We start from the raw sequence: 72,089 nt of genomic DNA on the forward strand, positions 1-72,089 counted from the left end.
TGCTTACAAATGGGTCTTCTCTGTACAGTAAACACATAGGGCCTCATTTACAAGAATCTGACCCAACGGCCCCAATATGTTAGATTTCTTGCGCTGCCTTACGACCCCCCTAACAACAGCATTGATGTGCTGTATCTACATTACAGAGCTCCATGATGAACTTTCTCACAGATGCATCAGCAATGCGTCAGAAGTTCTGGCGCATCTGTGGCGCTAAACTTATGCATTGCTGCACTAGCATTAAAAAAATGATGCTACTCCAGCAATGTAAGGAGGTCCCCTTTGACAAAAGCCCTGTGTCAATTTTACTCCTGCTCTAAGCAGGTGGTAAAATTCTGACTCAGTTAAGTTGCAGAATGATGCAGTGAAATGTTCTAAATTTCACTGAATCAGTTCTGTGTGGCTTTTCCCGTGGGAACGCCTAAATTGCATGCATTATACCTGGCACAGGTATAATGTGATACAAGGGTTTACAAACTGACGCATTGGGTCCAGTGCGTCAGTTTGTAAATGTGAATAAGTGTGGAGCATGGCTAGTGCCACCATTGCGTCACAAACAAATGACGCAACAGTGATGCAAATGCCTTGTAAATGAGGCTCATAACTTTTGTAGTTTCTACCTTCTGATAGCAGAGAGGACTCCACTCACCTCATCACTGCTAGGTTCCACCATATCTTTATCTCCAGGGACCTCAGTTTACGAAAAACTGATTTACCTATACAGCCTCCATATGCTTCTCCTCCTCCATCACTCTTCACCTCCCCCATAATTCTGTACCTCCTCCAGCATTCTTCACCTCTTCCATCACCTTTCACCTCCATCACACTTCACCTACATCACCTTTCACCTCCATCACTCTTCACGTCCATCACTCTCCACCTCATCACTCTTCACCTCCTCCATCACTCTTCACCTCCATCACTCTCCACCTCATCACTCTTCACCTCCTCCATCACTCTTCACCTCCATCCCCCTTCACCTCCATCACTCTTCACATGCATCACTCTTCACCTCCGTCACTCTTCACCTCCTCCATCACTTTTCACCTCCTCCATCACTCTTCACCTCCATCATTCCTCACCTCCGTCACTCTTTACCTCCATCACTCTTCACCTCCATCACCCTTCACCTCCTCCATCACTCTTCACCTCCTCATCACTCTTCAGCTCCATCACTCTTCACCTCCATCACCCTTCACTCCATCACTCTTCACCTCCATCACTCTTCACCTCCATCATTCCTCACCTCCGTCACTCTTCACCTCCGTCACTCTTCACCTCCGTCACTCTTCACCGCCTCCATCACTCTTCACCGCCTCCATCACTCTTCACCTCCTCCGACACCCTTCAGCTCCATCACTCTTCACCTCCATCACTCCGCCAGCCTCCATCACTCTTCACCTCCGTCACTCTTCACCACCTCCATCACTCTTCACCTCCTCCATCACCCTTCAGCTCCATCACTCTTCACCTCCATCACCCTTCACCTTCTCCATCACTCCTCACCTCCATCACCCTTCACCTCCTCCATCACTCTTCACCTCCATCATTCCTCACCTCTGTCACTCTTCAACTCCGTCACTCTTCACCTCCATCACTCTTCACCTCCTCCGTCACCCTTCAGCTCCAAACACTCTTCACCTCCATCACTCTTCACCGCCTCCATCACTCTTCATCTACATCACTCTTCACCTTCATCACTCTTCACCTCCATCATTCCTCACCTCTGTCACTCTCCACCTCATCACTCTTCACCTCCTCCATCACTCTCCATCACCCTTAACCTCCATCACTCTTCACCTCCATCACTCTTCACCTCCCCCATAATTCTGTACCTCCTCCAGCATTCTTCACCTCTTCCATCACTTTTCACCTCCATCACTCTTCACCTCCATCACCTTTCACCTCCATCACTCTTCACGTCCATCACTCTCCACCTCATCACTCTTCACCTCCTCCATCACTCTTCACCTCCATCACCCTTCACCTCCTCCATCACCCTTCACCTCCATCACTCTTCACCTCTGTCACTCTTCACCTCCGTCACTCTTCAGCTCCATCACCCTTCACCTCCTCCATCACTCTTCACCTCCTTCATCACTCTTCACCTCCATCACCCTTCACTCCATCACTCTTCACCTCCATCACTCTTCACCTCCGTCACTCTTCACCTCCGTCACTCTTCACCGCCTCCATCACTCTTCACCTCCTCCATCACCCTTCAGCTCCATCACTCTTCACCTCCATCACTCTTCACCTCCATCATTCCTCACCTCCGTCACTCTTCACATCCATCACTCTTCACCGCCTCCATCACTCTTCATCTACATCACTCTTCACCTTCATCACTCTTCACCTCCATCATTCCTCACCTTTGTCGCTCTTCACCTCCGTCACTCTTCACCATCTCCATCACTCCTCACCTCCTCCATCCCTCTTCACCTCCATCACTCTTCTCTTCACAGCCTCCATCACCCCTCACCTCCATCCCTCTTCACCTCATCACTCTTCACCTCCATCACCCTTCACCTCCTCCATCACTCTTCACTTCCATCACTCTTCAACTCCTCCATCAGTCCTCACCTCCTCCATCACTCATCACCGCCTCCATCACCCCTCACCTCCATCACTCTTCACCTCCATCAGTCCTCAACTCCATAACTCCTCACCTCGCTCTCTCCACCCCCCTCACTTGAGCCCTCCATCCTCCCCTGTGCTCGTGTAAATTTCCCTCCTCACACAGCCCAGAGCGGCCTCTACCCCGACCCCCCTCTCCCCCGTCTACCCTCCGTATCTCCCTCCTCCTACCCATCACCTCAAGCTCTCTCTGCACACAGTACTTCCAGCCCTCCGTCAATCCTCACTGATACAGCTGATGCTAACAAACTTCTTCAACCTCCCCCCCCCCAACTCCATCCACCCGCCTCCCCCAGGCCCTCTCTCCACACTCGTGTGGCCCTCCTCCTGCCGCCCACCCTCCCCACCTCATCCTTCTCTTCTGCTTCGTCACCCCTCTCCTCTGTCTTCAGCCTCTCCTCCTCCTCACCTCCACTACCCCTCCTCTGCCTCACCACGTCTCCTCCCTCTCCTCCTTAGCCCCATCTCTTCCCTCCTCAGTGCCCCCCTCCCGTCCTCCTCCAGGGTTAACCCTCTCGCGTCCTGCCCCCACCTCTCCGGGCAGGGGGGGCTCTGCTTGTACACAGACAGCACGTGGCCACTCTCCAGTCTGGGGCAGGAAACGACCTCATCCTGTCCCGGAGGGGCTGTGCCACCCGCGGGCTGCAGGGGCGGGACCTGCGCCGCCCCAGGAGCAGGCAGCACAGCCGACCCCCGAGCCGTCCCTGCCGGACAGGACCCCAGCCCCGACCCTCTCCTTAACCCCCCGTCCGCCGCCGGATCCACACGGTGAGTAATAGGGCGCGCCGGGAGGGGCGGGGGACAGGGTGTACCCCCCCGGCTCTTGGAGTGGAGAAGAAGGCTTTTTATTGAGTTTGAGTTAACACCCCCTCCGACCCCACGCGACGGTCCCACTGCCCACTTGGTGCCAGTCGGGGCCGGAGGAAGAGGGCAGATCTCATGCGTGGGGTGATGGGGGGAGGGGGGGGGCTTGGGATGCACGTGCCAAGCGGAGGAGAGTATTCTCAAGCTAGAGGGGGCACCAAAAGCACAAAGTGAACAGAACCCAAACCAGGCATCACAACCCCCGGGGCTGTGAGACCCTCCAGGGGTGCTGGGGGTGATACCCCACCCACCACCACAACCTCCTCCCAGGCCTTTGTGGGGATCAGGAAAGCATGCGGCGACCTCTGTGGTCTACACACACACACCACCAGGTCACAAGACCCCTGCGATACCGTTCAGGTGCCCCCCAAATACCCCAGGCGCTGCCCCCCTACACCTCAATATTGAAACTTCGCTGTATCGAAGAAACTGATACATCTTCTGCCTCTAAGGCACTCGTTACACAAAAAAAAAAAAAAAAAATACTTATTCACAAATGCAACAGGCCTGGCTTTGTCATCCCTACTGTGTGTGTGGTGTGAGGGCGCGTGCCAGGAAAGAACCCGCACACACAGAGCTCACGACACAAACGTAGAATTACACCTGCATATTTGCTCATTCTGTATATACTGCTGAGCCTATGTGTAGCTCTGCATGTTGTGCAGTTCACCATTTCCACGTGCATAATTACACCCATATGTGACTTACGTGTCTCCACCCCCTCCTGAAATCAGGGGGCGGAGCCTCTGGCAGCTGGATTCACAACTGGAAACTCACCGCCACTAACTTTCCACACCAGGGTGACAGTGGGAAGAAAATCAATCCTCAAATATTATAATACATAATAGAAATGTAAGTTTATGTAAAATTATATAAATGTTTATTATTAACCTAGAACTGGTTACATCAAATGTAACAGTAAATCAACTCATCAAATTAAATGTGCATTAAATATTTAATTTCAATGTTTTAATGTAAAATCTACCTTCACTACATTTTTATTTACTATATGATGCAGTTTTCTTTAGTTGAAGTAAGGCGCTGAATCATTTTAAATTACTTAAAATATTTTAATTTACATTTCAAAGTTTAAAGAATTCTATTTTTTTTAAAATGACGTTTATTACTGAATGCTCAATTCATTAATATAGCAGTTGATGTGGGCTGGTGTTTTATTGACCCGCCTTCTTTGTGTAAGTCCCTGTGCAGCGGGGGCAGGGCAAGGCCGGGTCTGTTGCTCTGGGTACTCCAGGGCAGGGCCGGAGTATGCTTGAGCCGGCCTTGAGACCTTCAGGGCTGTAGTAACTTCCGAAGTGTAGTTTAGGAATTGCAAAGCTCTTGCTCGTGAGCATCTGTCTATGTGTTTGTATTAACACCTCACTCTCTAAGCCCCTCCTTAAATTTACATACCCCTCCCACACAGTAATATCATTAATGTTTTGTCAGCCCTAGCCCGGTCCTTCCTTACTTAATACAGAATTTCTCTGGATAGTGATTAGATGAGGCGGACGTTTCTGGGAGGAGGTTGGTGAACAGCATTGTGTAGTATTACTCGAGTACCACTTTTATATAACAAAATGCAGGGTGTGAACTGGACCCAAAGGCTTCCGGATGCTCGTGTTGCTGTTGTTACGCTGGTGCAGAGGTGGACTGGTGTCAATGGTGGGTAGTGGTTTGTTCTACGTTTGTGGTTACCATGCTGGAGTGGCAGAAGTATTCTCCTTCTGTTGTTGTAGTATTATTCACACTGTGACATACAGTGATGTAGTTATGTTGTTGGTGTAGTGGTGTGATGTAGTTACATTGGTGTAGTAGTGTTATCTCAGTGGTGGTAGTGTGTGGTAGCTCGCTGTGTAGTTTCAGCGTGGTAGTATTATTCACACTGTGATAGACGGTGATGTGATTATGTTGTTGGTGTAGTGACCGTGATGTAGTTACATTGGTGTAGTAGTGTTATCTCAGAGGTGGTAGGGTGTGGTAGCAGCATTGCTTATGTGTTAGAGTACACCTAGCTCTGTGGTTTCAGCGTGGTAGTATTATTCACACTGTGACATACAGTGATGTAGTTATGTTGTTGGTGTAGTGACGGTGATGTAGTTACATTGGTGTAGTAGTGTTATCTCAGTGGTGGTAGTGCGTGGCAGCAGCATTACAGACGTGTAAGAGTACACCTAGCTCTGTAGTTTCAGCGTGGTAGTATTATTCAGACTGTGATAGACGGTGATGTAGGTATGTTGTTGGTGTAGTGGTGTGATGTAGTTACATTGGTGTAGTAGTGTTATCTCAGTGGTGGTAGAGTGTGGTAGCCGGATTGCAGACGTGTTAGAGTACACCTAGCCCTGTAGTTTCAGCGTGGTAGTATTATTCACACTGTGATAGACGGTGATGTGATTATGTTGTTGGTGTAGTGACCGTGATGTAGTTACATTGGTGTAGTAGTGTTATCTCAGTGGTGGTAGTGTGTGGTAGCAGCATTGCGGACGTGTTAGAGTACACCTAGCTCTGTAGTTTCAGCGTGGTAGTATTATTCAGACTGTGATAGACGCTGATGTAGGTATGTTGTTGGTGTAGTGGTGTGATGTAGTTACATTGGTGTAGTAGTGTTATCTCAGTGGTGGTAGAGTGCGGTAGCAGCATTGCAGACGTGTTAGTGTACACCTAGCTCTGTAGTTTCAGTGTGGTAGTATTAGTGACACTGTGATAGATGGTGATGTAGTTATGTTGTTGGTGTAGTGGCCGTGATGTAGTTACATTGGTGTAGTAGTGTTATCTCAGTGGTGGTAGTGTGTGGTAGCAGCATTGTGGACGTGTTAGAGTACACCTAGCTCTGTAGTTTCAGCGTGGTAGTATTATTCACACTGTGATAGACGGTGCGGTAGGTATGTTGTTGGTGTAGTGACCGTGATGTAGTTACATTGGTGTAGTAGTGTTATCTCAGTGGTGGTAGTGTGTGGTAGAAGCATTGCAGACATGTTAGAGTACACCTAGCTCTGTAGTTTCAGCGTGGTAGTATTATTCACACTGTGATAGACGGTGATGTGATTATGTTGTTGGTGTAGTTACCGTGATGTAGTTACATTGGTGTAGTAGTGTTATCTCAGTGGTGGTAGAGTGATGTAGCAGCATTGCGAACGTGTTAGAGTACTCCTAGCTCTGTAGTTTCAGCGTGGTAGTATTATTCTCACTGTGATAGGCGGTGATGTAGTTATGTTGTTGGTGTAGTGGCCGTGATGTAGTTACATTGGTGTAGTAGTGTTATCTCAGTGGTGGTAGTGTGTGGTAGCAGCATTGTGGACGTGTTAGAGTACACCTAGATCTGTAGTTTCAGTGTGGTAGTATTAGTGACACTGTGATAGACGGTGATGTAGTTATGTTGTTCGTGTAGTGTCCATGATGTAGTTACATTGGTGTAGTAGTGTTATCTCAGTGGTGGTAGGGTGTGGTAGCAGCATTGCTTATGTGTTAGAGTGCACCTAGCCCTGTAGTTTCAGCGTGGTAGTATTATTCACACTGTGATAGACGGTGATGTAGGTATGTTGTTGGTGTAGTGGTGTGATGCCGTTACATTGGTGTAGTAGTGTTATCTCAGTGGTGGTAGTGTGTGGTAGCAGCATTGCAGACGTGTTAGAGTACACCTAGCTCTGTAGTTTCAGCGTGGTAGTATTATTCAGACTGTGATAGACAGTGATGTAGGTATGTTGTTGGTGTAGTGGTGTGATGTAGTTACATTGGTGTAGTAGTGTTATCTCAGTGGTGGTAGAGTGTGGTAGCCGCATTGCGGACGTATTAGAGTACACCTAGCTCTGTAGTTTCAGCGTGGTAGTATTATTCAGACTGTGATAGATGGTGATGTGATTATGTTGTTGGTGTGGTGGCTGTGATGTAGTTACATTGGTGTAGTAGTGTTATCTCAGTGGTGGTAGTGTGTGGTAGCCGCATTGCAGGTGTGTTAGAGTACACCTAGCCCTGTAGTTTCAGCGTGGTAGTATTATTCACACTGTGACATACAGTGATGTAGGTATGTTGTTGGTGTAGTGGCTGTGATGTAGTTACATTGGTGTAGTAGTGTTATCTCAGTGGTTGTAGTCTGTGGTAGCAGCATTGCAGACGTGTTAGAGTACTCCTAGCTCTGTAGTTTCAGCGTTGTAGTATTATTCACACTGTCATAGACGGTGATGTAGTTATGTTGTTGGTGTAGTGGCTGTGATGTAGTTTCATTGGTGTAGTAGTGTTATCTCAGTGATGGTAGTGCGTGGTAGCAGCATTGCAGACGTGTTAGAGTACACCTAGCTCTGTAGTTTCAGTGTGGTAGTATTATTCAGAATGTGATAGGCGGTGATGTAGTTATGTGGTTGGTGTAGCGGCTGTGATGTGTTTACATTGGTGTAACAGTGTTATCTCAGTGGTGATAGTCTGTGGTAGAAGAATTGCGAACGTGTTAGAGCACACCTAGCTCTGTAGTTTCAGCGTGGTAGTATTATTCAGAATGTGGTAGATTGTGAGGTAGGTATGTTGTTAGTGTAGTGACCGTGATGTAGTTACATTGGTGTAGTAGTGTTATCTCAGTGGTGGTAGTGTGTGGTAGCAGCATTGCAGACGTGTTAGACTACTCCTAGCTCTGTAGTTTCAGCGTGGTAGTATTATTCACACTGTGATAGACGGTGATGTAGTTATGTTGTTGGCGTAGTGACCGTGATGTAGTAACATTGGTGTAGTAGTGTTATCTCAGTGGTGGTAGTGTGTGGTAGCAGCATTGCGGACATGTTAGAGTACTCCTAGCCCTGTAGCTTCAGTGTGGTAGTAGTATTATTCAGATTGAGGTAGTGTTGTAATGATGGTAGCATATGTTTTGTTTGGTTTTAGTGTTGTTTTCATTGTTGGTGTGGTACCATTAGTCGTTTAAGGTGGCTGTGCTCTTGTTGCTCTTTGGCTGTGTGTAGTAGTGCGTGCAGTAGTTTAAGTTCCGAAGTTTTTGGGATCAGCGTGGGTTGTAATTTTACAGTTTTATAATTTCAGTCCTGTGGGTGTGCGTTTTGTTGTATAAATTTGGGCTGTAGATGTAGCACCATTCGTGTTATTGATTTCTCTGGCACTGTTGCAGCTTGTGTTGTAATCATACAGTACTATAATTTCAGTCTTGTGGGTATGTTTCTTGTGGTATAGTTTTGGGCTGTAGATGCAGCATTGCTGGTGTTATTGCATTTCTCTGGCATTGTTGCAGCTTGAGTTGTAATCTATCAGTATTATAATTTCAGTCTTGCAGGTAAGTTTTTTGTGGTATAGTTTTGGGCTGTAGATCTAGCATTGCTGATGTTACTGCATTTCTCTTGTATTGATGCAGCTTGAGTTATAATCTTACAGTATTATAATTTCAGTCTTGTGGGTATGTTTTTTTGTGGTATAGTTTTGGGCCTTAGAAGCAGCACTGTTGATATTATTGCATTTCTCTGGCACTGATGCAGCTTGAGTTATAATGTTACAGTATTATAATTTCAGTCTTGCAGGTATGTTTTTTGTGGTATAGTTTCGGGCTGTAGATGCAGCACTGCTGGTGTTATTGCATTTCTCCGGCATTGATGCAGCTTGGGTTGTAATCTTACAGTATTATAATTTCAGTCTTGTGGGTATGTTTTTTGTAGTATAGTTTTGGGCTGTAGATGTAGCACTGTTGATGTTATTGCATTTCTCTGGCATTGATGCAGTTTGGGTTGTAATCTTACAGTATTATAATTTCAGTTTTGTGGGTATGTTTTGTGTGGAATAGTTTTGGGCTGTAGATGCAGTACTGTTGGTGTTATTGCTTTTCTCTGGCATTGATCCAGCATGAGTTATAATCTTACAGTACTATAATTTCAGTCTTGCGCGTATTTTTTTGGTATAGTTTTGGGCTGTAGATGCAGCACTGCTGCTGTTATTGCATTTCTCTGGCACTGATGCAGCTTGAGTTATAATCTTACAGTATTATATTTTCAATCTTGTGGGTATGTTTTGTGTGGAATAGTTTTGGGCTGTAGATGCAGCACTGTTGCTGTTATTGCATTTCTCTGGCACTGTTGCAGCTTGGTTTGTAATCTTACAGTATTATAATTTCAGTCTTGTGGGTATGTTTTTGTCGTGTAGTTTTGGGCTGCAGATGCAGCACTGCTGGTGTTATTGCATTTCTCTGGCATTGATGCAGCTTGAGTTATAATCTTACAGTATTCTAATTTCAGTCCTGTGGGTATGTTTCTTGTGGTATAGTTTTGGGCTGTAGATGCAGCACTGTTGATTTTATTGCATTTCTCTGGCATTGATGCAGCTTGGGTTGTAATCTTACAGTATTATAATTTCAGTTTTGTGGGTATGTTTTGTGTGGAATAGATTTGGGCTGTAGATGCAGTACTGCTGCTGTTATTGCATTTCTCTGGCACTGATGCAGCTTGAGGTATAATCTTACAGTATTATATTTTCAGTCTTGTGGGTATGTTTCTTGTGGTATAGTTTTGGGCTGTAGATGTAGCACTGTTGCTGTTATTACTGTACATTTCTCTGGCATTGATGCAGCTTGAGTTGTAATCTTACAGTATTATATTTTCAGTCTTGTGGGTATGTTTTGTGTGGAATAGTTTTGGGCTGTAGATGCAGCACTGTTGCTGTTATTGCATTTCTCTGGCACTGTTGCAGCTTGGTTTGTAATCTTACAGTATTATAATTTCAGTCTTGCAGGTATGTTTTTTGTGGTATAGTTTCGGGCTGTAGATGCAGCACTGCTGGTGTTATTGCATTTCTCTGGCATTGATGCAGCTTGGGTTGTAATCGTACAGTATTATAATTTAAGTCTTGCAGGTATGTTTCTTGTGGTATAGTTTTGGGCTGGAGATGCAGCACTGTTGATGTTATTGCATTTCTCTGACATTGATGCAGCTTGGGTTGTAATCTTACAGTATTATAATTTCAGTCTTGTGGGTATGTTTTGTGTGGAATAGTTTTGGGCTGTAGATGCAGCACTGTTGCTGTTATTGCATTCATCTGGCACTGTTGCAGCTTGGGTTGTAATCTTACGGTATTATAATTTCAGTCTTGCAGGTATGTTTTTGTCATGTAGTTTTGGGCTGCAGATGCAGCACTGCTGGTGTTATTGCATTTCTCTGGCAATGTTGCAGCTTGAGTTGTAATCTAACTGTATTATAAATTCAATCTTGTGGGCATGTTTGTCGTGGTATCTTTTGGGGCTGTAGATGCAGCACTGCTGCTGTTATTGCATTTCTCTGGCATTGATGCAGCTTGAGTTGTAATCTTACAGTATTGTAATGTCAGTCCTGTGGGTATGTTTTTTGTGGTATAGTTTTGGGCTGTAGATGTGGCACTGCTGCTGTTATTGCATTTCTCTGGCACTGTTGCAGCTTGAGTTATAATCTTACAGTATTATAATTTCAGTCTTGTGGGTATGTTTTTTGTAGTAAAGTTTTGGGCTGTAGATGTAGCACTGTTGCTGTTATTACATTTCGCTGGCATTGATGCATCTTGGGTTGTAATCTTACAGTATTATAATTTCAGTCTTCCAGGTATGTTTCTTGTGGTATAGTTTTGGACTGTAGATGTAGCACTGCTGGTGTTATTGCATTTCTCTGGCATTGATGCAGCTTGAGTTATAATCTTACAGTATTATAATTTCAGTCTTGTGGGTATTTTGTGTGTGGAATAGTTTCGGGCTGTAGATGCAGCACTGTTGGTGTTATTGCATTTCTCTGGCACTGTTGCAGCTTGGGTTATAATCTTACTGTATTATATTTTCAGTCTTGTGGGTATGTTTCTTGTGGTATAGTTTTGGGCTGTAGATGTAGCACTGTTGCTGTTATTACATTTATCTGGCATTGATGCAGCTTGGGTTATAATCTTACAGTATTATATTTTCAGTCTTGTGGGTATGTTTCTTTTGGTATAGTTTTGGGCTGTAGATGTAGCACTGTTGCTGTTATTACATTTATCTGGCATTGATGCAGCTTGAGTTGTAATCTAACAGTATTATAATTTCAGTCTTGTGGGTATGTTTGTTGTGGTATAGTTTTGGGCTGTTGATGCAGCACTGCTGGCGTTATTGCATTTCTCTGGCATTGATGCAGCTTGAGTTATAATGTAACAGTATTATAATTTCAGTCCTGTGTGTATGTTTCTTCTGGTATAGTTTTGGGCTGTAGATGCAGCACTGCTGGTGTTATTGCATTCCTCTGGCATTGATGCAGCTTGAGTTATAATCTTACAGTTTTATCATTTCAGTCTTGTGTGTATGTTTCTTCTGGTATAGTTTTGGGCTGTAGATGCAGCACTGCTGGTGTTATTGCATTCCTCTGGCATTGATGCAGCTTGAGTTATAATCTTACAGTTTTATCATTTCAGTCTTGTGGGTATGTTTCTCGTGGTATAGTTTTGGGCTAGAGATGCAGCACTCCTGGTGTTATTGCATTTCTCTGGCATTGATGCAGCTTGAGTCGTAATGTTGCAGTATTATAATTGCTGTGTTGTTGTTATGTTTTTGTTGATGTGTAGTCTTGTGTTCTTGATGCGGCCCTGTAGTTATTATAGTGTAGCTCTGGTAGAGTTGCAGTTGAGTTGCGTTGTTATGGTATTGTAATTGTTGTGTTGAAGTTATGTTTTAGTAGCAGCCTAGTTTTACCTTACTGATGGGGCCCTGTGATATAGTTTTGCTGTGATATTTTTGCAGTTTGAAATGCAATGTTACTGCAGTATATTTGTATAGTTTTACTGGGTTTTGCACTGCTCAATGGTACAAGTTGACAAAACAGAGATGGATGTAATGCTTGAATTAACCTAAGCCAGTGGTAATTTCTCGGCTGGCATCCCAATCCATCATTGTTTTACACAACATGTCACCTCAGTTTGGACCCAGCCATAAGCAAATCAGTCTTGAACATGCTAGAATGAGAACAGTCCAGCCCAACGCCAGGCCCGGTCATCTCAGAACCAAAGCACAAGCAACCCATGGCCGGTTTCACCCTACTAAGGGTTATCGACCAGGTATGACTTAGTTATAGTGACACAGTGTGCACAAGACCCACACCTGGGCATACCCATCCCACCTAGGGGTGCAAACTGAAGTATACAAAAACTTGATGGATGGAATGCTTGAATTGATCTCAGCCATTGGTAATTAGTCGGAGCTGCATCCCAGTCCATCCTTATTTTGCAATCCATGGCACCTCAGTTTCAACCCAGCCATATGCTAATCAGTCTTCACCCTGCACCAGTGGAAATAGTCCAGCATTAACGGCCAGGGTAGGTCATTCACAAGCAACACTGAACCAGTTTTGCCCTAGTTAGGGGCTCATCAGTTGGGTATAGCTTGGTTGCAGTGGCACAGTGTGCATGCGACCCATGTCTGGGCATACCCGTCCCACTTAGAGCTGAAGAGTATGTCTGTGAGTTGGAGAGGCTTGAATGACAAGTAAAAACTGACATGATTAGTGCTTGGTCAGTGAACAATACCTGCAAGGGTCCTTGGCTTAAACCCTGGACTTCTGACATGCGATTCTCTGAGAAGAGAGAAGTGGAGGAGCGTTTCTTAAACGGGTGCAACCATCACGGGACGGAATGTTACCTGTATCCCGGGGTTTGGTAGAGCACTCAGCTTCACTTTGCTGAGGTGGAGGTTCTCCGTTTCAGCTCTCGTAGCCCCATGCCCGGCTGTTTCACCGCAAGAATTATACGCCCTACATTTAACCTTGCATTACTGTGTGACCCTTGGTACCCACAATTGTACTCTGTGCAGACACACGCTGTCTTCAGTAAGCAAAGAGGCACACAGATGTACAGGGAGGAGCAGAGAAAACATCTTGGGCTGAAATAAGTCCACGCAGGGAAATAAATAAAGACAGGTAACGTGCATGACAGCCCTTGACATGTTCATTGCACCATGACCAAGATTCAATTTTCTGCCAATTCTAAAATTTAATTTTTAGAGGTCAATATTACATTTTTGATTGACCCTTCATGTCCAGTATGTACATGAATCAATTCTCAGTGATCAATCATGCAAGAGGGCACAATATTTCCCACCCTCGTCCACCTTATTGCTGCCTCCGTCTCTCAATTGCAGTTTGAAGGACCACTTTTGAGAAGTTAAACAAATTGCAGATCTTTATTTCAGCAATCGGGATATCCATCACCGTTGTGTATATCCCGTGCGCCGAAATATAAATCCCATTATATCCGTTGTGACAGAGTAACTTGTCCACCAAGATCTCAACCTTGTTTCTTTGTTTTGTTCTGGCTTCCTCTTATTTACAACTGATTCATGAATCCAGAATGTTGTCCACATTCTGAAACTGGATATGACTTCCCACCCTGCTGTTTTGTTTTCAAAAATTTGCGTAAGATATCTTCTCCTCTGAGCCCCCTCCCTCTGCGTCGCTCTGGGAATCCCGGAAGCTGCCCACCACTCCAAGGGCATGGTGAATGGGTGCTTTGAACAGGCCCATCGCAGGCGTTGACACAGAGAGGTTCAGTCCTGGCCATGGTGACAGAGGAGCCTTTGTCACAGGCCTTGGGGTTGAGTACGACAGGAGACGGAGAGTTCTGGGAAGGGAGAAGGACGGGTAGCCTGAGAGAGACGCATAGAGGGTTGAAGGGAGTCCATGAGCTGCTGAGGACAGAGCCAGTGCTTCATGCCTGATGAAGGAGTAAGGCGCTTCAAGGGCCTTCAAGGAGGAAGGCTGCTGGGAGGGGAACCACTGCGACATTATGGAGGTAGGGAGGTAGGGGCCGGAAGGGCATCTGGGCTCAGAGACTGCCAGGAATAGGTCCAGAGTAGGGAGCACAAACTGGACAAGCATTAGCAAAGCCAACCGCTGTCGCCTATGCAAGCTATATTGGTTTTGTCAATCTTTTTAAGACATGTTGCACAGCAGCACACTGCTGTGCAACATCTCTTAAAGCCAATGGAAAAAACCAATATGACATGACCAGCGTTGACCGCGTCATAATGTTTTTCTTAAAGCCACATTGCACAGCGGCGCTCACTGCTGTGCAGTATGTTTGAAAAAAGCAGGAGGGGGGCTTGAAGCAGCACAAGGGGAGGTGGGGAGGGAGACGCAATAATGGAGCAGGGGACGAGGTGGAATATGGGTAACACAAAATGAGGTGAGGGGGAGGAGGAGGGAGTTCCAGACAGGGGCAGGAGGAGTATTGGGGAGTAAGGCAGCAGAAGGGCACTAGTTAAGTTAAATCAATCTGTGCTTTGTCCGTGCTTCACCAAAAGAAACTGAAGCGACACTTGGTCTGCACTGGCCAATTAGGAGACTGCATAGAAGAGTGACAGTGAAGCCAACAAATGGTAAGTGGAGGGCGGGCTCCAAGCCCTTTATTATAAATAAAAACACCTCTAAAGCGCATGCAGTGTCACAGGCTGGACCTAAAGATTGGGCGTTCGATGATTGTTCAAGGACTGTTGGGAAGAGACCCAGTGCAGAGAGCCTGAGATAGAAACATAGAGGGTTCAGGGGCGTCCGGGGACAGGTAATGCTGGAAGGGGGGGGGGTGCAGTGCTCCTGTGACAGGACTGTAGCCCCCCCCTGTAAGTCGGGGGTAGAAAGACTATGGTGTACTCAGTGTAAGTGGTGAGCAGGGCACATTTCTGCCGGGGCTTTGGCCCTGAGCAGACCTTCACTCCGGAACTCATTCTCATCTCAGTGCATCGTTAGTCCCACTCACCCTGCACAGGTGACCATCCAGGCCCTTCAGGGGCTCACAGGGAGGGATGTAGGGCCCGAGAGATCAGAGAAGCACCTCCCACTCTGTACTCCTCGGTGCACGATGCCCCCTCGGTCACTGTGAGTGTCTGAGTACCGTGCCACCTGCTCTCAGTGTCCCCGGGCACTCTGAAGTGGCTGAAGCACTGACTGCAGGGACTGATCGGTTGGCTCAGCGAGCTGAAAGCTCACAACTGACGAACTTGGTGATCAGAAGATCAGAAGTTTAAACACCTGAAGACTAGAGTCAGTCTTCCTGCCGCCTGAGGTGGGTAAATTAAAGTACCATTACTTGGGTAGTATACTAACTACTATTTGTTGTTTACCGTGCTTAGAAACGGCAGAAATGTGGTCTGAAGCGCTATATAAAACAGACTCCTACTAACTGAGTAACATTCTTGCATTAGTCGAGGGTGATGGACGCAGACTGAGCATCTTGTCCTCTTCTTAGGAGTCCGGGAGGTTTTACAAAGTGGGAACCAGCACCCCGTCTGGCACTTGGGATGGAAGGAGCGGGACAGTTTCTGGGGTGGTGAGGGGTCTTGTGGGTGCGGCGTGGTCTTCATAAATGGCCTGTTTTTCCCATTGGCTCAAGTTCTTCATTCGTCCCGCCGGGTGCATATCTTGGGGGTCGGTGTCCGAAGGGATGATGGTCAGGGATGCAGTGCCAGGAAGCCGCGCCCCTAGCGCTACAACCCCCTGTGTGTTGGAGATGGTGCGCTTTAGCAATGACACATCCCTACTCAGCTACCTCTCGATATGTCTAGCGCCTTGAAGCAGCAGCCTGCACGAGCCACATCTCGGAGATGGGAGACTCACGCCCTTGTGCGCCTAAAGTGTCTGTATTTCAGCTTTCTCTAGGCAGAGTGTCTTCCTCCTCACTGAGAGGGTCTCTCTCTCTCTCTCTTCTTCACTCTGTCTCTCCGTGTCGCGCTCTCTCTCACTTCTTTATCTCTCTCTCTTTCCCTCTCTCTTTCTGTCTCTCCGTGTCGCGCTCTCTCTCACTTCTTTATCTCTCTCTCTTTCCCTCTCTCTTTCTGTCTCTCCGTGTCGCGCTCTCTCTCACTTCTTTATCTCTCTCTCTTTCTCTCTCTCTTTCTGTCTCTCCGTGTCGCGCTCTCTCTCACCTCTTTATCTCTCTCTTTCTGTCTCTCCGTGTCGCGTTCTCTCTCACTTCTTTATCTCTCTCTCTCTCTCTCTCTCTCTTTCTGTCTCTCCGTGTCGCGCTCTCTCCCACCTCTTTATCCCTCTCTCTTTCTGTCTCTCCGTGTCGCGCTCTCTCTCGCCTCCTTATCTCTCTCTGTTTCCCTCTCTCTTTCTGTCTCTCCGTGTCGCGTTCTCTCTCACTTCTTTATCTCTCTCTCTTTCTCTCTCTCTTTCTGTCTCTCCGTGTCGCGCTCTCTCTCGCTTCTTTATCTCTCTCTCTTTCCCTCTCTCTTTCTGTCTCTCCGTGTCGCGCTCTCTCTCACTTCTTTATCTCTCTCTCTTTCCCTCTCTCTTTCTGTCTCTCCGTGTCGCGCTCTCTCTAACTTCTTTATCCCCCTCTCTTTCTCTCTCTCTTTCTGTCTCTCCGTGTCGCGTTCTCTCTCGCTTCTTTATCTCTCTCTCTTTCTCTCTCCTTCACTCTGTCTCTCCGTGTCGCGCTCTCTCTCGCCTCCTTATCTCTCTCTCTTTCCCTCTCTCTTTCTGTCTCTCCGTGTCGCGCTCTCTCCCACCTCTTTATCCCTCTCTCTTTCCCTCTCTCTTTCTGTCTCTCCGTGTCGCGTTCTCTCTCACTTCTTTATCTCTCTCTCTTTCTCTCTCTCTTTCTGTCTCTCCGTGTCGCGCTCTCTCTCAGTTCTTTATCTCTCTCTCTTTCTCTCTCTCTTTCTGTCTCTCCGTGTCGCGCTCTCTCCCACCTCTTTATCCCTCTCTCTTTCTGTCTCTCCGTGTCGCGCTCTCTCTCACCTCTTTATCTCTCTCTTTCTCTCGCTCCGTGTTGCACTCTCTCTCAGTTCTTTATCTCTCTCTCTTTCTCTCTCTTTCTGACTCTCCGTGTCGTGCTCTCTCTAACTTCTTTATCCCCCTCTCTTTCTCTCTCTCTTTCCGTCTCTCTGTGTCGCGCTCTCTCACCTCTTTATCTCTCTCTCTTTCTGTCTCTCTTTCTGTCTCGCTCTCCCCCTCTCTTTCTCTCTCTCACCTCTCTCTCTTCACCCCCTCTCTCCCATTCTGTCTCTCTCTATCTCACCCAGTGCTTTAAATGGGCCGGAACGGTCCGGTACTCAGTACCGGCACTTTTTTATTTTGAGAGGGAGAGTACCGGTACTTCTCAAGATAAACGTAATACTTTCAATTGGAGAGTACCGGCACTTCTCAGAAACAAGCAGGTACTCTGATGTAGAGTACCGGCACTCCTCAGAAACAAGCAGGTACTCTGATGTAGAGTACCGGCACTCCTCAGAAACAAGCAGGTACTCTGATGTAGAGTACCGGCACTCCTCAGAAACAAGCAGGTACTCTGATGTAGAATACCGGCACTCCGATGTAGAATACCGGCACTCCTCAGAAACAAGCAGGTACTCTGATGTAGAGTACCGGCACTCCTCAGAAACAAGCAGGTGCTCTGATGTAGAATACCGTCACTCCTCAGAAACAAGCAGGTGCTCTGATGTAGAGTACCGGCACTCCTCAGAAACAAGCAGGTGCTCTGATGTAGAGTACCGGCACTCCTCAGAAACAAGCAGGTGCTCTGATGTAGAGTACCGGCACTCCTCAGAAACAAGCAGGTGCTCTGATGTAGAGTACCGGCACTCCTCAGAAACAAGCAGGTGCTCTGATGTAGAGTACCGGCACTCCTCAGAAACAAGCAGGTACTCTGATGTAGAATACCGGCACTCCTCAGAAACAAGCAGGTGCTCTGATGTAGAGTACCGGCACTCCACAGAAACAAGCAGGTACTCTGATGTAGAATACCGGCACTCCTCAGAAACAAGCAGGTACTCTGATGTAGAGTACAGGTACTCTGGTGTAGAGTACCGGCACTCCTCAGAAACAAGCAGGTACTCTGGTGTAGAGTACCGGCACTCCTCAGAAACAAGCAGGTACTCTGGTGTAGAGTACCGGCACTCCTCAGAAACAAGCAGGTACTCTGATGTAGAGTACAGGTACTCTGATGTAGAGTACCGGCACTCCTCAGAAACAAGCAGGTACTCTGATGTAGAGTACCGGCACTCCTCAGAAACAAGCAGGTACTCTGATGTAGAATACCGGCACTCCTCAGAAACAAGCAGGTACTCTGATGTAGAATGCAGGTACTCTGATGTAGAGTACCGGCACTCCTCAGAAACAAGCAGGTACTCTGATGTAGAGTACCGGCACTCCTCAGAAACAAGCAGGTGCTCTGATGTAGAGTACCGGCACTCCTCAGAAACAAGCAGGTGCTCTGATGTAGAGTACCGGCACTCCTCAGAAACAAGCAGGTACTCTGATGTAGAGTACCGGCACTCCTCAGAAACAAGCAGGTACTCTGATGTAGAGTACCGGCACTCCTCAGAAACAAGCAGGTGCTCTGATGTAGAATACCGGCACTCCTCAGAAACAAGCAGGTGCTCTGATGTAGAGTACCGGCACTCCTCAGAAACAAGCAGGTACTCTGGTGTAGAGTACCGGCACTCCTCAGAAACAAGCAGGTACTCTGATGTAGAGTACCTGCACTTCTAGTTTTCCATTTCAAGCACTGATCTCACCTCTCGCTCTCTCTCTGTCTCTCTATCCCTCTCTCACCCTCTGACTGTATCCCTATCACTCACTCTCTCTCTATCTCTCTCTCTTTCTCTATCCTGTCTCTCTCCTTGTCTCTCTCTCTCTCTCTCTCATCCCTCTCTCTATCTATCCTCTGTCTCTATCCCTCTCTCTCTCTCTACCCCCTCTCTCTATCCTCTCTCTCTATATCCCTCTATCTGTCTCTCTCCCCTATCCCTCTCTCTCTCTATCCTCTCTCTCTCCCCCCATCCCTTTCTCTCTCTATCTCCCCGTCTCTCTCTCCTTTTCACTCTGTCTCTTTCTCCTTCTCTCGCTCTCTGTCTCTCTATCCCTATCGCTCTATCTCTGTCCTCTCTCTCTCTCTCTGTCTCTGTATCCCCCTCTGTCTCTCTCTCTCTCATCCCTCTCTATCCTCTCTCTCTATCCCTCTCTCTCTCTCTCTACCCCCTCTCTCTATCCTCACTCTCTATATCCCTCTATCTGTCTCTCTCCCCTATCCCTCTCTCTCTCTATCCTCTCTCTCTCTCCCCCTATCCCTTTCTCTCCCTATCTCCCCGTCTCTCTCTCCTTTTCACTCTGTCTCTTTCTCCTTCTCTCGCTCTCTGTCTCTCTATCCCTATCGCTCTATCTCTGTCCTCTCTCTCTGTCTCTGTATCCCCCTCTCTCTCTCTCTCTCTTAATCCCTATCTGTCTCTTTCACCTTCTCTCTCTCTCTCTCTTGGTACCTCCCCCCCCCTCTCGACAGCAGGTGGCAGTCAGCAGAGGGAGAATGCGGGAGGTGGTTGATTGTGTAACTGGGGCACTGCCCTCTTAATCTGGGCTGCTTCCTGGTAAGGACATTGTTGTTCAGAGGACCCCCAATCAAAGGTTCATCCTCCTCTGAGTGTGTCCCTGGATCCATCACTTTTATTAGCGTGGGCACCTGGCCAATCAGAGGGCGTTGATGCCACTGGGATGGATTCCCAATTCATCAGGGAAACAGGTTCATCTCCCAGCAGCATCCCTGCATCAGGACCACAGAACGGATGGAGCGCTCAGGGACCAGGTTATGCAGCAAGAAAAGGCACCGGATGCGCCATAATGTGGCACCTGATGCGCAGGATTCTCTCACTGGTGTCTCACTTTAATACCCGTTGATGCAAAGGAATCCCACCACCGTGCAATCTATACTGCCTTATCAGGAGAGAAAAGTGAGCATTGTGCCCACATCCTACTACTGATCTTATTCATTGGTAAGAGTGGGAGCACAGGAGTCCCCTTTCATTCAACTCTGTCCATTCAGTAGAAAATATTTTGCATAAAATCTGTAGTTTGCAGACGCATACAATCTGCCTCCGTGTGCGCACGGCTTGTGACTTTTCTACATATTAAAGTTACTTTTTTTAGACCGGTCTTAAGTTTTGTTCTTTTATTGTTGACATTGTACAGCTCTCCGTCCAGCATCTGTTTGTGTTGCTGTGAAACGACACAAGCTTTGTTTTAAATTACAAAATGCTCGAACTCGTGTCAGGATCTACCACGGGAAGTCACATTTAGGTACTTTCATCAGTTCAGGTTATTTTCCAAAATCGGTGACTCGTTCTTTTGCCTTATTGGAGATGATTGTTTTTCAGAAATGTTCATTCAGTGTTTTTGTGTTTTCTCTATATCCACGCACAGCACAACACCCTGAATCTCCGAGCCTGATTTGTGACTGGATGCGCCTTACTCCTGGACAGTGAGGGGTCGGGGGAGCGGACAGTGAGGGGTCGGGGGAGCGGACAGTGAGGGGTCGGGGAGCGGACAGTGAGGGGTCGGGGAGCGGACAGTGAGGGGTCGGGGAGCGGACTAGGGGTCGGGGGAGCGGACAGTGAGGGGTCGGAGAGCGGACAGTGAGGGGTCGGGGGAGCGGACAGTGAGGGGTCGGGGGAGCGGACAGTGAGGGGTCGGGAAGCGGACAGTGAGGGGTCGGAGAGCGGACAGTGAGGGGTCGGGGGAGCGGACAGTGAGGGGTCGGGGAGCGGACAGTGAGGGGTCGGGGAGCGGACTAGGGGTCGGGGGAGCGGACAGTGAGGGGTCGGAGAGCGGACAGTGAGGGGTCGGAGAGCGGACAGTGAGGGGTCGGGGGAGCGGACAGTGAGTGGTCGGAGAGCGGACAGTGAGGGGTCGGGGGAGCGGACAGTGAGGGGTCGGGGGAGCGGACAGTGAGGGGTCGGGGGAGCGGACAGTGAGGGGTCGGGAAGCGGACAGTGAGGGGTCGGGGAGCGGACTAGGGGTCGGGGGAGCGGACAGTGAGGGGTCGGAGAGCGGACAGTGAGTGGTCGGGAAGCGGACAGTGAGGGGTCGGGGAGCGGACAGTGAGGGGTCGGGGAGCGGACTAGGGGTCGGGGGAGCGGACAGTGAGGGGTCGGGAAGCGGACAGTGAGGGGTCGGGGAGCGGACTAGGGGTCGGGTGAGCGGACGGTGAGGGGTCGGGGGAGCGGACAGTGAGGGGTCGGAGAGCGGACAGTGAGGGGTCGGGAAGCGGACAGTGAGGGGTCGGGGAGCGGACAGTGAGAGGTCAGTGAGCGGACTAGGGGTCGGGGGAGCGGACAGTGAGGGGTCGGGGGAGCGGACAGTGAGGGGTCGGAGAGCGGACAGTGAGGGGTCGGGAAGCGGACAGTGAGGGGTCGGGGAGCGGACTAGGGGTCGGGTGAGCGGACGGTGAGGGGTCGGGGGAGCGGACAGTGAGGGGTCGGAGAGCGGACAGTGAGGGGTCGGAGAGCGGACAGTGAGGGGTCGGGGAGCGGACTAGGGGTCGGGGGAGCGGACAGTGAGGGGTCGGAGAGCGGACAGTGAGGGGTCGGGAAGCGGACAGTGAGGGGTCGGGGAGCGGACAGCGAGGGGTCGGGGGAGCGGACAGTGAGGGGTCGGGGAGCGGACAGTGAGGGGTCGGGAAGCGGACAGTGAGGGGTCGGGGAGCGGACTAGGGGTCGGGTGAGCGGACGGTGAGGGGTCGGGGGAGCGGACGGTGAGGGGTCGGGGGAGCGGACAGTGAGGGGTCGGAGAGCGGACAGTGAGGGGTCGGAGAGCGGACAGTGAGGGGTCGGGGGAGCGGACAGTGAGGGGTCGGAGAGCGGACTAGGGGTCGGGGGAGCGGACTAGGGGTCGGGGGAGCGGACGGTGAGGGGTCGGGGGAGCGGACGGTGAGGGGTCGGAGAGCGGACAGTGAGGGGTCGGGGAGCGGACTAGGGGTCGGGTGAGCGGACAGTGAGGGGTCGGGGAGCGGACTAGGGGTCGGGGGAGCGGACAGTGAGGGGTCAGAGAGCGGACAGTGAGGGGTCGGAGAGCGGACAGTGAGGGGTCGGGAAGCGGACAGTGCGGGGTCGGGGAGCGGACTAGGGGTCGGGGGAGCGGACGGTGAGGGGTCGGGGGAGCGGACAGTGAGGGGTCGGGGAGCGGACAGTGAGGGGTCGGGGAGCGGACAGTGAGGGGTCGGAGAGCGGACAGTGAGGGGTCGGAGAGCGGACGGTGAGGGGTCGCGAGCGGACAGTGAGGGGTCGGGGAGCGGACAGTGAGGGGTCGGGGAGCGGACAGTGAGGGGTCGGAGAGCGGACAGTGAGGGGTCGGAGAGCGGACAGTGAGGGGTCGGGAAGCGGACAGTGCGGGGTCGGGGAGCGGACTAGGGGTCGGGGGAGCGGACGGTGAGGGGTCGGGGGAGCGGACAGTGAGGGGTCGGGGAGCGGACTAGGGGTCGGGGGAGCGGACGGTGAGGGGTCGGGGGAGCGGACAGTGAGGGGTCGGGGAGCGGACAGTGAGGGGTCGGGGAGCGGACTAGGGGTCGGGGGAGCGGACGGTGAGGGGTCGGAGAGCGGACAGTGAGGGGTCGGGGAGCGGACAGTGAGGGGTCGGGGGAGCGGACAGTGAGGGGTCGGGAAGCGGACAGTGAGGGGTCGGGGGAGCGGACAGTGAGGGGTCGGAGAGCGGACAGTGAGGGGTCGGGAAGCGGACAGTGAGGGGTCGGGGAGCGGACTAGGGGTCGGGGGAGCGGACGGTGAGGGGTCGGGGGAGCGGACAGTGAGGGGTCGGGGGAGCGGACAGTGAGGGGTCGGGGAGCGGACTAGGGGTCGGGGGAGCGGACGGTGAGGGGTCGGGGGAGCGGACGGTGAGGGGTCGGGGGAGCGGACAGTGAGGGGTCGGGGAGCGGACAGTGAGGGGTCGGAGAGCGGACAGTGAGGGGTCGGGGAGCGGACTAGGGGTCGGGTGAGCGGACGGTGAGGGGTCGGGGGAGCGGACAGTGAGGGGTCGGGGAGCGGACAGTGAGGGGTCGGAGAGCGGACAGTGAGGGGTCGGGAAGCGGACAGTGAGGGGTCGGGGAGCGGACTAGGGGTCGGGGGAGCGGACGGTGAGGGGTCGGGGGAGCGGACAGTGAGGGGTCGGGGAGCGGACAGTGAGGGGTCGGGGGAGCGGACAGTGAGGGGTCGGAGAGCGGACAGTGAGGGGTCGGGAAGCGGACAGTGAGGGGTCGGGGAGCGGACTAGGGGTCGGGTGAGCGGACGGTGAGGGGTCGGGGGAGCGGACAGTGAGGGGTCGGGGAGCGGACAGTGAGGGGTCGGAGAGCGGACAGTGAGGGGTCGGGAAGCAGACAGTGAGGGGTCGGGGAGCGGACTAGGGGTCGGGGGAGCGGACGGTGAGGGGTCGGGGGAGCGGACAGTGAGGGGTCGGGGAGCAGACAGTGAGGGGTCGGGGGAGCGGACAGTGAGGGGTCGGAGAGCGGACAGTGAGGGGTCGGGAAGCGGACAGTGAGGGGTCGGGGAGCGGACTAGGGGTCGGGGGAGCGGAAGGTGAGGGGTCGGGGGAGCGGACAGTGAGGGGTCGGGGAGCGGACAGTGAGGGGTCGGGGGAGCGGACAGTGAGGGGTCACGAGCGGACAGGGTAGCGGACAGTGAGGGGTCGGGGAGGGGTCGAGGGAGCGGACAGTGAGGGGTCGGGGAGCGGACAGTGAGGGGTCGGAGAGCGGACAGTGAGGGGTCGGGAAGCGGACAGTGAGGGGTCGGGGAGCGGACTAGGGGTCGGGGGAGCGGACGGTGAGGGGTCGGGGGAGCGGACAGTGAGGGGTCGGGGAGCGGACAGTGAGGGGTCGGGGGAGCGGACAGTGAGGGGTCGGAGAGCGGACAGTGAGGGGTCGGAGAGCGGACAGTGAGGGGTCGGGGAGCGGACTAGGGGTCGGGTGAGCGGACGGTGAGGGGTCGGGGGAGCGGACAGTGAGGGGTCGGGGAGCGGACAGTGAGGGGTCGGAGAGCGGACAGTGAGGGGTCGGAGAGCGGACAGTGAGGGGTCGGAGAGCGGACAGTGAGGGGTCGGGAAGCGGACAGTGAGGGGTCGGGGGAGCGGACAGTGAGGGGTCGCGAGCGGACAGGGTAGCGGACAGTGAGGGGTCGGGGAGGGGTCGAGGGAGCGGACAGTGAGGGGTCGGGGAGCGGACTAGGGGTCGGGGGAGCGGACTGTGAGGGGTCGGGGGAGCGGACAGTGAGGGGTCGGGGAGCGGACAGTGAGGGGTCGGGGAGCGGACTAGGGGTCGGGTGAGCGGACGGTGAGGGGTCGGGGGAGCGGACAGTGAGGGGTCGGGGAGCGGACAGTGAGGGGTCGGAGAGCGGACAGTGAGGGGTCGGAGAGCGGACAGTGAGGGGTCGGGGAGCGGACTAGGGGTCGGGGGAGCGGACGGTGAGGGGTCGGGGGAGCGGACAGTGAGGGGTCGGAGAGCGGACAGTGAGGGGTTGGGAAGCGGACAGTGAGGGGTCGGGGAGCGGACTAGGGGTCGGGGGAGCGGACGGTGAGGGGTCGGTGAGGGGTCGAGGGAGCGGACAGTGAGGGGTCGGGGAGCGGACAGTGAGGGGTCGGGGAGCGGACAGTGAGGGGTCGGTGAGGGGTCGAGGGAGCGGACAGTGAGGGGTCGGGGAGCGGACAGTGAGGGGTCGGGGAGTGGACAGTGAGGGGTCGGTGAGGGGTCGAGGGAGCGGACAGTGAGGGGTCGGGGAGCGGACAGTGAGGGGTCGGGGAGCGGACAGTGAGGGGTCGGGGGAGCGGACAGTGAGGGGTCGCGAGCGGACAGGGTAGCGGACAGTGAGGGGTCGGGGAGGGGTCGAGGGAGCGGACAGTGAGGGGTCGGGGAGCGGACAGTGAGGGGTCGGGGAGCGGACAGTGAGGGGTCGGGGGAGCGGACAGTGAGGGGTCGCGAGCGGACAGGGGAGCGGACAGTGAGGGGTCGGGGAGGGGTCGAGGGAGCGGACAGTGAGGGGTCGGGGAGCGGACAGTGAGGAGTCGGGGAGCGGACAGTGAGGGGTCGGGGAGCGGACAGTGAACCGGTGGGCCACTGGCCTTGTTTAGAGGGCTATCAACTGCTAAGTTTATAATGCTGAATTTTGGTCACGAATAAGAAAAAAAGGCAAACACTTTCCAGGTGCACTGGGGAAACACTCCCTGCATTCACTTGTTTTATTTGTTTAAGAACTAAACTTTGTCAGTGCTTTATAAACACGCAAACATTTATTTCATTAAAATTCAAAAAGAATACTCAGTGTTTTTTTACATCATCAGACAAAAAGTAATGGTCATAATATGCACTAACTTACAAAGGGCCTGAAGCTCACGTACTTTGCTCCATCTTGGTGATGGACTAAAATAGCGCCTCGTTTAGATTTTAGGGGAGAGGTTACTCCATCACAAACGTGACAGACATCCTGTCCGCCGAAATCCACTGTCCATTATATCCTATGGGGTTTAGATTTTGGCGGACGGGATATCCTTAGCCGTTGTGAGGAGTAACCCATCCACCAGTATCTAAATCAGGCTCTCAGTCGCTCTGACGGGGTACCCGCCGACTGTATTTAGAGACGCCTCTTTCTTAGGCATGAACAGCCATCTCTGGGTTTCCTGTCAATGCACTGAAAGCTTGACGTATGGCTCCCTCAGCATGACGGAGCTGTACGGCACACTTTCAGTTAATTTTGTATTTTCTAAAACAAAATTCCAAAGCGGTATTTTTTTTTTTTATAAAAAAAAAACATGGATCCCCACGCCATGGGGCTTTCTCCATAGCAAGGGAGTCATATGCAAGTTTTCATGGCCCCCCACCACTAGGTTTTATCTGGCAGAGATGGACAGGGAAAACTGGCCATTTGACCGCCCGCTCTAAATTGGACAGGCAGTTAAATGGCCAACCCTCTAACGGCCCTTACGCCATCAGGCTGCCGAGGGTGTATGTCAGTAGTGAAGTCGGGGCTGTCTCCGTCGCTGACATACTGAAGGTCCACCTGACTCCAAACGAGGCACCCGGCATTCACTATGATGAGGGCAGCTCTGTTGTGTTGCATTTGCAGCAGAGTAGACTTTCCACCGTACTCTGAATCAGGCCGATAGGTCTATATGAAAAGCATTATTAAAAAAGTAAAGGTTTGGTGCCCGAGCACATCTGTACATAATAAACATTTATCGCTGACAAGTAGTTAGATTAGAGATCCAAGGCGCACCTGGTGTCACAGGACCAGACAAGATGTTGCACCGTCGGCACCAAAGCCCCACATAGTCAACAGCATCTGGTCTCTCCACTGCTGTGCAAGCAGGCTCCAGAAATGTAGAAAAATCTTAATATTCAGAGTCCTTTTTTTTGCCGTACACGGCTTGGACTACTGTTTTCCATTAGTTTTGTCAACTCAAGGCACTGTGGGCGCTACCTCATAAAATTTAGTGATTATCTGGATACCGATTAGAGAAATTTTCTGAATGGATGGTTGATGTTTGCATGCGCCTTCTGCACCAACTGATTCCGTTCCTTCAAAATACAGATGATTCATAGTGAGTCTTGCCCTGATGAAGCTCGGTTGTGGGCGAAACGCATTGGCTGTGCTGCTGTTCGTGTGTGAAGAAGAATAAAGAATTCAAGATTTTTTTTGTACAACATTGTGGATTTGATCATTTGTTACTCTCATCTGGCGTGTTGCCTCTCTAATGTGTAAAAATTATCTTTACGTTAAGTGTTTTGGTAGCTAACCTATGAAGGTGGGCAGCAAGCAAATATACTAAGAGGAACTCATGGGTAGTGTGGTACAGTGGTCCTTAGCTACCTTTACATATGTTGTTGCTCAGGGCAGGAAGGGTCGACTGCGTGTCTCTCCCACCGCAGCCGCGCGACGGCCCCTTCAGAGCTCTAAATCACCTTCCAAATGAGCAAGTTACATATACTCATCCACTACATATTTGTAACTTGGGCCCTAGTGTACGGATTGATGGTGAATCCATTTATAGCGCATGCTAGTGCGCAGAGCTTTTGGTACTAACCCCCCCTTCATGTAACTCCCATTTTTGAATGAAGCGCCTCCCGGTGCTTCACTCCCCAGAGTTCTCTGTTATAAATTTATAGCTCGCTGCTGAGGGCCATACTGGTTGTTAAAGTCCCAGAACGCGAGTGCAGCTCGGGCCTATAACGAGGGAGAGGGACTTTTAACAACCATTATAGCCTGTGGAAGGAGGCCTGGGAGTAATTTGTGGAGTTTCACGCCACAGAACTCTGTGGAGTTACCTAAAAACTCTGCAAGATTCTGTGTAGTTCTTTTTTTTTTTTTTTTTTTTTGCGCATTGGAGAAAGCATCATGTTTCACTTTGAGATTTTTTAACCGTTAGTCTGTTTTCTATTGTTTTTTCCATTGTAATGGTTTTTATTAACTGTATACAATAAAGATATATATTATGAGATCGATATAATGAGTACCATTGAGTGTGGTATCAATAAGCAACTGTTATTTAGTGCTATTATACTATTTGACCGTTGTAAATATTGTGCAATTGGTGACAATGGGAACTTCTCTGTTAAAGCCATATGCTACTAGCTAACAAGTAAACTCTTTTTTTTTTTTTTTGTCCTCATTCAACCCTGCTTACTGAGTCACTTCCTAGTTCCTATAGCCTTCTCGCCCTCTAACTAAGAGAGAGACTCTAGCCAGGGGGTGCACCCTTGTATCTCCCGGTCTGCCTGAGCAAACCAGCCGAAGCATCAAACGGTGGCTAATCATTGGACAAGAAAGAGAAAATACCCAAGCCAATTTCATACAGTCTCTCAATATAAAGTATTAACAAAAGCAAAAAGACAACTTCAAGCTACTCCCTTCCATTTTAGCAATGGCGACCACAGTTCTGCATTTCTCCTGGAGCCCTGTGCATTTAAATCCATATTCGCCACCCGTAAAGCTGCCTTAAGCCAGTCTGTATAACTCGTAGGGTGTTCCTTCATCCAATCTTTACAAATTTCGTTCCTGCCCATCACAATTGCATAAAACAAAAATTTACGGTTAATTTTATTCACCCTGATCCATGATCCCTCTTCCTGTGATTGTCCAAATATAATCAGAGGGAGTGATATATTGATTTCCCAGCCCAGCATAGATGATATTGCCCCAAAAACCTCCTCCCAAAATACCTGAATAGCAGGGCAATCCCAAAACATATGAATATCCGTTGCTCCTTGGCCACCACATTTCGGACATTTGCACCCTTCCCCCTTTTTAAACTTAGCAAGCTTTGCCGGAGATATACATGCTCTATGTAGAGTATAAAAATGTTTTTTCCTTAGTGGGGCAGGCTTCACTACTTCATACAGCATCACAAACAACTTTTTCCACCATGTCCCAATCTTGTCGCCTGCCACCACCTTGCCCCACAAATTATTTGGTAACACAAAATTCTCATCCAAGGTTTCTAATATTTCCTAATACCACACCGCCAACCTCTTCACTGGTGTCGAACTCGCTAGATCTAAAAAGGAATCTTCCAAAGCGTTTACCTCTCCCAATCCCCCTTTAATTTCTTTTTCCCACTCTTTTATCTGTAAGTATTTTAACCTGGACAGCGATCCATTCGTCATCCTTACCAGATTATCCCATAAAAGTAAGGTACCCTCTCGCGCAAGCTCACCCCACCTTTCCACACCTGCCCTTTTAAGTGGCAATGCTAAGATGTCTTTACAGCATTCTAGGGTGCCCAGGGAATCCCAAATAGAGGCCTGATAGCTGTAATAATGTTCACCCATACGTCGTCTCAACTGATACCAACTTCTTGCCAATCCTTGCAACACTTTCAGTTTAATTTTTTTGAAAAACTTCGGATCGCCGAATAAGATTCTGTGGAGTTCTGCGACCAACGAATTCCAGTATGTCATACTGCTCGTGCTGATTTTTAGCGTCTGGAGCTGCCCCACACAGTAAATTCAGAGCGAACGGCACAACGCAGCATGCCAGAGGGCGCTTCTTGTCGACCTGCTGCAAAATGTCTGCATTGAGAAAGATCACCAGGAGATGGTCTAGCACTCAACTTTCTCGCTCGCCAACTTCACGTAGGAGAGCCGCACACAAGATAAAACTCTGCCACGCAGCAGTTGGCCGAAATTTTTTCAGAACTCCGCGAACCAAGCGGAGCACAGAGTGGGTAAAACCCTGCAAACTCTGCCGGCGGAGCAGATATTTTCTTGTACCCATAGCTGTAAGGCTAAATAACATTCCATCTACTAAGAGTAAAATGTTTTAAAATAAAAAGGGTGAAACATGAAGACAAACATTGGAATATTGGCGCTCCAGGGTTATAGCAGTCATTATAAGCACTGTGTTACTCCATTGTCTTCAATGGAGCTCCCAACATTCCAGTGTTCTAATCTAATGTCTTCAGTGGCGCTCCCAACATTCCAGTGCTCTAATCTATTGTCTTCAATGGAGCTCCCAACATTCCAGTGTTCTAATCTATTGTCTTCAGTGGAGCTCCCAACATTCCAGTGTTCTAATCTATTGTCTTCAGTGGAGCTCCCAACATTCCAGTGTTCTAATCTATTGTCTTCAATGGAGCTCCCAACATTCCAGTGTTCTAATCTATTGTCTTCAATGGAGCTCCCAACATTCCAGTGTTCAAATTAAATTCTCTTCAACAGAGCTCCCAACATTCCAGTGTTATAATCCATTGTCTTCAAAGGAGCTCCCTACATTTCAGTGTTCTAATCTATTGTCTTCAATGGAGCTCCCAACATTCCAGTGTTCAAATTAAATTCTCTTCAACGGAGCTCCCAACATTCCAGTGTTATAATCCATTGTCTTCAAAGGAGCTCTCAACATTCCAGTGTTCTAATAGAAAGTATACATACCATTAGCTAATACAATTGCTCCAATGTAGGTTTCTAAAAATATAGCAGACTCTGCTGGACAGAACAGTCTTTGAATTTTTCACTGTCAGCACTTTCTCTAATCAATACATTCATTGAGCTTCCCTGCTGCATTAATGTAAGGCATCGGTATGTGAATGTCTTTCACCATTTTTGAACAAACAACAAAGTTATGGAAGGAATGCTTGAATTAATTACAAACTCTGGCGGTCTCTCGGGCCACATTCCAGTTCATCATTTTTCACCTTCTGTGCCACTCTAGACAGAGAACTGCCATATCCAATTCGGTTTTAGTCCTGCTCCAATAGGAAAATCGATGCTGAACTGCCCGGCCAGGCCAGGCCCCTCCAGATGTGAGCATGCCAACAATACCTAAATAGGCTAAAACATGTCTGGGGTTACTTGTATTCCCTTTTTGAGGGGACGTTGCCCGGCAGTTCAGTCTGCCCTGTTTCTATTACAGTGGGGCCAAGGCGGATTTTCATATGCATGTTCTGTCCAGAGAGGCATAGTAGGTTAAATCAATGGAATGGAATGCGTCCCCAAATGATCACCAGTGGCTGAAATCACTTCAAGCATTCCTATCAGCAGAAACATATGTGCAAATGGTATGCCCAGACGTGGGTCCCGTGCTCACTGTGCCTTATGAATTAAGCTATACATCACTTTTTAGACCCATGTTGGTTAAAACTGGCATGGGGTTCTTTGTGCTCTGATCTTGAGGGATCTGAACTGGCAGTTTGGGCTGGACTGTTCCTATTGGAGCAGGAACAAGACTGATTTGCATAAAGGAGGTCTCTGTCTAGAGTGGCACTGTGGATGAAAAACGATACTCTGGAATGCAGCGTCAATCGATCGCCAGTGGCTGAGATTAATTATAGCGTTCTCTCCAGCACCTTGTTATTTTTGCAGTAGACGTCCTAAGTGTGATGAACGTGCCCAGACATGGGTCCCATGCTCACTGTGTTATAGGAATCAACCTATACCTCTGACGAGACCTAAGGAGGTCTGGGACTCATGTATGGAGAGGGCCAGCTCCAGACATGACTGACGGGCTCCTGTATGGAGAGGGCCAGCTCCAGACATGACTGACGGGCTCATGTATGGAGCGGGCCAGCTCCAGACATGACTGACGGGCTCATGTATGGAGAGGGCCAGCTCCAGACATGACTGACGGGCTCCTGTATGGAGAGGGCCAGCTCCAGACATGACTGACGGGCGGCGGCAGTCATTGTCTAGAATAGCATAGTGAGTGGACACAGGATTGGGACGGGGGCCCAAGCGATCGCCAGTGAGGTTAATCCAGGCATTCCTTCCATCACTTTGCTGTTTCTTACTTTTCTGGAACAAAAGCAGGAAATGGCACGTCTATTGTTATGTGAAGTAAGCTGGTTGCTGGTGTCAAGGCGCTCACTTTGGCTGTCGGGTGGAAGGGAATGAGTTTGTAGGCTGTCTGTGCAGCTTGGCAGCAATTAGGCCTAATACAACTTTTAGGTAAAAAAAGGGACCACCCCACACCTTCAGAATATTGATCTCGGTGGTTCCATCCACAGGTTTGATCCCTCTTAATGTAAAATTGATCTTGAGAAGTTTTCTGAAGTGCAGAAACCGCTCAGTAACTTGGGCCCCACTTGGGCTATGGTATGGAGGTTGTGAGTTCATATCGGACACACATGGCATATATCTGTGATGGATAAAACGAGTGCTGTTAGAGAGCTCATTAATAACAATTATTCTTTACATATTCAGATGATATCAGTAAGTTTCTGGTGTCTGCTGTGTAAACTCATTGGGGTATAGTGTGACAGGAAAAATGCGTCCACAGCACCAGACCTCTGCTTTAATCAAGCTATTTTTGTTTTTATTTTTCAGGAACCTCTGAGGCGACATCTCACCTGTGACATTTCTGGGAAGAACGGACTAGACTCATTGTGCTTTGAGTTATCCTTTTTTAGCATAGAAAAAAAGACAATAACATTCTTTGACCCCCCCCTCCCCGGTGCCCCCAACTCTCACCCTGCCAACTTTCCAAAGGAGAGATGATTGACCCATGGGAGGCCAAGCCCTTGGAAGTCCAGGGGGGTGCACCGTTTTGGGGAGGAGGAACCCTTTGAAGTCCAGGGGGGTGCACCGTTTTGGGGAGGAGGAACCCTTTGAAGTCCAGGGGGGTGCACCGTTTTTGGGAAGATGATCCAGTTGAAAGCTTTTGGAGAAATTTTGCTTGTATGTGGGGTCATAAAGTTGGTTATAAGTTTCTGACTTTCTCAGAAGAAGGAACAGGGTAAAGAAATGATCTTCTTCCTGGCCACAGCTTCAGACTGCCCTTTGCTCCAGGTGAAGAGGGTGGTTCCTTGAGGCAGTCGAATGGAGAACCTTGGTCGGTCGGTGGGCTGGCTGCAGGCGGAGCTTGGAACGCGCACCTCATGCCTGCGCATTGTGGACTGCCGCAGGCGGGAACTTTACGACTCATCCCATGTGGAGGGCGCCCTGAGCGTGGCGCTGCCGGGCCTGATGCGTCGACGACTTCGCAAGGGGAACCTCTCGGTGCAGGCTTTAATCCCAGGCTCATCCAAGGGGGAGACAGCGGGGCTCCCCAGGGCAGGCCGCTTTCTCCTGTATGATGAGAGTACCTCAGTCCCACAGTGGCATGGCAGCGAGGAGGAGGAGGAGTCAGTGCTGGTGATGCTGCTGCGAAGGCTATGGGAGGAAGGCTGTGAGGCGTACTACTTACAAGGTAACCAGGCAGTGGCGAAACAAAATTGAGGGGACTCTGCAAAGTACATTGAGGAGTCCCACCCCCTGACCCAGTCAGGAGCTCTCAGTCAGAGGCCCACCACCCGTGCACAGTGTACTGTACCTGTGGGGCCCCCTGGAGCTCACCCCCCACCCCTGCACAACAGGGGCTGCGGGGGCTATTGCGGGACTAGTGTAACCAGGAGGTGTGAAAGTGGGAATTCAAGGAAAAGACAGGCTAGGTACAGAGTGAGATACCATAGGATACTCGCTGTGAGGACCTGAAACACCCCAACTCCCCTTGAGGATGTAAATACCACGTGGCATTAAAATGAGGCAGGATACCGTAAGCTGTTGTTTGTAATGGGATCACCAGTAGTGTATCACAGCCACTCCAGCCCTTGGCTGTAGAGTACTACAAGCGCCCTCACCCCTAGGGTTCAACAACCACTCTATCCCTCTTCTAGATGGTGCAACAACCGCCTGTCACCCCTAGGGTTCAACAACTACTCCATCCCTCTTCTAGATGGTACAACAACCGCCTGTCACCCCTAGGGTTCAACAACTACTCCATCCCTCTTCTAGATGGCACAACAACCGCCTGTCACCCCTAGGGTTCAACAACTACTCCATCCCTCTTCTAGATGGTACAACAACCGCCTGTCACCCCTAGGGTTCAACAACTACTCCATCCCTCTTCTAGATGGTACAACAACCGCCTGTCACCCCTAGGGTTCAACAACTACTCCATCCCTCTTCTAGATGGTACAACAACCGCCTGTCACCCCTAGGGTTCAACAACTACTCCATCCCTCTTCTAGATGGTACAACAACCGCCTGTCACCCCTAGGGTTCAACAACCTCTCCAGCGTTCTTCTAGATGGTACAACAACCGCCTCTCAGCCCCTAGGGTTCAACAACCTCTCCAGGCCTTTCTTAGATTGTACGTTAACTTCCCTCTCACCCCTAGGGTTCAACAACCACTCCATTTCCTGTCTGGAGAGTTCTACAACTGCCCCTCACCTGTAGAGTACCACAGCCACCTCAGCCCTCACCTGTAGAGTACCACAGCCACCTCAGCCCCCACCTGTAGAGTACCACAGCCACCTCAGACCTCACCTGTAGAGTACCACAGCCACCTCATCCCTCAGCTGTAGAGTACCCCAACCACCTCAGCCCTCACCTGTAGAGTACCACAGCCATCGCAGCCCTCACCTGTAGAGTACCACACCCACCTCAGCCCCCACCTGTAGAGTACCACAGCCACCTCAGCCCTCACCTGTAGAGTACCACAGCCACCTCATCCCTCAGCTGTAGAGTACCCCAACCACCTCAGCCCTCACCTGTAGAGTACCACAGCCATCGCAGCCCTCACCTGTAGAGTACCACAGCCACCTCAGCCCTCACCTGTAGAGTACCACAGCCATCGCAGCCCTCACCTGTAGAGTACCACAGTCACCTCAGCCCTCACCTGTAGAGTACCACAGCCATCGCAGCCCTCACCTGTAGAGTACCACAGTCACCTCAGCCCTCACCTGTAGAGTACCACAGCCATCGCAGCCCTCACCTGTAGAGTACCACAGCCATCGCAGCCCTCACCTGTAGAGTACCACAGCCACCTCGGCCCTCACCTATAGAGTACCACAGCCATTGCAGCCCTCACCTGTAGAGTACCACAACCATCTCAGCCCTCACCTGTAGAGTACTACAACCACCTCATCCCTCACCTGTAGAGTACCACAGCCACCTCATCCGTCACCTGTAGAGTACTACAACAACCTCATCCCTCACCTGTAGAATACCACAGCCACCTCAGCCCTCACCTGTAGAGTTCAACAGCCATCGCAGCCCTCACCTGTAAAGTACCACAGCCACCTCAGCCCTCACATGTAGAGTACCACAACCACCTCATCCCTCACCTGTAGAGTACCACTGCCACCTCAGCCCTCACCTGAAGAGTACCACAACCACCCCAGCCCTCACCTCAACCCTCACCTATAGGATACCACAACGACCTCAGCCCTCACCTGTAGAGTACCACAGCCACCTCAGCCCTCGCCTATAGAGTACCACAGCCACCTCAGCCCTCGCCTGTAGAGTACCACAGCCACCTCAGTCCTCACCTCAGCCCTCACCTATAGGATACCACAACGACCTCAGCCCTCACCTGTAGAGTACCACAGCTACACCAAGCATCACCTGTAGGTTACCACATCCCTATAGACAACCACTCCAGCCTTCAATTGTTGGGTATCACATTTAAGATATAGCACACAGTAGCATATTTGTATTTTGTGTAATGACATAATCTATGAATTTTGCACACCCCTAAAATGATGCTCGGGTACCACATCCCTGATGCATAACCTCTGCAGTGATGGAGGAAGGGGAGATGAGGTCCAAGGTGCTCTCGATAAAGGACAGGCGCTTCTCCGTGCACCTGTTTCTAGACATGGGCAGGATCACTGCAGAAAATAGTTTCTGTACCTTGTGATTCAGAGGGTGAGTCAGACACCGCTCTCTCCAACGGTGGGTGGATTCTGGTGGGTTGTGGTCACATTGATGTGTTCTGTTGCGACCAAGGGGGTTATAAATATGTTTTCCAGCTCTGTATAGATATTCTGTGTCTGTCTCAGCGAGTTGCAGGTGTGTGTTTGGAGTGTCCCTGATAGCAGCCAGGCTTGGGTTTGCAGTTGTTTTGCAGCTGCAGTTAGGTGGTTCAGTTTGTGGTGCTGTGAAGGTTTCTCATTCACTCATCCAGTTGTTCTTTTCTCATGCATCCAGCCGCATGCTAATGCATATATGCATTTGTCCACTCGTATTTCCTTACGCTTAACCTCTCGCCCCTTATCATCCTGCAGGAGGCTTCAGCAGGTTCCAGGCTCAGTGCCCACAGCACTGTGAGACGAATCTGGACGATGACAGCAGCGCTAGCAGCTCCCCTGTGCCCGTCGTGCTGGGCATCGGGGGCCTCTGCATCCACTCAGACTGCTCTGACGCCGAGTCCGACCCAGAACGGGACCACCTGAGTGGCATGGACTCCGAGGGGGCCAGTACACCTGGCCAGACGCCTTCATTCCCTGTGCAGATCCTCCCGCACCTCTACCTGGGCAGTGCCTCCGACTCGGGCAACAAGGACATCCTGGCAGAGCTGGGCATCCGCTACATCCTGAACGTCACCCCCAACCTGCCTAACCTCTTCGAGGAGAATGGCAACATCCGCTACAAGCAGATCCCAATCTCCGACCACTGGAGCCAGAACCTGTCACAGTTCTTCCCGGAAGCCATCGACTTCATTGGTAGGTACCTCTGGTAGGCCATGGCACGATGGCGTCCCACATGTGCACGGCAACATTGTGCTCCGTGAGCCAGATATATCAAAATGCAATTTTGCATTTCCTAAATAGCAACTCCATAGAAATCTCTGTTTAGGAACTACAAAATGATTTGTGTGTAATTACTGATTCTGAATTGTGAGAACCGCTATTAGGAAACCCCATTGCATTTGTTCCAATGGGCCTGTTTTGCATTTCCCAGACAGCGATTTCCTATTAGGAAATCACTATTTTGGAAATGAAAAACTAGGAATGACTAGGGGCAAACGGCCCTCTGTGATGCACCCCAAAGATAGTGGTGCACATGTAGAGAACACTTATGCTCTTGGGGCGTACGTGTGCTCTATTGCGCTTTCAAAAAAGCATCTTTAGGTGCTTTTTTTAAAATGCACGTTACCATCGACTTGGAGTTGGTGGAAACATTCATTTCCTAAATGCTCATTTCACATTTAGGAAATGCTTTGTACATGTGCTTTGGAAATCGCAAATAGGGATTCTCTATTTGCGATTTCATACTTGAGAATTGACTAATCTGATTTCTATCGGGTAGAAATCGCTTTTTGCAAATCCCTAAAGGGCTTTGTACATCTCAAAAGCCCATTTAGCATTTCTAAACGGCCCAAAATAGCGATTCGGACCATTAAGAAATGTTAAACGTTTTTGTACATCTGGCCCCAAAAGTGTTGTCCACCCTGTAAGTGAGATTTCCCAAAGACATTCCTTGAAATCTGATCCAAACCGCAGAAAGAACTGCTGAACGTCACAGGAACATCCAGGAACATAGCTGCTCTGAAACGATTGTACTACTAAATATCGACCCCTACAACATCAAGGTACAAGAATGTTGAGGAAAGACTATTGAGGGATAAAATATCGGAAGGTGAGTGCATATAGAGAAGTATATATTTACTAGTCCTAACTTCACATCTACTTTCCCTGAGGATATGTGTATTGTGTAGGTACATATATGTCAAAGTAAAAATAGAAAATCTATAGTTACTTACCTGTCAATAATTATTTTTGATATTTTGCCCTTGGTATTGTGCACCATCAATATTCTGGGATATATATTCAGGGTGCCCCTCCGGAACACACACGTCTTTATCAAACCAAACCCCATCCAAAATAACTTTAATATCAAGCCCACGTCCAATAGCCCCCAACAAAAAGAATACTCACCGCAACCAACCATAAGCCAATGTATCCCAGCCCCCTGCCCCTTTAGTGAATGCAAAAATAGATGACCACCTTCAAAACTACACCTCTGCCTGACCGTTCCCCAACTTGCTGGTTGAGGGTTCTCCTAACATAAGCTGTCTTTGCTGGACTGAACCCTTAATCTTAAGTAAGCCACTCACCCTCGACATTTGACGAACCCATTCAAACATAAGGCTCTTTTCAAACCTTCTCTACCAAAATAATTATTTGAAGAAATTGTGAATAGCCCTCTCTGATCATGAATGGAAGGCAGCTGCTTACTATAGGACATCCTGGGGGCCTGTGGCCACCCTGCATAAGATAAATACGAAACATTGGTCTGAAGTGGCCACAAGACGAAGGCAGGGCCTGGAAAGCAGGGAAGCCTAACCTACTTGACCTTTCCGTAGCCTTCGACACAGTCCATCACAGCATCCGAAGTTACCAACATCTTCTCCCCTTTCATGGAAGTACACTTGTGAGTCTATTTTATAAGGACCTGGGATTTTCAGGGTGCTCTGAGCTGAATAGGAGATGAAACTCCCTGCTCTCCTCTGTCCCAGGGCCCCAGGTACTGTGGGTAGCAAAATTTAAAATAGATTCTCTTGACATACTTGGCTTTCTATTGGCAGCTACAGTTGTGCGGTCGAAATGTGCTCGGTGCAGTTTGGTTTAGATACATGAAGGGCATACATTATCACTAGGCCTGGGCAGAGTTTCCGGAGTTCAATCTCCGCTGTGCTACGTGCAGTTCTGCGAGCAGTGGAGTTTGGGTAAGTCAGGCTGTATTCACGCTGATTTTCAGTACTAGGGGCTTCTCCCGCGCTGTAAGATCAGCGCAAATGGTATCAAGTGGAGTGTCAGAGGGTGCTAACTTCTTTCTGCTGCTCGAGTAGATTTCTACTCGAACTGCAGCTTCCTCAACGTGAGTGGCAGCTTTCTCAATGCAATGGGTAGCGATCCGTTGCGAATGCCAATGTTCAGAAATCTCCGTGCGCTCATCAACTTAGCAATTTCTCATGCTCGCCACCGTAACATTGGTAAGCTGCGCAAGAGAGCGAACACAACTGCCTAAGAAAAAAGACCCAAATGAAGGTACTTTCTCACCCTGATGGTGATGCAATTCGTCACATCTTTGTGTAGGCTACGCTTTCTTTTTACGGGAAATTGTGCTTGTTGTGTGCAAACTTCTCTCCCGCCCTCTGGTTTGGAGACTGACATCAAGAGCTGGGCCAGTCAAAGTACAAGGATGAGGCGAGGTGGGACACAGGTGAGCTGCAGGACGGCAGCTCAAGGGGAAGGTAGGCTGAGTTTTAATGCAAGCTGATAGTGAAAGGAACTGTGCATACTTGACGTTCTCTCCCCCAGAAGTACCCATCTCTCAGAAGCATCCACGCAGCCATGCCAAGGTTCCCACGTCTATGTGTAATGTGCTGCCACATCCAGGTTTTTCCTTTGAGCTCTGGGACATGTAGTTTTCTTTATTCCATTATAAAAAAAAAGGGCTACATGTCCCAAAATATTAAAAAAGTACCTGGACTGGAGCAGCGCATCACTCATGGACCTAGGAAGTTTGGCAGCAGTGTCAGTGGGTGAGTAATGATTGAAGAGAGAGCTGTAATAGGAAGAGGGAGTGACAGGGGTGGGCCATCAGCAGGTGAGGGGGTACTTATGAGGAGGCGGACAGGGACAGGAGACAGGGAAGCTGTAGGAATGATGTAGAGTGAATGACAGGAGAGGGAACATGAAATGATGGGGGAGAGGATGGTAGTGCATCGACGGGAAGAGCGCCAGTGACAGGAGTACAGAGGCTGGACATTGACAGGACACATGTGCAGTGTCAGATGAGGTAGATATCCATGATGCATACGGCGTATCTGCGAGATGTAGAGATATCCATGGATGCATACAGCATATCTGCGAGATGTAGAGATATCCATGGACGTGCACGGTGTATCTGCGAGATGTAGAGATATCCATGGACGTGCACGGTGTATCTGCGAGATGTAGAGATATCCATGGATGCATACAGCGTATCTGCGAGATGTAGAGATATCCATGGATGCATACAGCGTATCTGCGAGATGTAGAGATATCCATGATGCATACGGCGTATCTGCGAGATGTAGAGATATCCATGGACGTGTACCTGGGAGATGTAGAGATATCCATGGACGTGTACCTGGGAGATGTAGAGATATCCATGGACATGTACGGTGTATCTCAGAAATCTAGAGATATCCATGGATGCATACAGCGTATCTGCGAGATGTAGAGATATCCATGGATGCATACAGCGTATCTGCGAGATGTAGAGATATCCATGGATGCATACGGCGTATCTGCGAGATGTAGAGATATCCATGGACGTGCACGGTGTATCTGCGAGATGTAGAGATATCCATGGATGCATACAGCGTATCTGCGAGATGTAGAGATATCCATGGATGCATACAGCGTATCTGCGAGATGTAGAGATATCCATGGATGCATACAGCGTATCTGCGAGATGTAGAGATATCCATGGATGCATACGGCGTATCTGCGAGATGTAGAGATATCCATGGACGTGCACGGTGTATTTGCGAGATGTAGAGATATCCATGGACGTGTACGGTGTATCTGCGAGATGTAGAGATATCCATGGATGCATACAGCGTATCTGCGAGATGTAGAGATATCCATGGATGCATACAGCGTATCTGCGAGATGTAGAGATATCCATGGACGTGCACGGTGTATCTGTGAGATGTAGAGATATCCATGGACGTGCACGGTGTATCTGCGAGATGTAGAGATATCCATGGACGTGTACCTGGGAGATGTAGAGATATCCATGGACGTGTACCTGGGAGATGTAGAGATATCCATGGACATGTACGGTGTATCTCAGAAATCTAGAGATATCCATGGATGTATACGGTGTATCTGTGAGATGTAGAGATATCCATGGATGTATACGGTGTATCTGCGAGATGTAGAGATATCCATGGATGCATACAGCGTATCTGCGAGATGTAGAGATATCCATGGACGTGCACGGTGTATCTGTGAGATGTAGAGATATCCATGGACGTGCACGGTGTATTTGCGAGATGTAGAGATATCCATGGACGTGTACGGTGTATCTGCGAGATGTAGAGATATCCATGGATGCATACAGCGTATCTGCGAGATGTAGAGATATCCATGGATGCATACAGCGTATCTGCGAGATGTAGAGATATCCATGGACGTGCACGGTGTATCTGTGAGATGTAGAGATATCCATGGACGTGCACGGTGTATCTGCGAGATGTAGAGATATCCATGGACGTGTACCTGGGAGATGTAGAGATATCCATGGACGTGTACCTGGGAGATGTAGAGATATCCATGGACATGTACGGTGTATCTCAGAAATCTAGAGATATCCATGGATGTATACGGTGTATCTGCGAGACGTAGAGATATCCATGATGCATACGGCGTATCTGCGAGATGTAGAGATATCCATGGACGTGCACGGTGTATCTGCGAGATGTAGAGATATCCATGGACGTGCACGGTGTATCTGCGAGATGTAGAAATATCCATGGACGTGCACGGTGTATCTGTGAGATGTAGAGATATCCATGGATGCATACAGCGTATCTGCGAGATGTAGAGATATCCATGGATGTGTACGGTGTATCTGTGAGATGTAGAGATATCCATGGACGTGCACGGTGTATCTGTGAGATGTAGAGATATCCATGGATGTATACGGTGTATCTGCGAGATGTAGAGATATCCATGGATGCATACAGCGTATCTGCGAGATGCAGAGATATCCATGGACTTGCACGGTGTATCTGCGAGATGTAGAGATATTCATGGACATATACGGAGTATCTCGGAGAGTTAGAGATATCCATGGATGTATACGGTGTATCTGCGAGACGTAAAGATATCCTTGGATGCATACGGTGTATCTGAGAGACATAGTAATATCTACAGACTAATCTAGTGTTTCTGAGAGCCGTCGGGATATCCATGCACGTGTATAGTGCATCACAGAGATTTCGAGATACCCATGGATGTATACAGTGTGTCTGGGAGATGTAGAGATATTCATGGACATATACGGAGTATCTCGGAGAGTTAGAGATATCCATGGATGTATACGGTGTATCGGGAGATGTAGAGATATTCATGGACATGTAGGGTGTATCTGGGAGATGTAGAGATATTCATGGACATGTACGGAGTATCTCGGAGAGTTAGAGATATCCATGGATGTATACGGTGTATCTGCAAGATGTAGAGATATCCTTGGACGCATACAGAGTATCTGAGAGACATAGTAATATCTACAGACTAATCTAGTGTTTCTGAGAGCCGTCGGGATATCCATGCACGTGTATAGTGCATCACAGAGATTTCGAGATACCCATGGATGTATACAGTGTGTCTGGGAGATGTAGAGATATTCATGGACATATACGGAGTATCTCGGAGAGTTAGAGATATCCATGGATGTATACGGTGTATCGGAGATGTAGAGATATCTGTGGATATGTACGGTGTATCTGGGAGATGTAGAGATATTCATGGACATGTACGGAGTATCTCGGAGAGTTAGAGATATCCATGGATGTATACGGTGTATCGGAGATGTAGAGATATCTATGGATATCTACGGTGTATCTGGAGATATAGAGATATTCATGGACAAGTACGGAGTATCTCGGAGAGTTAGAGATATCCATGGATGTATACGGTGTATCGGAGATGTAGAGATATCTATGGATATCTACGGTGTATCTGGAGATATAGAGATATTCATGGACATGTACGGAGTATCTCGGAGAGTTAGAGATATCCATGGATGTATACGGTGTATCAGGAGATGTAGAGATATTCATGGACATGTACGGAGTATCTCGGAGAGTTAGAGATATCCATGGATGTATACGGTGTATCGGAGATGTAGAGATATCTATGGATATCTACGGTGTATCTGGAGATATAGAGATATTCATGGACATGTACGGAGTATCTCGGAGAGTTAGAGATATCCATGGATGTATACGGTGTATTAGGAGATGTAGAGATATTCATGGACATGTACAGTGTATCTGGGAGATGTAGGGATATTCATGGACGTGTACAATGTATCTGGGAGACATAGAGATATCTATGGACGTGTATGGTTTAGATAGGAGACGTAGAGATATCCATGGACGTATGTGGTGTATCTGAGAGACATACAGATATCCATGGACGTATGTGGTGTATCTGAGAGACATGCAGATGTCCATGGAAGTATGCAGTGTATCTAAGAGACATGGAGATATCCATGAATGATACAGTGTTTCTAACGAACACTCAGGCAGGCCCTGGAGGTGTGCATTATACGCAAAGCATACTCATTTCATGTACATATGCAGTGTATATAAGGTGTATAAGGTGCACCCAGACATCCATAGATGTATACCCTGTATGTAAATGACACCCGGACAGAACACTGCTGTACACAGTGCATCTATGGAACACACAGACAATCCATAAAGGTATACAGAGTAGCACTGACTGCCAGGCTCAGGTAATGTATACAGTGAATCTAGGGACACCCAGACAGTCGCTGGATGTGTCCCATCTATCTAAGGGACACCCAGAGAGTCCATGGACGTACTCAGTGTAGCAACCAGACACATGAACAATACATGCATGTATTCAGTGTAGCTCAGGGCACACAGACAGTCCATAAAGGTATACAGTGTATCACTGAGTCCCCGCAGTCATGTGATGTATACAGTGTATCTGTGAGAGACAGTGACAGTCAGTCCCTGGTTGTGTACCATCTACCGGAGGAACACCTTGACTCCTTGTGTATTTATACAGTTAATTGAAGGGACACCATGGGTGTCCACCGTGTCGAAACTGGACATACGGACCCTACATTGATGTATACAGTGTATCTAAGAGACACCCATGCAGTCCATTGATGTATACAGGGTATCTAAGAGACACCCAGGCAGCCCATTGATGTATAAAGTGTATTTAAGAGACACCCAAACACTGAACTGATATATACAGTGTATCTAAGAGACACCCATGCAGTCCATTGATGTATACAGTGTATCTAAGAGACATCCAGGCAGTCCACTGATGTACACAGTGTATCTAGGAGACACCCAGGCAGTTCATTGGTGTATACAGTGTATCTAAGAGACACCCAGGCAGTCCATTGATGTATAAAGTGTATCTAAGAGACACCCAAACACTCCACTGATGTATACAGTGTATCTAAGAGACATTCAGGTAGTCCACCGATGTATACAGTGTATCTAGGAGACGCCCAGGCAGTCTATTGATGTATACAGTGTATCTAGGAGATGCCCAGGCAGTCCACTGATGTATACAGTGTATCTAGGAGACGCCCAGGCAGTCCATTGATGTATACAGTGTATCTAGGAGATGCCCAGGCAGTCCACTGATGTATACAGTGTATCTAGGAGACACCCACAGTCCTTTGATGTATACAGTGTATCTAAGAGACACTCTAAGACAGTCAACTGATGTATACAGTGTATCTAAGAGACAACCAGGCAGTCCACTGATGTATACAGTGTATCTAAGAGACACCAGGAGTCCACTGATGTGTATCTAAGAGACACCCAGGCAGTCCACTCATGTATACAGTGTATCTAGGAGACACCCAGAAACCCATGGGTGTATGCTAAGTATGTAAGAGAGACCCAGACATCCATGAATATTTAGGGGTGTGGTACCAGCCCCTCAATGCGTGTTTTCTATTCCCGCTTCATTCTGGGATGACTCTGGCCTGTGCCCCCATCACAGCTAAGATCTGAGCAGCCGCGGCCGCACCTGGGCTTACCGAGCCGCGCGTGTCCTGGTAAAGGTCCCTCCGTGTACCCCACCTCTCCTCATCTAACCGCCCCTCCTCGGCTGCCGATCAGGAGAAGCAACTGTTGGAAACTTTAATTCTGGCGCAAGTACTCATGAGACAGATTCATTCATTTCCGTCCATCTTGGGCGCTTCTCTCTACAGAGGGGGTGCCTGGAAATATTCCGAAAATTAAAGGCACCAAAAAAAGGGGGTTTATCGTTTTCTTTCCTGACAGCCCGAGCTTGGAACCATCTTCACTCCAGCTCGGTAACTCTTTTTTCTTTTTTTTTTGTTACGTGAAATTCATACAGAAATATTGTTCAGCTTTGCACACCGCATCATAATATATTAAAGACATGAATTCTCGAGTAGGCGAATACGTGTGTGTGCTCCGGACCCGAGGGGCTCTGGCGGGGCTCAGGGGCCCCGAAACTGACCATGAACACGCAGCACAGAGCACGAGGCGAGGACTTCACAGAAGGGTTTGGAAAACCATGGGAGACACTGCCGGCGGTGTGCAGCGACCAACAGGGCTGTGTCTGTGTTTATCCATTGAGATTCTAGATATAGTGCCTCGAGGCCCTCTTCAAAGGCTGGCAGAGCGCTTCACAGACAAGTGGAACAAGCACAGGACATGTGCAAACACTGCTGGCTGAGAGCTCATTAAACGCAGAGGTCGGCGAGGCCTGAGGATGTGCCCTGGTGGCATGAGCCCATCCACCCGCCGGCCGGTAGGGCTGGGGCGGTGCAGTCTCATGCAAGGCAGCCATGCTGGTACCCAAAGAGGGCAGACGGGCCCTTTGTAGGCACAAACCACCCAGACTGGCAGAGCTGCTCTTCTGCTGGGGGAGGGGGTCCTCACTGGAGGTCGGCCTGGGCAGCTGGCCTCACAGCAGACCGCTGGGGTCCTGTTCCTCCCCCCCACCCCCCCAGTCCGGCCTTGCACCGCATGGGGCTCCCCTAGACTCGCCAGTCCTCCCTCCCGCCCCCTCCCCACTTCCCTTCCAGTGCTCTATTAATACCTCTCCCCTCGCGCGCATCTGTAACTCATTCTCTTCCAGATGTTGTTTCTCCCAGCCCCCACCCTCTTGCCAGCAATCCCCCCTACACACAGACACGCCTCTGCCACTCACCTCCTCCCTTGAGCCCCCAGACATGCACCTTCCGTCGATCTGAGGTGAGGCAACGGTGCAGTGGGTGCAGTGGCACCAGGGCCCAGGGCCCACTCTACACCAATTATAATAGTCCATGTACTACTAAACCAGAGGACGGGGCGCCTTCCCACTGCACCCGGCTACAGCACTGGACAGAGGTTGGCTTTTCCCCTCCCTCGACTCCTCCACCTACAGGTTACGGAAACTGGTCTGCGCCACAAGCCTTCTTGCTACACTGCCCTACGCCAATACAAAAGGGCAGGAATGGACCGTATTTATGAAATAGTGCATTCCTTTCTTTCCCCCTGCGCTGGCGCACACATTGCTGTCTAGCGCCAACTTAGGCAGGATTGTTTTTGTGCAGGAGGGGGTACCTGAGAGGCGTTTTCCTCTCTCTGTATGTTCTGCAGAACGTAACACACATGGAAAGAAGAAAAACGAGGAGAAATGAAAACATTTCTCCTCATTGCTCCTGCTCAGGGGAGGCGTAAGGTTTTGGCACTGCTCCAGTTTACGTGATTTTGAAAATCTGGGCCAGCATCAAAACCCATGGGTGTTGCGTGGGAACAGCCACAGCGACGCCCATGGGATGCCTCCTTGGCGCAGAGTAAGGCAACGTAGCGGCTTGAACTGCTTTGCCTTACTCCATATCTATGAGGTCATGCGTCACGTGGGATGGCTTTGCGTCGCCTCATAGGTATGATTGACAGGCTTGTGCTGCCGGAGGACAAAACAGGGATGCTTCGGTGATGCAAGCCTCTCATAAATAAGCTCCAAAATATTCTGTAAGTTTTTTTAGGTCTTTCACCGTCAGGCAGCTACATATAAATAAAAAGCCAGCTTAAATGAAAAATAAAAGAAAGTTGTTACTCAGTGGGAGATGCACTGTAGTGCATTATGAGACCTCTATTAGTTAATCCACTGTAGAGATCTGTGTGTAACCGGAGAGGACAAAAAGCACTGTGAATATGTAAGTCACTATTTTATATTTGCATTACACAGTATAAACTAGACTACAAAATGTGCAAAATGTTTTACCATAAAATACTGCTTCATTATGATCTCAGCGTTAAAGATCACAAGATCACCGCTGGCGGTCAACAGAAGACCGCCAGCGCAACGACCCCCGCCGGCTGTATAATATTTTCCCTGCTGGGCCGGCAGGGAAAAGGGCCTTAACATTGATGGCGGCTCCATTTGTTGGTGTGCGGCGGGTGCAGCAGCACCCATCGCGCAGATCACTGCCTGTAAATCGGGCAGTGACCTGCACGACGGGGCACTGCACGGGGGCCCCTGCACTGCCCATGCCAAGTGGGCCCCCGGAGCACCCCTTCCGCCGGCCTTTCACAGGCGGGGGAACCCACCAGGGAAAGGCTGGAGGAACACAGGTTCTTTATCCGGAGGGTGGCGCTGCTTGCAGCGCTGCCCTGTCGGATAAAGATTTGCGCCGTCGTCAGGCTGCCTGTTGGCGGTAGCCTGGCGGTGGTGGAAGGCCGCCTGTGGCGGTCCCCACAGCCTTTATTATTTGGCGGCTGAGCCCCCCCATGCCGGTGGCGGTCATTTCCGCCACCACTGGCATGGCGGCCTCAGCCGCCAGTGTTCATAATGAGGGCCATAGATTTTAGAAATAATACGCAGACAATACGTAAAACAATTTTCTTACGTAACTGTCCCTTCACCACCTCCTTAGAGGTAGTAAACACTATGTAAATACAATTACAATTAAAAGCACACACTTCAGTTGTTAACTCTTTTTACTATCACTCAAAAAGAACACATCTTTGTCATCACAAAGCTTCCAGTGATTCGATCAATACCGGCTCCCAAGCACCCTTTACATTTGCAGATTACAGTTTACATTTGCAAATTAACTGGTAGCGAGTATCTGCATTTCTTTCTGGCAAGCAGGCAGCCTGGAAAGAAGGCTTCTTTAGATGTCTGCCCCTCCCTCGGATTCACTTAACAGGAGACTTACTGAATGACAATTCAGCTGAATCTTTCTAAACTATCCAACTTTGAAGAAGTTTTTGATTTGCAGAAGTGGCTGAGGAATGCGTGTCCCCCATTCGATGACTCCATGGCCCCCTGGGGGTCACGACCCACAGTTTGAAGACCTCTGGTCTAGAGGGTGGCCTCCCCACCGCTGGGTGCTACCAGGAAGGAGGGGGAGGTTGTTGGTGGACAGCCATCAAAATCAGCAGAGGCAGTCCACCAAACGTTTTGTACATAGAAAGAAACCACTGTGGCGGCAGTTCCTTTCAGCGTACATGTACAAAGATATCCGTGGGCCAGCAGTCATCTCTACATTTCATGGACCGTGGTTCGTGGAGATGGAGGGGATAATGTCCTCCGCCACCCTGACGGATGGAGTACTGTCTGTTGAGTTCTAATCAGGCCCAGCGTTCACAGAGTTACTCTAACGCTGCATCAGGTAAGACCTCCGCACCCCTGGAGCTTAGGGGTGAGCAGTGCTTAATTTGTGCTTGTTGTTTCAGGTGCGGAACACCAGCACCTATTTTTGAAGGCCAGCACTTATTTTTCTGCCTGAAACATTTACTGCGAACAAAAGACACACATGGCAAAGACTGAGGAGGAGAAAAACAAAAAAGCGTCACAAAGGGAGAAAGCAGAAAGCTGCAAGAGTGAGCTGAAGGGGCAGGAAGTGGCTGTATATGGATTAAAGAGGCCCAAGATGGCTTCATGATTACGCTGCCTTGGTATTCCGTGTTCGCACATTTAATTGCAGCAGCCGCCTGTTTAAGAGGAGGGCTTTGGGCACTGGCAGTTTTTGTTTACCAATTAGGCACCTGGGGTGAGCAGCATGATTGATTGTATTGTGGTCTCAAACCCTGATGAGGATGGGAGTGCTTTGCCGACAGGCAGCACACTATTGCATGGGAGGCCAGTCTTAGTGATTTAGTCAAGCATAAGAGGTACTATTTGTCGTTCAGTTTTTATGTATGTGTCGTGCGGTTTCTTATATACATCACCGGCAAATTTACTGTGCAATTCCTTTTAAATAGATGCTAAACCAATGTGTTTTCAACTATATGAGTTGCTTCACACCATTAGGAACTTTGCCACTGTATCGTGTTCTTTTTGCATTTGTATAGTGCTTTCTAACCATGATAAGGTGTTGAAGCGCTTTGTGTACAGATAGCACATTTCTTCATGGAATACTTACATTTATAGAGATATGTCATACAGAGTTACAGTGTGTCATGCTGTGTAGCTCACAGTTGTCAGTCAGGTTGTAAGTAATGTGCAGTGTTTAAAGCTTTCACAAACGTCCATGTGATCTGTCGAACCAGAAGAGTGCTTTGAGGCAGTCTGGAGACTTTCACCTTGAGGGCTGGGAAGCACAGCTGTTTGTACATAGTTACTCATTCACTCCATAACCTTTCTGAGCTAACGTAAAGGCTCAAGCTCTTTAGCGCTTAGAAGTCGTCAACTATGTGCTTTATTGACAGCACAGGTTCCATGGAGGAAGTCATCATTCGGGTTCTTGTTGTAGCCTCTCAGACTCTTGAGATGAGGTTTTACTATAGGTGTGTGAAACATGTACTTTTCTGTGGCACTTAAAATTACCACAAAATGACACCTATTTATACGAAATGCATCTTGCACTCAGAAAACGTACGAGAACAGTCCATTTGTGTAAAAAACAAACTTGAAAATGTAATTTTGTGTTGCTTCCCAATTGCTTGCATTCCGAATGCTCCTGCTCATGTTCAGATTTGTAGTCTTGTGCTAAAAATTACTCAAACGTTTTGTTTGGGGACACAAAAAATCTACCTGAAATGTTCATTGACCGCCCACTTTAAAGGAACTGCAGCTCGCGTTAAAAACAGTGCCGTTTGCATTCAGATTTGTAGTTTTGCACTCAAAATTACCTGCCTGGTCCACTCAGGTAAAAGATCTACGTGAAATGCCACTCACATCCACAAATGCCGTAAACTGTACTTCTTGTGACATATGGCCTAATTACGAGTCTGACGGTCACATGACCGCCAGACTCACAGTGGCGGCTCAGACTGCTGCAGCTTTGGCGTTCTGACCGTCAAATTAGGAGCTTGGTGGTCGCACCGCTAAAAGACCGTCGTCTCCGCCAGGATCAGTGATCCCGATGGGCTGACGGCAGCTGTGGTTGTAATCAGCCACGGCAGTGCTGAGGTCAGCGCCACTGGGCGGATTACAACCATGTTCCCCACCAGCCTTTTCATAGCAGTCTGACCGCCATGAAAAGGCTGGTGGAGAGCTAGTGCAGGGCGTCCCTGTCTGTGCATACAGAGTGTATTTCAAGGGTGTTGTTGCCACCGGCCCAATTACGAGCCGTAAACATTGCTGCTGAACCTTTGCTACTGGTCTGGCTGGCGGCAACCTTGGTTTCTGACGATCAGCCCAGTGGGAAAGTTGTAATGGGGACGGTGGGGAGACAGGCAGCACCATGGGGGTCTCCTAGTCAGGAGTTTGGCAGACGGATGTTTCTGTCACCAAACTCCTAATGACTCCCATAATCTCAGTCATTGCTCATAAATTTCACTACTCAAAATTACTAAAATAATGCCAATTACACTGATCAAAATGTCTCTCAGGCCTGGTTTCTGCACTCATTTCACCCAAACCAAAGACAGGAACTATTTCACATCCTTATTTAAAGTCTAACCTCAAAGAGTTGAAACGTTTGAAGCCTTTCACTCTCTACCCTGTACTGCTGCCAAATGTAGCTGTGTGGCCAGGGCACACAGCAGAGGTGCAGAGAAGTACTGGCAGTGTACTGGGCCGTGGGATCCCCCGGGCAGGACTGCACCACTGCTGCTCAGTAACTCATCGGGGTCCCTCAATGCTCTTGTTGGCCCCTTCCCACCTTCCTTGTCCTCGTGTCACTCCATTCTGCACCCTCCGAAGATTTAACGCTTGCACGGAGAACATACGGCCACCAATGGCTCTCTTCGTATGAGCAGGAATTATTAGTCTTTGTTCCAGACTGAAGCATAAGCGTCTGGGTCCTGGGTATTTTTTTAAATTGTTTTGTATGAAGTTTGACATTAATAGCTCTGTGAGTGATGCTCGGCACACTTGTTTGAAAGAGGATCTTCTCGCTGTTGTGAGCCAGTTTACAGCCTCCAGGACCGGGGAGACATAGGCTTCTATATTTACATTTAGATGTAATCCTGCTGCTGAGGTTTGGATTCTTTGTGGCCTTCTGATATGTGAGAGGGGAGTGATGTGGTGTAGTCATTTAGCACAGTCAAGTTTTAAGTGATGTTGCTTTTTCCTTTTGAACGAGCCCAAGATGTGGAAAGATGTGTCTCAGAGGCCTGTTCACAAAGTGCTTTTTATCCTACATTTCTGAGCGCTACAGTGCTATGACAAATGTAGTGCCGAGTGCTATTCACACACTTGCATGACGAGAGCCGCCGCCCCTCTTCCTGTCTGTTACTGTTCACCGCGACTGCAGAGTCTCTGCACACGTATGTACACATTTTAGTAGAAATGTGGGAGAGACGGGGGTGGCTGGAACATGGGGAATACTTATGAGTAAAGGGGGTGGATTAGTGCGTAGGAGGTAGGGCTTAAGGGAGTGTTACGGAGGGATTCAGGGAGGGACGCCCCCCACACAAAAAGAGTATGTCCATTGCTATTCACAAACTGCATTTCTAAAGTTACTACAGCCAAAAGGGACCCCAGAACAGACGTAAACTACTCCAGCTGAAAGGTGGAGTAAATCCAGCACCACACATGGCCAGACACTGGTACTGTAACACCATCCTACAGAAATTAATAGAGACAGGGAGTTAAAATAAAACCCTATGATAAATCAGGTTAAAGTATCTTAAATTATTTTAAAATATATGTAAATATAATTTAATGTTAAAACGTGTATAAAAATAAGGCATCTTTGATATTTAACTCAAAAATATTTTAGTAATGTTTTTAATGTAAACATAAATGTAAGAATATATTTTAAGAAAATTAATAAACTTAATTTTAATTTGCTATATGGCACTTTTGATAATTATTAATGCACAGTAAAAAATGTATATTTTTCAACTTTACGTGAGAAATAATTTTTTAATATAAAGTTCAGAAAAATAACTGTGTTATAATTTAATATTTAAAAATTAATTAAAGCTTTAATTCAAACTTAAGATAATAGCGCTGTACATTTCTTTTCATTTGTTCTACATTTAAGAAACATATCAAAATAATTTACAAGAATATTTAACATAAAATATGTTATTAACTGTTTTCAAGTTAAATAAGCATTTTTACTTTTCAATATAATTTTTTTTTTTAAAGTAGACTTGAGCAAAATAATTTTCATTTAATTTAATATATTTAAATTAATGAACAATTTACCTCAAAATTATGTTTATAGTACTGTAGTATTTTTCGTGTGTTCTACATTTAAAATACATAAACAGTAATTTACTTAAATATTTAACATAAAGCTATATTTGCTAACTTTTGTCAAGGTAAACGTTTTTACGTTTTGCTGTACTTTAGTGGTAGAGGTTTTATGTGTGTTGTGCATGTTTTATGCATTGGCGTCCTGATTGCACGTAGCACAGTCTACCTTAACTTTGCATTTGCATCCATGTCGGTGTTCACGCTTCAATCAAAAGGACAGAAAGCTTGCCAAAGGGTTATTTTATTTTTTGCATCTATCAGACATGCGTAGATCCCAGTGTTTAGTCTAACTCATGCGCAGAAGACAGAAGGGAAATTTGCACTCTCTGGTGCAGGCATTGTTTGTAAACCTGGCGGCTGATGAGATCGCGACAAATGAGGCGACCGTGTGTCTTTAATTCTGTAAGAAACAGTGGCAGTGACTATCCACAGACACTTTGCAAGCACGAAGCATTGCCCAGGGATCCTGTATTATGGTCCAGGAGGCTAGTGTGAGCCGGCTCTTCCTGGCTCCTTCAACACTATGCCTCGAAAGGGTGTACAGGGTAGTGGTACGGGGCAGGGGTGAGACACGCGATCTGGGTGCCGGGGAGGGCAGAACAATAGAGTTCCTGCTTCATGCTTGGAGACATTAGGGGCCAAATTTACAAGAAAGTGACGCATTACTAGTGTAACGCAACTTTTCTTGCGCCCGCCTTGTGGCCCCTAACATCACCATGGTAGCACCGTATTTACAATACGGCGCACCATGGAGAATGTTAGGGGCAATTGCGTCATTTTTTTGATGCTATTGTAACACTATAATGGATTAGCGTAAAAAAATTACGCAAATCCAGTATAGTGTTAAGAGGCCCATTGAAATCAATGGGAGCCACATTTTAACACCTGCTTTAAGCAATGGTGCAACGGAATCTGTTAGCTTCCATTGCGCCATTTTTAGCAACCCGAAGGAACACCCCCTTTGCATACATCATGCATGTATTATTCATGATGTGGCGCAAAGGGTTAACAAGGTGGCGCAAAGCTAGTTTGCGCCACCTTGTAAATATGGTGCTATGGTAGTGGCCCGTTAGCGTCACATTTGCGGCAAGAATGTTGTTGCCAAGGTGGCGCTAAGGGGCCAAGGGCCTTGTAAATATGGCCCTCGGCATACGGGAAGGCATTGCTTAACTTGGCAAATTAGCCTGTAGTGGAACACTCACTCAGCCGCGCTGCCACAGGCTGTTTATAGGAGACGTAGGTAACACCTGTGGGACAGACGTGTGATGAAATATGATTGAGGAATATTTGACCTTCTTAATTTGCATAATTGTTACAAAGCAGTTTATAATTCAGGCTCCCAGTTTTCCATTTTTACTGATTTTTACTTAAAAATACAGACAGAAAATAATGTGTTTCCAGTCTATATTTATTTGTGAAAGTGGAAAAATACTGAAAATTGAGCCCCTTCTCAGGGACTCATCCTTGTTTTTGTTCATGGATCCCAGCCAGTAGTTGTGCAGATTGAGAGTTTTTGTCGTCAAAAATCACATTACATTTCCTTCAATAACTGCATATCTCAACATATGTTTGTGCTATTATGCAAATATTTTCATGTGGCTTTATAGTTTTACTATATTTGAATAAATGTGCTAAAATAGGACAAGCATCACAGCACATTAATTGATTAAATAAATGTGCATATAGATAAATATATATATATGTGAGTTACTGCTTCATTTATCCACAAAACACACAATAAATATGGATAAATACAGATAACATGGCCAAAAAATAAATATGGAAAAATACAGACTGAAATGTTAAAATAAAAATACCATAAAACCGGGAGCCCTATTTATAATACTTGCAATCGCTTTAATGCATATGATTTCTAGCTAGATCGTATATAATAAATGATCATTTAGTTGATTACCAATTATAGTGTCTGTGTCCTTATTTTAGGGTGCAAGGCGGGTGTCCAGGTATACCACCTGTGAATGAGGGATTCTATGATAGGTTTGCCTGACTCTCACCAGTCCTTTCCAGCTGAGACTGATGCGATGGAGGTGAAGTGAGAGACACCTCCAGTTTTTATTTTCTCCAAAATGGTTCTATCTACTTGTAGTGCTTAGAATATCTACCAGGTGTGACCTCAAAACCCTGGGGACAATACAACAGTTTGTATTTTGAGCCACTCACGGTCACAGTTGCTCTTACAAAGGCACCTGAATGTAAAAAACATCACAGGAGCAGTCCACGTGTGGCTGGTCCATTTTCATCCAGGTGAGATCTTTATCCTTACCATAAAGTAGTGATACTCCCCATGACAGATGCCCTCATCACCATCACGTGTACAGATCTCCACAACATGTGCACTAATCACCAGTACTTCATTTATAAAAGAGTAAGTGCCTAGCCCCTCATCAGGAGTCCCCTTCAATTGCACAGCCCATTTCCTCTGTCAGCGCTGCCAAGTCAGATGCAACACAACTACTTACCATCACACTACTACAAATGGGACAATTTTGACTATTCCAGGCCCCCATAGCTATAAGAATGGCTTTGGTGGCAAGTATTAGTCATTTTAATCAATATATATTGCATTAATAAACAACTGTTGCTGAGCTCATCTCATAATTAAACAAACAGCGCCACCATGTGGCTGATTATCATAAGTGCAGGTGCTGACAAATAAGTGCAGGTGCCAAGCACCGGATACCAGCAGCTCAAATTAAACACTGCTAATCACCCCCATCAGAGTGATAAGACGTGATAATTGGACTTGTAATCAACATCTCTCCTTTCTCCTCCTCTCTTCTAGATGAAGCCTTGTCTCAGAATTGCGGTGTCCTGGTGCACTGCCTGGCAGGAATCAGCCGCTCTGTCACTGTCACCGTAGCCTACCTCATGCAGAAGCTGCACCTCTCCCTCAACGATGCCTATGACCTGGTGAAGCGCAAGAAGTCCAACATTTCCCCAAACTTCAACTTCCTGGGCCAGCTGATGGACTTTGAGAAGAGTCTTGGCCGTGGCACACCTGATGATGACAGCGTGGCTGCCCAGCAGCAGGCCTTCTTTACCACGACCACCAATGATGATGTCTTCCAGTTGGACTCCACGTAGCCAGAGCTTGCTCCGGTTACATGTCCTCCATCCACAAATCGACCCGCCAAGCTCTTGAACAGGAGCGCATTAGATGTGCAGTGTTCGAGCAGGAGAGTACTACATGCAGTTGTCTAAAATCTACGTTTACACTCAGTTTTGGCCCTGGGCAAAAGACTTCAAGTAGAGAAAAGAGCTGGGATGGAAGAACTCAAAATGTTAGGCACAAGAAATGGAAGTTTGCACCCAGTGAGAAGGACAGGAAATGAAGAAACACAGACTTTGAGAAGGACATGACATGGAAGAACCCAAGCTGTAAGAAGGATAGCAAATGGGAAACCACAAGCTGTGAGAGGGACAATTGGTGGAAGAACACAGGCTGTGAGAGGGGCAGAAGATGGAAGAACACAGGCTGTGAGAGGGGCAGAAGATGGAAGAACACAGGCTGTGGGAGAGGGTCAGAAGTTGGAAGAACACAGGCTGTGAGAGGGTCAGAAGTTGAAAGAACACAGGCTGTGGGAGAGGCAGAAGATGGAAGAACACAGGCTGTGAGATGGAAGAACACATGTCGACAGCTTTAAGAAATGGAAGAAATCAAGCCATGATTTCTTGGACAGGAAATGGATGAACAATGGCTGTCAGAGGGACAGGAAATGGAAAACCCGAGGCTATTGGGAAAGGAAAGATCACTGGCTGACCAGGGGCTAATACCAAAATAGCTTGAAGAGCGCAGATTGCAGGAGGCCAAGAATGGACAACCGCGGTTTGCGAAAGGGTTTGAGCAGAAGCGTGTCAGGAATGCACGCCACTGGATTGTGAGAAGGACTATCGTACGGTCGCACCAACAAAGACCATAGTCTTAGGCAAGGTGAAGAATGGAAGAGAACTGGTGTTCAGAGGTCCTTTATCAGACGAGCCCTATTGTGAGATGTCGTCTAACCGAAGTTATCAGAATGTGAGTCAGTCTGTAAGAGAAGGCCACAGGTTGTGAGACCACCTGAAATGGATCACCGTGGATTGTGAGAGGGCAAAACCATGTCTTCTGGAGTCGCAACTTCCAGTCGAGGATTGAATCCAAGAGATCTCTCAACTGCACGTCCAGACCTTCAGGCTCAGAGACGAACCACCAGTCCATGAAAACTCTGCCACTCTCCTTCAGTGAACTTTGAACCAGGAAGCTCTAGTGCCAGGATGGAGAATGTGGGACAGCAGGCAATCCACTCCTGAAACTATGCCTTTTTTTAACTAGAGCTCGAGAGTTTGGATCTAAGTCTTAAAGATTTTTAACCTCAACTTAAACACTATGACACCGGCCAGCATTTTTGGGGACTGTGTATTACATTTTCACAGTCTGAATTGTAAGCACAATGTACACCTAAGCTGGGACCGACTACACCAGGTCAGGCCACTTTTCTCTTGTTTATATCACCACTGGCCGGCCTTGGCTCGCCCACCATTACTTGAAAGATGAGATACCTGCTGGAGACCTTGAAATGAGAAGGGTATCATCCCACCAGACTGAGCCCTGGCACAGAAACCACACGGTGAGGCCTCCACAGTGGGAACCTTGGAGTGACGGTCTCTTCCTCAAAGACCAAGTTGGCCTCAAGAGGAAGACCCCTCTGGAGTGGACACCTTTGAATGTCCGGAGGTGACTGCCAACACCTCTGGCGATGATTCAGATCTGTTTGATGTGGTCTAAAGTGTAAGACCTAAAATGAAAAAAACATAAACCATAATATCTTAAAACTACAATGGTGAGTTCATTTCTGATGGAAGGGGATGGTTCTGTGGTGGGAGGGGAGCTTCCAAAAATCTTGATTCCAAATAGGAGCAAGAGTCGCACCCCTCAATGCGGGACCTTGAAGCTGGGGAGGTCTCTTTGCTGGTGCTGAATTTGGCTGGGTTGAGTCCTGAGTGAGCCACACTTGGTTTTGAGTATTGCTTGTGAAGCAGCTGTTAGGCCCATGGCCATCAGATTATCAGAAGGCCCATACACAAATGAGAAATCCAGAGATTTGGCAATGCGCTGACAGAGTTGTATCCATACATAGATGTGACAATTTGTGACCTCAGTATTCTCCACAAGTTTAGTCCAGTCCTCAGCAGCGGTTGGTCTTTTGCCTAAAGAGACATGGATACTGGCACTGCTGGTTCATGGGCAGTACCACAAACGTGTCTAGACAGGTCAGACATGGAGACTGCACTGCATGTTCATAGGTAATACAAAGAGCCTGTGTTGACAGACATAGAGACTGCCACTCCACGTTCATGGGCAGTACTAAGAACCTGTCCATAGAGGTCAGACATAGAGACTGGCACTGCTTGTTCATGGGCAGTACCGAGAACCTGTCTAGAGAGGTCAGTCATAGAGGCTGGCACTGCTTGTTCATGGGCAGTACCGAGAGCCTGCCTAGAGAGGTCAGACATAGAGACTGGCACTGCTTGTTCATGGGCAGTACCGAGAACCTGTCTAGAGAGGTCAGTCATAGAGGCTGGCACTGCTTGTTCATGGGCAGTACCGAGAACCTGTCTAGAGAGGTCAGTCATAGAGACTGGCACTGCACGTTCATGGGCAGTACCGAGAGCCTGCCTAGAGAGGTCAGTCATAGAGACTGGCACTCCACGTTCATGGGCAGTACTAAGAACCTGTCTAGAGAGGTCAGTCATAGAGACTGGCACTGCACGTCCCTGGCAGTACTGAGAGCCTGCCTAGAGAGGTCAGTCATAGAGACTGGCACTGCTTGTTCATGGGCAGTACCGAGAGCCTGCCTAGAGAGGTCAGTCATAGAGACTGGCACTGCACGTCCCTGGCAGTACCGAGAGCCTGCCTAGAGAGGTCAGACATAGAGACTGGCACTGCACGTCCCTGGCAGTACCGAGAGCCTGCCTAGAGAGGTCAGACATAGAGACTGGCACTGCACGTCCCTGGCAGTACTGAGAGCCTGCCTAGAGAGGTCAGACATAGAGACTGGCACTGCTTGTTCATGGGCAGTACCGAGAACCTGTCCATAGAGGTCAGTCATAGAGACTGGCACTGCTTGTTCATGGGCAGTACCGAGAACCTGTCTAGAGAGGTCAGACATAGAGGCTGGCACTGCTTGTTCATGGGCAGTACCGAGAACCTGTCTAGAGAGGTCAGTCATAGAGACTGGCACTGCTTGTTCATGGGCAGTACCGAGAACCTGCCTAGAGAGGTCAGACATAGAGACTGGCGCTGCTTGTTCATGGGCAGTACCGAGAACCTGTCTAGAGAGGTCAGTCATAGAGACTGGCACTGCACGTCCCTGGCAGTACCGAGAACCTGTCTAGAGAGGTCAGTCATAGAGACTGGCACTGCTTGTTCATGGGCAGTACCGAGAACCTGTCTAGAGAGGTCAGTCATAGAGACTGGCACTGCACGTCCCTGGCAGTACAGAGAACCTGTCTAGAGATGTCAGTCATAGAGACTGGCACTGCATGTTCATGGGCAGTACTAAGAACCTGTCCATAGAGGTCAGTCATAGAGACTGGCACTGCTTGTTCATGGGCAGTACCGAGAACCTGTCTAGAGAGGTCAGTCATAGAGACTGGCACTGCTTGTTCATGGGTAGTACCGAGAACCTGTCTAGAGAGGTAAGACATAGAGACTGGCACTGCTTGTTCATGGGCAGTACCGAGAACCTGCCTAGAGAGGTAAGACATAGAGACTGGCACTGCACGTCCCTGGCAGTACCGAGAACCTGTCTAGAGAGGTCAGTCATAGAGACTGGCACTGCATGTTCATGGGCAGTACTAAGAACCTGCCTAGAGAGGTCAGTCATAGAGACTGGCACTGCTTGTTCATGGGCAGTACCGAGAACCTGTCTAGAGAGGTCAGTCATAGAGACTGGCACTGCACGTCCCTGGCAGTACCGAGAGCCTGCCTAGAGAGGTCAGACATAGAGACTGGCACTGCACGTCCCTGGCAGTACCGAGAGCCTGCCTAGAGAGGTCAGACATAGAGACTGGCACTGCACGTCCCTGGCAGTACTGAGAGCCTGCCTAGAGAGGTCAGACATAGAGACTGGCACTGCTTGTTCATGGGCAGTACCGAGAACCTGTCCATAGAGGTCAGTCATAGAGACTGGCACTGCTTGTTCATGGGCAGTACCGAGAACCTGTCTAGAGAGGTCAGACATAGAGGCTGGCACTGCTTGTTCATGGGCAGTACCGAGAACCTGTCTAGAGAGGTCAGTCATAGAGACTGGCACTGCTTGTTCATGGGCAGTACCGAGAACCTGCCTAGAGAGGTCAGACATAGAGACTGGCGCTGCTTGTTCATGGGCAGTACCGAGAACCTGTCTAGAGAGGTCAGTCATAGAGACTGGCACTGCACGTCCCTGGCAGTACCGAGAACCTGTCTAGAGAGGTCAGTCATAGAGACTGGCACTGCTTGTTCATGGGCAGTACCGAGAACCTGTCTAGAGAGGTCAGTCATAGAGACTGGCACTGCACGTCCCTGGCAGTACAGAGAACCTGTCTAGAGAGGTCAGTCATAGAGACTGGCACTGCATGTTCATGGGCAGTACTAAGAACCTGTCCATAGAGGTCAGTCATAGAGACTGGCACTGCTTGTTCATGGGCAGTACCGAGAACCTGTCTAGAGAGGTCAGTCATAGAGACTGGCACTGCTTGTTCATGGGTAGTACCGAGAACCTGTCTAGAGAGGTAAGACATAGAGACTGGCACTGCTTGTTCATGGGCAGTACCGAGAACCTGCCTAGAGAGGTAAGACATAGAGACTGGCACTGCACGTCCCTGGCAGTACCGAGAACCTGTCTAGAGAGGTCAGTCATAGAGACTGGCACTGCATGTTCATGGGCAGTACTAAGAACCTGCCTAGAGAGGTCAGTCATAGAGACTGGCACTGCTTGTTCATGGGCAGTACCGAGAACCTGTCTAGAGAGGTCAGTCATAGAGGCTGGCACTGCTTGTTCATGGGCAGTACCGAGAACCTGTCTAGAGAGGTCAGTCATAGAGACTGGCACTGCACGTCCCTGGCAGTACCGAGAGCCTGCCTAGAGAGGTCAGTCATAGAGACTGGCACTGCACGTCCCTGGCAGTACCGAGAGCCTGCCTAGAGAGGTCAGTCATAGAGACTGGCACTGCACGTCCCTGGCAGTACCGAGAACCTGTCTAGAGAGGTCAGTCATAGAGACTGGCACTGCTTGTTCATGGGCAGTACCGAGAACCTGTCTAGAGAGGTCAGTCATAGAGGCTGGCACTGCACGTTCATGGGTAGTACAGAGAACCTGTTTAGAGAGGTCAGTCATAGAGACTGGCACTGCTTGTTCATGGGCAGTACCGAGAACCTGTCTAGAGAGGTCAGTCATAGAGGCTGGCACTGCACGTCCCTGGCAGTACCGAGAGCCTACCTAGAGAGGTCAGACATAGAGACTGGCACTGCTTGTTCATGGGCAGTACCGAGAACCTGTCTAGAGAGGTCAGTCATAGAGACTGGCACTGCACGTCCCTGGCAGTACCGAGAGCCTGTCTAGAGAGGTCAGTCATAGAGACTGGCACTGCACGTCCCTGGCAGTACCGAGAGCCTGCCTAGAGAGGTCAGTCATAGAGACTGGCACTGCTTGTTCATGGGCAGTACCGAGAACCTGCCTAGAGAGGTCAGTCATAGAGACTGGCACTGCTTGTTCATGGGTAGTACCGAGAACCTGTCTAGAGAGGTCAGTCATAGAGACTGGCACTGCACGTTCATGGGCAGTACTAAGAACCTGCCTAGAGAGGTCAGTCATAGAGACTGGCACTGCACGTCCCTGGCAGTACCGAGAGCCTGCCTAGAGAGGTCAGTCATAGAGACTGGCACTGCTTGTTCATGGGCAGTACCGAGAACCTGTCTAGAGAGGTCAGACATAGGGACTGGCACTGCACTGTCCCTGGCTGGACCGAGAGCCTGCCTAGAGAGGTCAGACATAGAGACTGGCACTGCACGTCCCTGGCAGTACTGAGAGCCTGCCTAGAGAGGTCAGACATAGAGACTGGCACTGCTTGTTCATGGGCAGTACCGAGAACCTGTCTAGAGAGGTCAGTCATAGAGACTGGCACTGCACGTCCCTGGCAGTACCGAGAGCCTGCCTAGAGAGGTCAGACATAGAGACTGGCACTGCTTGTTCATGGGCAGTACCGAGAGCCTGCCTAGAGAGGTCAGACATAGAGACTGGCACTGCACGTTCATGGGTAGTACCGAGAACCTGCCTAGAGAGGTCAGACATAGAGACTGGCACTGCTTGTTCATGGGCAGTACCGAGAACCTGTCTAGAGAGGTCAGACATAGAGACTGGCACTGCACATCCCTGGCAGTACTGAGAGCCTGCCTAGAGAGGTCAGTCATAAAGACTGGCACTGCTTGTTCATGGGCAGTACCGAGAACCTGTCTAGAGAGGTCAGTCATAGAGACTGGCACTGCACGTTCATGGGTAGTACCGAGAACCTGTCTAGAGAGGTCAGTCATAGAGACTGGCACTGCACGTTCATGGGCAGTACCGAGAACCTGTCTAGAGAGGTCAGTCATAGAGACTGGCACTGCTTGTTCATGGGCAGTACCGAGAACCTGTCTAGAGAGGTCAGTCATAGAGACTGGCACTGCTTGTTCATGGGCAGTACCGAGAGCCTGTCTAGAGAGGTCAGTCATAGAGACTGGCACTGCACGTCCCTGGCAGTACCGAGAGCCTGCCTAGAGAGGTCAGTCATAGAGACTGGCACTGCACGTCCCTGGCAGTACCGAGAGCCTGCCTAGAGAGGTCAGTCATAGAGACTGGCACTGCACGTCCCTGGCAGTACCGAGAGCCTGCCTAGAGAGGTCAGTCATAGAGACTGGCACTGCACGTCCCTGGCAGTACTGAGAGCCTGCCTAGAGAGGTCAGACATAGAGACTGCCACTCCACGTTCATGGGCAGTACTAAGAACCTGTCCATAGAGGTCAGTCATAGAGACTGGCACTGCTTGTTCATGGGCAGTACCGAGAACCTGTCTAGAGAGGTCAGTCATAGAGACTGGCACTGCACGTCCCTGGCAGTACTGAGAACCTGTCTAGAGAGGTCAGTCATAGAGGCTGGCACTGCACGTTCATGGGCAGTACCGAGAACCTGTCTAGAGAGGTCAGTCATAGAGACTGCCACTGCTTGTTCATGGGCAGTACCGAGAACCTGTCTAGAGAGGTCAGTCATAGAGACTGGCACTGCACGTCCCTGGCAGTACTGAGAGCCTGCCTAGAGAGGTCAGACATAGAGACTGGCACTGCTTGTTCATGGGCAGTACCGAGAGCCTGTCTAGAGAGGTCAGACATAGAGACTGGCACTGCACGTCCATGGCAGTACCGAGAGCCTGCCTAGAGAGGTCAGACATAGAGACTGGCACTGCTTGTTCATGGGCAGTACCGAGAGCCTGCCTAGAGAGGTCAGTCATAGAGACTGGCACTGCACGTCCCTGGCAGTACTGAGAGCCTGCCTAGAGAGGTCAGTCATAGAGACTGGCACTGCTTGTTCATGGGCAGTACCGAGAACCTGTCTAGAGAGGTCAGACATAGGGACCGGCACTGGTTGTTCATGGGCAGTACTGAGAGCCTGCCTAGAGAGGTCAGACATAGAGACTGGCACTGCTTGTTCATGGGCAGTACCGAGAACCTGTCTAGAGAGGTCAGTCATAGAGACTGGCACTGCACGTCCCTGGCAGTACTGAGAGCCTGCCTAGAGAGGTCAGACATAGAGACTGGCACTGCTTGTTCATGGGCAGTACTGAGAACCTGTCTAGAGAGGTCAGACATAGGGACTGGCACTGCTTGTTCATGGGCAGTACCGAGAACCTGTCTAGAGAGGTCAGTCATAGAGACTGGCACTGCACGTTCATGGGTAGTACCGAGAACCTGTCTAGAGAGGTCAGTCATAGAGGCTGGCACTGCTTGTTCATGGGCAGTACCGAGAACCTGTCTAGAGAGGTCAGTCATAGAGACTGGCACTGCACGTCCCTGGCAGTACCGAGAGCCTGCCTAGAGAGGTCAGTCATAGAGACTGGCACTGCTTGTTCATGGGCAGTACCGAGAACCTGTCTAGAGAGGTCAGACATAGAGACTGGCGCTGCTTGTTCATGGGCAGTACCGAGAACCTGTCTAGAGAGGTCAGACATAGGGACTGGCACTGCTTGTTCATGGGCAGTACCGAGAACCTGTCTAGAGAGGTCAGACATAGGGACTGGCACTGCTTGTTCATGGGCAGTACCGAGAACCTGCCTAGAGAGGTCAGTCATAGAGACTGGCACTGCACGTCCCTGGCAGTACCGAGAGCCTGCCTAGAGAGGTCAGACATAGGGACTGGCACTGCTTGTTCATGGGCAGTACCGAGAACCTGCCTAGAGAGGTCAGTCATAGAGACTGGCACTGCACGTTCATGGGTAGTACCGAGAACCTGTCTAGAGAGGTCAGTCATAGAGACTGGCACTGCTTGTTCATGGGCAGTACTGAGAACCTGTCTAGAGAGGTCAGACATAGGGACTGGCACTGCTCGTCCATGGGCAGTACCGAGAACCTGCCTAGAGAGGTCAGTCATAGAGACTGGCACTGCACGTCCCTGGCAGTACTGAGAGCCTGCCTAGAGAGGTCAGTCATAGAGACTGGCACTGCACGTCCCTGGCAGTACCGAGAGCCTGTCTAGAGAGGTCAGACATAGAGACTGGCACTGCTTGTTCATGGGCAGTACCGAGAACCTGCCTAGAGAGGTCAGACATACAGACTGGCACTGCTTGTTCATGGGCAGTACCGAGAGCCTGCCTAGAGAGGTCAGACATAGGGACCGGCACTGCTTGTTCATGGGCAGTACCGAGAACCTGTCTAGAGAGGTCAGTCATAGAGACTGGCACTGCACGTCCCTGGCAGTACCGAGAGCCTGTCTAGAGAGGTCAGACATAGAGACTGGCACTGCTTGTTCATGGGCAGTACCGAGAACCTGCCTAGAGAGGTCAGACATACAGAGTGGCACTGCTTGTTCATGGGCAGTACCGAGAGCCTGCCTAGAGAGGTCAGACATAGGGACCGGCACTGCACGTCTCCGGGCAGTACCGAGAGCCTGCCTAGAGAGGTCAGACATAGAGACTGGCACTGCACGTCCCTGGCAGTACTCAGAGCCTGCCTAGAGAGGTCAGTCATAGAGACTGGCACTGCACGTCCCTGGCAGTACCGAGAGCCTGTCTAGAGAGGTCAGACATAGAGACTGGCACTGCTTGTTCATGGGCAGTACTCAGAGCCTGCCTAGAGAGGTCAGTCATAGAGACTGGCACTGCACGTCCCTGGCAGTACTGAGAGCCTGCCTAGAGAGGTCAGTCATAGAGACTGGCACTGCACGTCCCTGGCAGTACCGAGAGCCTGTCTAGAGAGGTCAGACATAGGGACTGGCACTGCTTGTTCATGGGCAGTACTGAGAGCCTGCCTAGAGAGGTCAGACATTGAGACTGGCACTGCTTGTTCATGGGCAGTACCGAGAGCCTGTCTAGAGAGGTCAGACATAGAGACTGGCACTGCTCGTTCATGGGCAGTACCGAGAACCTGTCTAGAGAGGTCAGTCATAGAGACTGGCACTGCACGTTCATGGGCAGTACCGAGAACCTGTCTAGAGAGGTCAGTCATAGAGACTGGCACTGCTCGTTCATGGGCAGTACCGAGAACCTGTCTAGAGAGGTCAGACATAGGGACTGGCACTGCACTGTCCCTGGCTGGACCGAGAGCCTGCCTAGAGAGGTCAGACATAGAGACTGGCACTGCACGTCCCTGGCAGTACTGAGAGCCTGCCTAGAGAGGTCAGACATAGAGACTGGCACTGCTTGTTCATGGGCAGTACCGAGAACCTGTCTAGAGAGGTCAGTCATAGAGACTGGCACTGCACGTCCCTGGCAGTACCGAGAGCCTGCCTAGAGAGGTCAGACATAGAGACTGGCACTGCTTGTTCATGGGCAGTACCGAGAGCCTGCCTAGAGAGGTCAGACATAGAGACTGGCACTGCACGTTCATGGGTAGTACCGAGAACCTGCCTAGAGAGGTCAGACATAGAGACTGGCACTGCTTGTTCATGGGCAGTACCGAGAGCCTGTCTAGAGAGGTCAGACATAGAGACTGGCACTGCTCGTTCATGGGCAGTACCGAGAACCTGTCTAGAGCACTGATTGGTGGAGAAGGGCCTGTGCCTCCCCTGCACTCCCACGAGGGCAGGCCGCAGACACAGTGGGAGTTACACCCACTCCTGCCTCCCATTAGAAAAGGACTCAAAGCTCTCCTGCAGGGGCGCTCCTTCGGGCTGGGGGGTGTCCCCCATAAGGAAGTGCACTCTTAGCAGCTGGGTCTGGGGGGGACTAAGTGGAGTCTGCCATTTCGACATCGGTTGTTCTCATTATGAGCCAAGAATGAAAGACAAAACTGTGAACTTTGATGTAACCTAGAGAGAGACAAAGAAACCCATCTAGTGGCTGAATTTCAAAATGTGAAACCAGATAACCCAGAATCCATATCAGCGTCCCTGCTTGTCCAAATTGTGTGATCCTAGGCACATATTTTATTTCACAGTGCCTTATTTTTCTTCGTTGTCACGTACCGGCGCATTTTAAGTGCGTCGTGTGCACTGTACAAGCACCGCTTCTAGGTGACTTAATTGGCTGCTTGTAGCTCCATCTACCATAAGAATTTAGTCCACTGGGCGGCTGGTGTTCAAGGGCTAAGGTGCTGCACCCCTAGCCTTTTCTGGCCTCTCTAGTGAAGCATATATTTAAATACAATATGAAAGTAAAACATTTTCTGCACAACATTTTCAGAGTGAAAGTTGTGCACTTTGAAAAGCCCCACTGCGCCTGCGTGAGTATGTGGCTGAAAGCTGCACAGTAGGGCTGACAGGGCTTGCCCACGCGCCTGCTCCATGTTATTCTCCACCCTTTCCTATTCACTCAAATGGTGGGGTGTGACCAGAAGGGTCTATGTACCAGAGGTCACATTTTATTAAAAGAATGTGGCATTGCCCAAAGAAACTCCCCAGTCTGTGGCAGAGAAATGGAATAAATACAATAAATAACTCCATCCAGGGCTCTCTGGGAGACAGGAGTGTGACCTGAAGACCTCAAGTCATAAATATGCCAAATACAACCCTGCACACAAGTAAGTTGGATCTCTATCTTTTTTACAGACAATAAGAAAAGAATCTGTTTTCTCTCCTCTCCTCTCCCTTCACTGCCTCTGTAGGTGATTTCGTCTCTCAAAGGCAGTAATGGTTCCAGTAATGTATCATGGCTAGTTATTGTTTTATTTCTTCTGCAGACTAATGACGTGATATGTCATATTAAACATGTAATCTGCAGCTCAAATAAACGTGTACCTTTTATCACTGAAACTGCTGGATACGGGATGGTGAGGCAATGTGTGTGTGTTTGAATGTGTTTGCAGGGCTTGACAGAGTGGCTGAGAAAATGTGGGTGTCTGTATAAGAGTTGTGTGAATGGCAGTGATTCACAATGTGGATGAGTGAATGGGTAGGTGACCAAAGGCAGTGGGTGAGTAGGTGAATGGAAATACGTGGGTAGTGAGGCAATTCCGTCTTGTATTTGTGCCCCACCACTGCTTTTAGTCACCAGCCACCACTGTTTACAGGACTATGAACAGGCCTCTGAGTTCACTAATGGCATTGTCATTGGAGGGCTAGCAACGAAAGTTTCTAAAAACTATCACTTTTCATGTCTGTCTCTCTGTGCACTTATATAATCTGGTGTAAGAAAGTCAAATGCTTCGGCATGTTAAATAATTTTGAAGAGATTGGATCATATTCTTACATTATATTTGTTGCACACTATACATGCCAAACATATTTTTTGTGGCTCAGCTGGTGCACAGACTCTCAGAGCCAAGCCAGACCGATGGCTCAGCTCTGGCTCAGCTCGCCGTATTCATTTACCTACAAACCCTCCTATATTTGCGACTTGAGCACAGAACATGGGGGTCAGTCACTTTATAAAATGATTTGTAAAAGGCCAGGACTATAAACATGGAGCCATTCCCACATGCACTGACTTGACAACTCTGCCATCAAAGCTTCTTGTATCCAAGGCGAATATGGATGCGTACAGCGGAAGACGTTTAAAACAAGTGATCTCACGGCCAGGACTCCAGGCCGTTGTGTTGCACGTGACCCTAGTCATGAGTTCCCCAGAAGAACTACCAGGCCTAGGTGGAACGGGCAGTGGCGTACCTTCAGCGGGGGTGTTTGGGGTGTGACACCCCTCAAATACATTCTTGGTGTGGTGGTTGTGTAAGGGGGACGTGGGTCAGGTCTACTCTATCTGTCTCTATTTTTCTTGTCATTCTAATTTCAATAAGAGGTTTTAACTTGTTCATTTTTTGGATGAGGATATCAAATATATAGGGGGCGGTTTACCAAAACTGTAGCAAATCTGCACCCATCAAAGTACTCTTTGATCGGGTGCAAATGTACACATTTTTGGAAATCTCAAACATTGGCAATATTAGGTTTTGAAAGCTCCACCTGTGTCAGGTTTCCAGGCATACTACTGGCAATTAAACACCAAAACGCTGATGGGATGAACGCTTGCAAATAGTCTAACCAGTGGCAATCACTCAGGTAGCGTTCCAAGCCATCGTTTGTCACCCACTAGGCCACTCTAGACAGAGGCCCACCTGATGCAATTCAGTAGTGACCCTGTTCCTCATTTAAAGAGTCCACCTGAACCATGGTCACATCACCCCCCTCTCTGCAACCCACTGCTTTTTTTAATTGGGAAATGTGAGATTCACTCCCCCAATCGCACTGACTAACCTCCTCTCGCCTTCTTGTGTGTAAGTCTCTTGACAGCTCATTGTCAGAGCTCGGGGGAGATCTTGTTTCCCACTCAAACTCTTTAAAAAGACACTAAAAGCAAAGAATCGAGAAGAGACAAAGTGCTCCTCCAGGATGTATTAGTGAAGCGTGTCACTGGCTCTAGAACACCATCAGGAGACTCTATGTCTCACCTCAAGACAAAGGTACCAGCATTTCTTGCATCTCTTTGCTCTACTTAAATGGTTTTTTCTAATGCATTGCACTAGAAAGGATTATGGTCCCTCTTTCAGACATTACAAACTGTCTTTTTAGACTTTGTAAGACTTGGAGGGTTGACACTAACCTCCCCTTCATTGGTAAAGGGCAATTTGTGTCTCAGTGTAAAATGTTTTTCCCACTTCTAGGGGCGGCTCTTTCAATGTCTCCTCAGCCACGGTACACATGTGGTGAGCCCTGCTGAGGGCAGCAGGAGCGTTTTATAATCCGCAGACGACAGACGCACCGGTAGCCGGGCCCAGCTCAAGGCGCCTTTCAGAAGAGGGGACAGGAAAGTACATGGTCCCAAGTCGATGGGTTGGGAAGACGTTCTGCAGAGGCTACTCAACATGTGCCTTGGCTTCACCAGTCTCGCCCGTATCCACAGGGTGCTTTCTCCACGAGGACGGGGGAGCGTGGCATCCTGCCCGCTGCGAGCCACGCGTAAAAAAACAAAATGCCAACCAAATGATTTCATTGCCATTTTGTTTTTCACTGGTGTGCACGCCGCAGAGCCCCCAAGCCGAGACACATGCGGGCATGTCCTCTGCTGCCGGTTGGCTGAAAGGAGGAGGGGAGCCGAGGCTGGCCGGACCTCCAAAGTGCACGTTAGATTGGCCGACGGTCTTGCCACGGGCAGCCTGACTTGCTCACTTTGAAGCTCTCCTTCCTGAGCGGTCTTAGAGTGGAGAGCAAACACATGCCTCGAGGGCCTGAAGGAGCGTCCAGCCATCTCGCAACTTCCAATCCGAGCGCCCCTCTCATGCTAATTAATAGCATGAGAGCAGCACCTGGGTTGGTTAGGGGAGCTCCACAGCAGACTGCAGATTCAGAACACTGAGGAGGACATGCAGCAGTGGGCATGCACAATTTATTTTAATTTTATTTATTTTAAATGTCAGTGTAGTTATTTTCATTTTGGAGGGAGGGGTTGTTTTATTAAGGGGTTTTGGAGGAAGAGAGTATTTTATTTTGTGCTTTTAGAAGGGGGGGTTATTTGGGGGTTTTGGAGGGAGAGGGGTGTTTTATTTTATTTTTTTGGAAGCGGTGGGGCACTTCACTCGGTCCCCCACTTTCAAAGGTTACCAGCAACCCCGGAGCATCCGGCTGAACAGCCTCGGGGTCCAGAGCCTTCAGTTATAAGCCCCAGAGATGGCGTCCGCCTCCGACCAGTACAAGGATGTAGAGGGCTTTGCACAGTTATCTCAACATTTTAAAAGGAGAAGTTGCTATTACCCAGCTCGATGGTGCAACCTCAGAAAGATGAAAGGCTGATACACTTCTGCTGGGACTGGAACCTGCGATCTGAAAGTCGTTTCCACACATCTGGCAGCTTACACATGAACCCATAGCTATTTCATGGGGTGAACAGGGACTATAATCAGAGTAGATGCGTATGTTACCTTCTCCACCCCCATACAGCCCACGTTATCAACTTCAGAAGGATGAAAAGCTGACACAGCTCTGCTGGTGACCTGTAGGTCGCAGTCAGACCAATGTAGCCTAAGCATCAACCACCTGATCTATCTAAAAGGTTGGATAGCGACTACAACCACAGTAATTCCTCAAGTTACACCACCTCCTTCCATTAGCAGCAGGCACTCCACCCACCCAGTTACCCTGCCAGGATAAACTCACCCCCATCTCTGCCTGGGCTATTCTCGGCTCTTCTGGTCTCACGACTGAAGTCTCTGCAGAATCTTCCACCGTTGCCTGGAGACGGGTGTCACCCTGGTACATTGTGCACGTTTCGGGGTGAGCTCATCCGTCCCCAGGTCCGAGAAGGCGCGTGCCCTGACGTGTGTTTGTGTGGAGGGTGCAGTCCTAGTGGGGGCTCTCAGGCCCCGCTGCACCACATGACTGTGCGGGAAAGCGCCCTCAACCCATGAGACCACAGACATGAGAGCACGCTGTGCATACCAACACCTAAACAAGAAGGGGCAGGCCAGGGCGGATGTGACGTCACCTGGCGCAGCATCTGGTACAGTGTAGACCAGAACGCTATAAACAGGGCCACTGGAATTATGCGATTTTGCGGCAGCGCTGAATTTCGCATAGTTATAGATTTGTCGCATTTGCCACATAATCCATCATCTGCCACTTAATCTGCAGGTTTTGACAAAAAAAATGCTCAAATGGTACAAAAGTTACTAATAATGCAGCGACATGTGTTTCCGCCCGATGGAAAGCCCTTTGCAAACCTGGACGGTGACCTTTCTGTTGCTTATTGGAATATAGGAGTGTTAAATTGGTGCTTATAAGGTGCAGCCAATGCCAAGTCAGTGTTACCAAGTCTAATTATGCAGAAATAATGACGTAATACAATTACACAATGTGCCCTATTATGCTGCATAATTTGGAATTTCGTGCTGCATAATTTATCAACCCTGCCGCTTAATGTGCTCCCCTCCTGCCGCATAACTCCAGTGGGCCTGACTATGAGGTAGTCTAGGGCAGTGAAGTGAGGCACAGATTGGTGCTTCCTGTGGCCCTGTGGTGTGGTGCTTTGTGGGCGCGGCACGCTCTGTAGTGTGATGGTGTGTTGTGGTCCCGTGTGAAGTTGTGCAGCATTGCACTGCAGCATTCTGTGTTGTGGTCGGGTGCAATGTGCCCAGTGAGGCCCTTGTTGCTAGAAAACGGTGCCCATGTCATTTTGTAGGTCCGCTCATGCGTAGTGACGCACGCACGTGCCTACAGAATGCGTGATGGGCAACAGCGGCCACATCTTCGCTCCTTTCATTTTTAGTTTTGGCTGATGCTGCACAGTATCGGCAAAAAGCATTGGCACAGTAAACAGGTTTACAAAAGGAAACTTCCTGGCTTTGAAAATGCTTGTTTGTTAGTGATACTTTCCTCCGGATGGTCCCTGTGGTCCAGCTCAGTTAGTCCCATCCTTTACTGCACTCGAGGGTACAGCATCTCCCCAAGAGGTGCACACATGGCTCCCGGCGCACAACACTGCACCCCGCGGCTCCCCTGTTTCAGGAGGTCAGCGGTGCATGGGGTGTACCTTGGTCAGGAAGATTGGGAGGGTGTGGCATATCCTGTTAAAATGTAATAATGGGGCAAGCCGGGCATGAGAAGGGCCAGGGGCCGAGAGACGGGCAGGAATGTTGGTTCTTAGAGTTGTAAGTGGCAGGAAACATTACACTTTGTAAAACAATCACCAGAGAGTGTGTTTTCCTCTGTCTGTATATTAAAAATTCATGTGAAATCAGGCAGAGAACTCACCACACCCGACTGAAGGTGCCTGTACCCCCAATGTACTTCACGATTCGTTAGGGGGTGTACCTCCCCAAACACCCCCCTCGAAGCTACGCCCCTGGCAACGCACCATGCACTGACCATCGGTGGGGCTGGAACAGTGTGGGTGGAGGGGCTGCCATTCATGGTACACCCCTAGACTCAAAGGGTCGTGAAAACTCCAAGGGTCTCACCAAGGGGCATATTTACAGGCCCCTTGAGCCACGCTAAGGCGGCGTAAGGAGGCCCCCATCATCCGCCTAATTTACAAAGTGGGGCAATACTTGCATTGCACTAGTTTGTAACCCTTTGAGCCGCATCATACCTGTGTCAGGTATAACGTATGGAAGGGGGAAGGAGGCCCAAAAAAAATGGGGCATGAAATTTACAAGATTTCACTGCGCCATGTTTTCCTTCATTTTTAATGCCTGCTCAGGGCAGGTGTTAAAGTGACGCACCCATAATAGCCTACGGGCCTCCCTGACCTGGCCACTCTAAGGCCCATATTTATACTTTTTTTAGCTCCACATTTGCGCCATTTTTTACGCAAAAGCGGCGCGAACTTACAAAATACAATTGTATTTTGAAAGTTTGCGCCGTTTTTGCATCAAAAAGCGGCGCTAAAAAAAGTATAAATATGGGCCCAGCTCCCTAGTAAGTGGTACTTCGGTACCCTTAGTGCTCAGCACTAACGGTAGGCCCCTGAAGGCAGCAGCACCGATTGTGTCACCCTCAAGGGCCATGCAACCAGATACACCCAGCACTGCCATTGCATGCTGACTGTCCTGGAGCAATCCTAAAATGCAAACGCGACATGACACACAGC

The 72,089-nt window shown here is 49.2% G+C and overlaps 1 protein-coding gene across 1 annotated transcript; it reads left to right on the plus strand.

The window, feature by feature from the left end:
* Positions 1-2,978: 2,978 nt before the first annotated feature.
* DUSP9 (dual specificity phosphatase 9) lies at positions 2,979-56,687 on the plus strand. The gene is made up of 4 exons (XM_069209408.1): positions 2,979-3,405; positions 32,014-32,875; positions 35,736-36,173; positions 54,652-56,687. The coding sequence occupies exons 2-4, from the start codon at positions 32,506-32,508 to the stop codon at positions 54,951-54,953; spliced, it is 1,110 nt and encodes a 369-aa protein (XP_069065509.1). The 5' UTR covers positions 2,979-3,405; positions 32,014-32,505; the 3' UTR covers positions 54,954-56,687.
* The last annotated feature ends 15,402 nt before the right edge of the window (positions 56,688-72,089 follow it).

The sequence above is a fragment of the Pleurodeles waltl genome, chromosome 10 (assembly GCF_031143425.1).
Source record: "Pleurodeles waltl isolate 20211129_DDA chromosome 10, aPleWal1.hap1.20221129, whole genome shotgun sequence".
In the NCBI taxonomy this organism is placed as follows: domain Eukaryota; kingdom Metazoa; phylum Chordata; class Amphibia; order Caudata; family Salamandridae; genus Pleurodeles; species Pleurodeles waltl.

Bases quoted from the DNA above. Each gene is read 5' to 3' on its own strand.
- DUSP9 (XM_069209408.1), top strand. From the start codon at position 32,506: ATGGAGAACCTTGGTCGGTCGGTGGGCTGGCTGCAGGCGGAGCTTGGA. The intron at 32,876-35,735 runs GTAACCAGGCAG...ATCATCCTGCAG, and splicing joins TGAGGCGTACTACTTACAAG to GAGGCTTCAGCAGGTTCCAG. The intron at 36,174-54,651 runs GTAGGTACCTCT...CCTCTCTTCTAG, and splicing joins GGAAGCCATCGACTTCATTG to ATGAAGCCTTGTCTCAGAAT.